A 72,089-nucleotide genomic window follows, 5' to 3' on the forward strand; every position below is an offset into this window, starting at 1 on the left:
CTTCCCAGTGGAACTGTTTCTCAATATTTCTCTACCCTCTTAACAACAAAAACCAGTTAAGCAAAACCAACCAGAAATTGACCATGTCTGATACAAAATGCAATCTTTCACTAGGAGGAAGCAAGTATGTCTCATTATCCTTTCTCAGGGACCAAAAGAGTCATTGCACTTCATGTAGTTTTAGTTTTCATTATGGTGATCATTTTGTATATTGTTTGGTTCTGCTTACTTCATTCCATGAGTTCACACAAATTTTTCTATGATTTTCTGAATTCCCATATTTGTCATTTCTTATGGCAATTAGTTATTCTCTTATATTAATATACCACACTTCTATTCTCCACCAGTGAGCAGCAATTTTATTACTACAAAAAAGTTCGGCTATGATATTTTGATATGTAGATGACCCTCCCCACTTTTCTCTCTCTTTTGTTGCTGTTCAGTTGTGTCTGACTCTTCATGACCCTATTTGGGGTTTTCCTGGCAAAGGTCCTGGGGTGGTTTGCCATTTCCTTCTCCAGCTCATTTTATAGATGAGGCAGAGTTAAGTGACGTGCCCAGGGTGAGGCCAGATTTGAACTCAGGAAGAGGAGTCTTTCTTACTCTAGGCCCAACACTCTATCCACTGTGCCACCTAGCTGGCCCTCAATATCTTTTAGATCCTTCTAATTGGTAAGAATTCACCAAATCTGTTGTTTGTCCTTTGTTTTCAGAGAGGACCAGTGACATCATAGGTGATAACTTGACTTGCACATGAATTGAATTTAAGTGAGGCAGAGTTGCACAAAGTTTTCAGCCTCATTCTCTCTTCCTGAGTCATCAAAGTCCAGTGGGAGGCCAAAAGTCAAGGTGACTGGCAATGGCCCAGGAAGCAATAGATGACCTTTGCTTCTTCAATGCTTGAAAACGCTCTAAGTCTTTAGCTACCTTGATGGCCACTAGAACAAATTATTCTCAGCTGCCCATTTCACCAGGGAAAGTCTTCACAGGCTAGGGTTAGACATCCCCTTAACTCACCAACAGGTTTGAGGCCTGTTAGTTCTCCTCAACCTTGTTTAGCCGTCTACCTAATGGTTTTACTGGAGTGTGACTGTTATACCTGTTACAACTTCTTGGAACCACACCCCTCACCAAATCTAGCTTACCCATGACCCACCATGTCGCTCTCCAGGAATCTTCCAGGCATATTGTTGTACCTCTCTGCCCCCTTTTTGCTTTTTACCTCTATCTCTGAGACCAATAATAAAATCAATGCTATCAATACTGGTGTAGCAAGTATTCTCCCAGGGCAAGCCCTTCAACATTCTCCAAGTACTACTGAAGGGTTGTGAGATCTTTCTCTAATTCTGTTAATTTAATATTTCAGTCTTATGTGTTTTGACCATCTCACTGCCCCCCTCCTCATTGTTTAACCACCAGTGTTTAGCACCTCAGTCAAAGTTACCCAATTAATATCAATTAGCTTTTTACAAGAGATTTTTACTTTGAGGGTATAATAAGAACAGGAGAGTAGACTCAGATTTCACAAAGTTTTTAGGTAATGTTGGTTCCACCAAGTTCACCTCCAAATGTGGCATTGAATTTGAATGAACCTTTATGTCGGCTGCAATATGTCTGGGTTCTGAAAGTAGCTCTTAGCTCCCTGGAAGACCTCAAATGTGAGGTGGTTGCAAAACAGCATTTACTCAACTCCCAGACCTTCTAGTAACTTGTTCTCCCAACCTTTTGAAACTCACAAGGCTGTGGTATCCAATCTCCTTTGCTTAAAATGGAAGAACAAACAATGAGGCAAATAACTGAAGAGCATGTTCATGGGCCACTTGTGAGCCTTGGTTGGGGAGGACCCTGGGCTTCTGTATTGTCTCTCACCAGAAAGCCACCAGACTGGAAGAACTCAAACCAATAGAAAGGATGTGGTCGACCAGCACCTTTTGAACACACCCCCAGTTCTGACTGCAAAGCATTAAGGAGGCTTTTATTCACCACAATGTTAGCAGACCCAGTTATAGAATGTCTGTCTACACATGCTACAAAGTCCATGTGGAAATTGTATCAACCAAGCAATTTGCACATGCTTGTGAGGACTGGGGTCACTGGCCAGTCTCTCATTAGACTAGAAAGAACTGTCTGTCAGTATCCCTATGGTTTGACTCACCATCCCTGTAATACCTCTTTGATCTCCACTTGACAGCAGGGGTTGTCTTACATTTTGTATTCATATCCCAAGTGCTTAACTCAGTGCTTGACTCGTAGTAAGCATTTAATAAATTTTTTTATTTATTCATTCTTTTTTTGTTTGTTTTTTGTTTTAGTGAGGCAATTGGGGTTAAGTGACTTGCCCCAGGGGTCACATAGCTAGTAAGTGTAAAGGTCTGAGGCCGGATTTGAACTCAGGTACTCCTGAATCCAGGAGGCCAGTGCTTTATCCACTGCGCCACCTAGCTGCCCCCTATTCATTTCATTTTTAGGATCAATGTTTAGTAATGTGATCATTGGGTCAAAGAATATGAACAATTTAGTCCCTTTTCTCACACAGTTCTTCCAGAATGGTTGGACAAATTCACAGCCCCCAAAATAGTATATCAGTGAAGTCTCCCTCTCTTTAAACCTTGTATGAAAATTGGTTTCAAGAATGAATACACTTGGGGGGGGAGCTAGGTGGCTCAGTAGATAATGCACTGACCCTGTTCAAATCCAGCCTCAGACACTTGACACTTACTAGCTGTGTGACCCTGGGCAAGTCACTTAACCCTCTTTGCCCCGCCAAAAAAACAAAAACAAAAACATCATCAACAAAAAGAATGAATACACTTGGAAAGAATCAACTCGTATAGCATGCTGATTGTTGTGATATTTGCTGCCTGGGCCCATTTCCCCATATCACTAATTATCATATAATATAGAGTGGAGGTAATTGTCCAGATAACCAGGTCAGATAATTCTATTTCCCTTTTCCACCCCCCTCCCCAACATGTTACAATGGAAATAACACTGGACTTGGGGTTAAAAGACCTGGGTAAGAATCCTGGCTCTACCATTTATTAGCTATGAGAAGTTGAGCAACTCGCTTAACCTTTTTGAACATATTTCTTTTTTCCCCAATTTAATTGATTTTATTTGGAACACAAGATATAAAATAAGTATTTCCATAACATAACAAAATAGAGAAATTTTGAAAAATTGAGCATGGTTCTTAATCTGTAAAATAAATTGAACATTTATCAAAAATGTGGATCATATCTTCCCTTTCATGCAACACAGGGGAAAGAATACTAGATTTATATACTGAGAATTTAGGTTCTAATCCCAGCTCTGTTGCTTACTATCTGGGTGACCTTGGACAAGTCACTTCCTCTCTCTAGGCTTCAGTTTCTCCATATGTAAAAGTGAAAAAAGATCGGTCTAGATAAGAGCCCAAATGCAGACCTGAACTAGATTAAAATGTAATTGGGAAATATTTAACAAAATAAAGAAAAATACAATAAACATAGATAAGAGCACATTTTAAAGCAGTCAGTATGTAGTCAGGGATCCTTATTTAGGGATTAGTGGTCCCCATTTCTATTTGGAACTAGTCTAGATGACCTCTACCATCTCTCACACCTTGAAATCTACAATATTGGGATCATAGATTCCCTTTTATCTCAGACTTTTTTTTTCCAGCATCAAAGAAGATAGTTAATGTATAGAAAAGTACTTTAGGGGCAGCTAGGTACTGAATTGAATAAAGCACCTGCCCTGGATTCAGGAGTTCCTGAGTTCAAATCTGGCCTCAGACACTTTACACTTACTAGCTGTGTGACCTTGGGCAAATCACTTAACCCTCGTTGCCCCACCCCACCCCACCCCCCCCCAAAAAAAAGAAAAGTACTTTGTAAATTTTAAAGGGCTCTATAAATTCTTTCTACAGTTATGATGTCATCAGTGTAGGGACCTCCTGGGATAAAGGAGGTCCCTCCACCATTGCAAATAGACAGCTTGCCTGTAATTTATAATTAAAGATCTGACTAGGAAGTGAAGTAATTGGCCCATGGTCATATAGTTAGTATAGGGCAAAGGGAGGGATTTCTTGTCTCCAATACACTATGTCATATTTCCTCTCAGTTATTATTACTATTATTAATGTAAAGAATATTTGGCTTAATCATCTTGATTGCTGACTTTGTTTCAACACTCCAAGTCACTTGACTCTTTAGACACAGATTTTTAATGTTTGATTTTAATGTTAGAATTATAGAGGTAGAAAGAACTTGAGTCAACTCCCTTCCCTCAATTTTTTTTTTGGGGGGGGCAATGAGGGTTAAGTGACTTGCCCAGGGTCACACAGCTAGTAAGTGTCAAGTGTCTGAGGCCAGATTTGAACTCAGGTACTCCTGACTCCCAGGTCAGTGCTTTATCCACTTCGCCACCTAGTTGTGCCCCCCCCCATTTTTACAGATGAGGAAACCAATGCCCAAGGAAGTTAAGTGATCTGTCCAAGGTCACAGAGTTTAAAAAGCACTAAACCTGGAGTCAGGAAGACCTGAGTTCAAATGTTGCCTCAGACACAAGCTGTGTGACTTTTGGGTAAGTCACGTAACCTCTGTTTGTCTCAGTTTTCTCATCTGTAAAATGAGGTAATAATAGCACCAATCTCCCAGGGTTGTGGGGGGGATCAAATGAGATAATATTTGCAGTGTTTTGCAAACTTTTAAGCATCATATAAATGCTACATATTATAATAATACTTATTAAAATGATTAATGAATGGCCAAGATGGAAGTAGGTTTTCTTGGCTCCACCTAGTACTTTTTTTTTCTACACCAGCTATATTTAATTCCTGAAAAAGTTTAACTTCTGCTTTGTACCTTACATGACTTATTTTTACATTTTAAATGAAAAAATTCTCCACTAATGACATCCTCCGATTCCTTATTATGGTGTGGGAAGTAATACTAGAGATTCTAAAGACCTTGCCACCAGTCTGCAAGTTCAGGAAACACCCTCAGGTTTATAGGTAAAACTGAAAAGTGAAGCTAAAAGAGACCTTAGAAGTTGTCTAGTCTCATTTCCTCATTTTGCCAAGGTCCAAAGTGACTTGCCCCAGACACACATAATAAATAGTAGAATTGGGATACAAAGCTGGGACCTTGGACTCTATTTGTAGTCCCCATCAATACCACCCTTCCAATAAGAGTTGGAGTCAAGATTTGGAAATTCCAATTAAAGTCTTCAGATTACAACACCAGTGCTTGCACATGTTCTCTCTCTCTCTCTCTCCCTCCTTCCTTCCCTCCCTTACTTCTTTCTCCTCCTCCTCTTCCTCTTCACTCTCTCTCTCTTCCCCCTCTTTCCTTCTCTCTCTCTCTCCCTCCCACCTCCACTGGAGCACATCACACTAACCAACACAACTCTGACACATGTATACAATACAATATTTAAGGGTTTATCTACACGATACCAAACATTAAAATTATAGTTTTTTTTTAAAAATCAGGGCTTTTTCACAATAAAATATTTCATTATTGGATAAATTAATAAAGTATTTGGTTCAATTGTGTTGAGCATTTATGTGCAGAAGTAATTTTCTCTTTGAAGTAAATTAACTAGATTGTTGACATGCCTTAGTTATTTTTTTAATATCAAAGCTGGAGGGCAGCTAGGTGACACAGTGGACAAAGCACTGGCCCTGAATTTAGGAGGACCTGAGTTCAAATTTAGACTCAGACACTTGACACTAGCTGTGTGACCCTGGGCAAGTCACTTAACCCTCATTGCCCTGCAAAAAAAAAAGACAATTTTTTTTTAAATTAAAAAAAAATTTCAAAGCTGACAAATTTTACTAGTCAACTCCATAAATATTAGGAGCTAATTTTAGGAATTGATTGTGGGATAGGGTTGTATTAGATGACCCGACTTCTCTTCTAACTAAGCATACATTTAGGCAGCTAAAGTGGTACAGTGGTAGACCAGCCAAGCCTTGTCGGTTTAGCTGTATGACCTTGGTTGGTTTTTTTTTGTGAGGCAATGGGGGTTAAGTGACTTTCCCAGGGTCACACAGCTAGTAAGTGTCAAGTATCTGAGGTCGGATTTGAACTCAGGTACTCCTGAATCCAGGGCCAGTGCTTTATCCACTAAGCCACCTAGCCGCCCCAGCTGTATGACCTTGGACACATTAATTAACTTCTGTCTGCCTTGGTGTCCTCATTGGTAAACTGAGGACAAAAATAGCTCCTAATTCCTAGGGTTTTTGTGAGCATCAAATGAAATCATATTTGTAAAGTGCTTCTAAACTGTAAAGTTATATAAATGCTTATCATTGTTATATCAGATCTAAAGTCTGGAATATTTGCTGTCTGAAGAATAATCCTCCAAAATGAATTGTCCTGCAAATTTACTTTAAGTGGTGGGGAAAAAATGTTTGTTTTTTCCCCCTCTATTCCTCCAAATTCCATGCAACAAATGTCTGATTTTTAAGGTTTAGGGTCTGAGTTAAAGGAAAATGTGAAGAAAGGGAGGCTTGGAATAGGGCTAATTTAGATAAATTTGTGAGCCTGGTGAAGCCTGTCTTAACTCCGGCAGCCACTTCTTTCTATCCCTCTTACAATAATAGCTAACCTTTATAAAGAGAGCACTTTAAAGATTTGTAAAGCACCTTGTATAAACTACTTCACCCACTCGCCCTAACCCACCCCCGACCCCCAACCCAAACTCCTGCATTAGGTGCCATCATTATACTCATTTTATAGATGAGGAAAGTAAGGTTAAGTTATTTGTCAGGGATCACATGGCTAGTGTATGAGGCAGAATTCAAATTTATGTCTTTTTTATTCCAGATCCAGTGCTGGTTGCCTCTAGTTATTCTTTTCCACCACCACAACGAGAGGGGAAACTTGTGTAAGCTAGTACAGAAATAGAAATTATGTGTTAACAGACGTTTAATTTTTTTAAATCAATATTTTACATTTAGAGAGTAGGTATCTTTTTGGAGCTCAGCTAAACTGTGACTTTTTGTTTTACTGTCTTGACTGATCAAATCTGTCAAAACGACTAGATTGGTTTGTAAATGTGGAAAGCTTGTTTTATCCTGCAGAGAATTTGGATTGTGCTCATAGAAACTGCTGATAGAATTTAGAAGATGAAGAGAGAGTGGACTCACCTTCCTATTTGCAAATGACATCCCAGGTCACTCACAAGCTGCTTCCAAGTAGTAAATATTTAAACATGTCCACAAATCAGTGTGTAATGTGATCAGCATTTCTTGACTTTATGTACGTTGCATTATTATAACTATGATAAATGCATTTATCCAAGTCTTCAAGTGTTAACAAGATGTGGACTGGAATACAATGTGGCTCTGTTGTGTTTTCCTCAGTTATTGGATTAAACCCAGTTGCAGGCCACAAATAAGAATTCCATTTTCAGAAGAAAAACAATTTAATGTAAAATTTAAGCCAACACAACCCTAGGAGACAAAACAATACCTCAAAACATACCTTGAATACAGAGAGGATCTGTGATTTTATCAGCATGGACAGTCCTCTGTATGGGAACACCAACTTTCATGTAGATTGCAATCTGTGTATTACTTAATAGATAGTTGCTGGGGAAAAAAAATTGATAGGTGCTGGATGTACATAGAGATTAGGTGACTTGCCCTGGGTCACATGGCTAGTATGTATCAGAGGAGGGATTTGAATCTAAGTCTTCCTTTTTTTTTTTTAAAGTGAGGCAATTGGGGTTAAGTGACTTGCCCAGGGTCACACAGCTAGTAAGTGTTAACTGTCTGAGGCCAGATTTGAACTCAGGTCCTCCTGACTCTAGGGCCAGTGCTCTATCCACTGCACCACCTAGCTGCCCCAAATCTAAGTCTTCCTAATGCCAAGTCCTGAGCTCCACACATGATGCCTCAATCAATATTCAATTCCCGAACCATTCAAAGAGACCTTTTTAATAGGTCCCCACCCCTCAACCAGCTGTATTCACCATGCTGATTTAAAGTTGTACACAGCAGACAGTTCAAGATGAGTGCAATATTCAAACTTAATCGATAACTTATGCTAAATATTTTTTAAATGGCAAAGAATAGAAAAGCAAAATAATGCTACTAAAACTACTATAAGTAATAAATATTTACTTAGTATAAAATGCCATTACAAATCGAGTTTATTAGACAGGTACAAAATGTACATAATAAGAAATGATGATTTATGATACAATGAAGACTTTAGAGAAGGCATGCTTTTTAAAAAGTTGATTGTTCTAGTGTATAAAAATACTAATACTTGTTGGGCAGACTGCCTTACATAACCAAAGAGAAATGTTTAAAAACGATCAGAAATTTTTGAAGGAAGTACATAGCACAGCACATTATTACATTAGAAAAAAGTATACAAATTAAATTTCTACAGCATCGAGTTACACTGATGTAGAAACCCAGTCTTCCAAAAATGGCAGATGGATCCATTCTAAATGGGTTCAGAACTAAAATGTTTTTCTAACAATTGGTTTTGTGCACAGTAGGTGATTTGTCGCCATTTTGTAAGTTTTATTTTTAAATATGTGATATTTAAATCTTCTCCCCTCTCTCCTTCTCCTAAATGGAAGACTTTAGAACATTAGGCTGGTTTGAAGAAAGGCCCCACAGTGGAAGCCTCTGACTTTAAAAAACTAAATATAATTGTCACCAAAAGCTAAGCTTTTCCATTATCAGACTCTACTCTTCCCACCGCCACCCCCCATCCTAGGTTCTCTCTTCTAATAATAAGCTCCCTGAAAAGTAGGAACAAAATCCTGCTGGAGGAATAATTGACCCCCCAGGGAACAGAGGAGGTAGAGTCAATAACTAAGATCAGTCTTCAGTTTTCTATTGACATGACTGACCTGTAGTATGGACATTACTCAATACCCTCATTAAAGTATCTGAATATGTAGCATATACAGTCTCTGGAGGAGAAAATGAGTAACATTTTGGGTCATTTTTTTAAAAAACCCACCATTTTGAAAATGTTTAAATTCATTGTAATTATTAGCTCACCCCCTCTATTATCCAATTTTGTAAATCTGTTTCCTGTTTTTCCTCCTAGGGGAGCTCTCATCAATGAAATCACAGGTCCAGTCTTTTCCCCTATTGTTCCATGTTATGCCAGCTTAGTCACTGCCTGTCATCATGGGAGTTCCTTCATCCAACAGAACTGTCTTATCCAAGGTTTTGTATGTGGCAGGCACTTAAAATGTTATTTGACTGCCTGACTTAGTGCCTAGAAGAGATAGACTTTGGTCCACTCATCCAGCAGGATCTAAATAATACCACTTAACTCAGCCAAACATCATGGAAATTTTTTTATCCAAAGAAATGACAAACATCCCTCAGAAAATGAATCAACTGTACATGCCATATGTATACTATTTCTACACATACACATTAGCACACATTTCTGAATTGTTTCATATTCAATTAATGACTTGGTACAATAGATGAGTTCACATTCAATGAAGATGCAAAAACAGTCATGGAAGTGACTTCTCATCCAAGAAATGAAGGCCCCGTGTCAAAAACGCAAGAATGAGCTGGAATGTTTTGGGGAACAATTCAAGGAGTTACTCATCTTTTTAGTTCTGCTGGTGTGCCACGGAGAACCATAAACAATTCACTTTCTATTCACATGAAAAACATACACACATAATTTATTGGAGGGGGATACATTGTTGTGAATTTCAAAGACTAGACAGGCTGAAAGAACCCCAGGTAAGGGGTTAAACCTCTCCCCTACCTCCCGCAGGTTCCTCTACCCTCCCCTAGCCCAGTCCCCAAATACAATGGTAGGTTAGACCACAATAACAAATAAAGATACAACAGCTATTTATTTAAACTTTTCTAAATAAGCTTGAGTTTCTTATATTCTCTATTAGAAATTTACAGATATCTTGAAAGAGCCAATATACCACACACAGACTTCTTTTTTTTTTTTTAAAAGAGGTTTTCTTTCTGAAAGTGAATCACTTATCTCCTGGACTTGGTTGGCCAGGTAGAGTCATCTCACTGAAGCCATCTCCCTGCTATGATTTATCAGCCTCTTTCAAATTAGACTGAAGTAAAGCCTTCGTTCCGTTCAACCTCTAATTTAAAATGAAAACAAAACCAAAAACTCCCAACCCTACTCTAATTATTTGTGAAATCTTCTGCTCAGTGGAGCTCTAGGAGATGGCATTTTGAAATAATGGAGATACTCATAGCTAATATTAACCAACAACAAAAACAAAAACAAAAACCAGGAATAAAAATAAGTAATAGGGTACCATTTAAAAATTATAATAAGTTACTATTGAAATGTTGTATTTAATATAGTCATTTGTCAATTAGAGTATTCCCTCTTCTCATGAACTGCAGAGGTACTCTACAAACACCATGGATTTCACAGTTCCTCTGAAGATGAATCAGAGATTCATTTATTTCATATCAAAGTTTTATGGCAAGTGATAAGTGCCAACTGTACACAGCAGGGAGGGAGTTGGACATTCTGAAGCTAATTTGGACGTACAGCTTGTGTGTCAGTGGCCAGGACTCACAAAAACATTTCAAAGAAAAACTGTCATTTAGGGGAAAGACACCATTTTTGAGGGGGTGTTTTTTGCTTTGGGGGGGGGGCAATGAGAGTTGAGTGACTTGCCCAGGGTCACACAGCTAGTAAGCGTCAAGTGTCTGAGGTCAAATTTGAACTCAGGTCCTCCTGAATTCAAGGGCTGGTGCTTTATCCACTGTGCCACCTAGCCACCCCCCTGGGAAGGCACCTTTTAATCACCATTTTCAAATAGGGACAAATTTTCACTAACATACAATTAGGTAATTGGTCTTGTTAGCAAGGTGGGAGCTTGGAAAAAAGCATCCGTTTCAGTCCTGCCACAAATTTTCTGGGAGATTTTGGTCTCCCTGCGGTACATCTGTTATCTTAGCTTATCCATTGTCCAAGGCAGAAAACAGAGGTTGTGGAAGAGAAGTAAGTTTTACAAAAAGTCTTTATACTAATGCAAGAAAAAATGTTATGTAAAATGAGTAGTATTTAAGGTAGTAATTTACAGTATTTTTGGTAGATAGTAATGTGTAGTTTTCCCAAAATTAAACATGAAGTTCCTGGTTCTGCCACGTATGAGCTGGGTGATATTAGGCCAGTGCCTTCCTCTCTGTACGAGGAAGATGTAAGATGTCTGCCTCTGACATTCTGTGAGTTTGTAACTAAGTTACTGACAAGCGGGCCATACAATGGAAGGGCCCAGTGTACAAAGCTTTGTGAAGTTTAGAACGTCAAAGATCTTGTTTTTGACTATGTTGAATAAGATCCTATTATCCAAGAATACAAAACCCTTCAACTTATGTATGATTCATATTGTCTAAACCACCAGTACCACTTTGGTTTAGCATGCACCATCAAATTGACATGGACTGTGGCCTCCCCCCCCCATTAAAAAACAAGCAAAACTGTAAATTATCATATAAAACAAAAAAAATAAGATAATAACTGACAAATATTTAAGGAATAGAATCTTCTATTTCCCATCTCAGGAATATGCTATTGTTTGATCTCACCCCACAGGGGGAAAATATATACATCTATACATCTATATATAGAGAGTTCAAGTTCTGTTAAGTCTAAAGAAAGAATGACAATGGAAGAGAGGATTTTAGGAAATGTGGGTTGAATGATCGTTTTAAGTGTGCCTTAATGCCTGAGAAAACATACCACAGAGGTGCAAAGGGTCACTGGTAACAAAATTGTACACATCTTTAACAAGAACGTAGATTAATGAGAGGGTAAATAAATTATCCCTTCTGGATGAAACTATTAATTATGAGTTAGAATAAAACTCTGAACCTGAGTAATCTCATAGGAACCAAACATAGTCATGTAGACAGAATCCATCTATTTCCTCATGGGACAAGCAGATTCATAGAGAATCTAGAGACTCCTGGTCACTGAGCCTTTTTTTGGTGGTAGGAAAGAATGGGAACTATAGTAGCTAGCTAACAGATCTGCAACCTTGTGTTACTGTACCTCCACTCTTCAAATCTGAAAACAGCAGCAGTCATTTGAACAGAAGAAAAATGAAGATGGTTTTTTTCCCTTCTCCCCACTACTGTATAGCTAATATAATCTCAAAGTACAAATATCTGGAAGGAACATTGTGTGCTACTTCATATAGAATAACCATCAGATTCTTTTTATGTTTTAATGGCCAGTGATTCATCATGGGATTTTAAAACTTTCTACAAGATCTCCTTTGCTGAAGAGTTAAAATAAACTGGAGACAAAATATTTAGTATCTTGACTCGAGATGACCCGGAGCAAAAGAACTTCTTGTGTTAATGTTAGTTCAGTTCTCCACACAGCCAGTTTAGAACCCTTTCTGTGGTGGTGGGTATGTTCCTCTTCCTTCAGAACATTATAATTAGTGATCTTTTGCCTAATCTAGTTGGGCTGATGATCTGGAGACTCCTAAATTTAAATCAGTGCTTGCCTCATAACTGCCCCCAAAAAACAAAGCCAATTCACTCATTCTGATGTCAGAGATAAAAGTCCATATAGCTGGAGCAAATGAACAGTCATCGTGAAAGTCATGTGTTCTTAATAACCTTTACAGAAGTGAAATGGCCAGCCCTTTAAACCATTGGAGAACTGAGTCATGGCACCTTCTAGGAGTAAACATCCATCATCCGCATTGATATTGGATTTAGTGAGAAGGTAGCGACATAGACTTTTTAAACACCTTAAACCCTCTTGCTGGCCCAGGATATGGAGGAGGGGGAACATCATATTTTCCAGTCAATGCCACAGCTTGTTCATAAGAAGGCAGTCCTGAGTCCTCCATGGGAAGAGATGATGGTGGGGTTAAGGCAGATTCCTCTTGTCTTCTAAATATAATAGCTGGATGATGTCGACCCGTTCTTATATAGACAGCTGAGGAACTAAACAGAGACACATCAATAGCACCAGTTTCATTTTCATGCTAGTAACAGACATTGTCAGCCAAAGAGTATGTGGTTTTTTGGTTTGTTTTTATTGATGTCTTCAGTTTTTTAAATCATAGCTATGCCCTGTATCCTTCTCCTTTTCAGAGAACCATTTTGGATAACAAATAGTATTTTTTTTTTTTTTGCAGGCAACGGGGGTAAAGTGACTTGCCCAGGGTCACACAGCTAGTAAGTGTCAAGTGTCTGAGGCCGGATTTGAACTCAGGTACTCCTGAATCCAGGGCCGGTGCTTAACCACTGTGCCATCTAGCTGCCCCCACAAATAGTATTTTTTAAAGAGGAAAAAAATCAGTACAACCTATTGATACATTGAAAAAGTCTGAAAACATGTACACTGTGTAACAGCTGGGGACTGCCTACTTCCATGAAGTCATGGATTGCGGCTATCCTCTAATATCAATTTGTTTGTTTAGTTTTTCAATCAAGTTCAACTTTTCATGACCCCATTTGGGGTTTTCTTGGCAAAAATATTGGAGTGATTTGCCCTTTCCTTTTCCAGCTCATTTTACAGATGAAGAAACCAAGGCAAACAGGTTGAGGTGATTTGCCCAAGGTCACACAACTGGTAAGTGTCTGAGACTAGACTTGGATGCAGGTCTTCCCGGCTCCAAATACAGTGCTCTATACACTGCACTACCTAGCTACCTCCCATATCAAAGAGTGTGTTTTTTTTTTTTCGTAAGGCAATTGGGGTTAAGTGACTTGCCCAGGGTCACACAGCTAGTAAGTGTTAAGTGTCTGAGGCCGGATTTGAACTCAGGTACTCCTGAATCCAGGGCCGGTGCTTTATCCACTGCGCCACCTAGCTGCCCCAGAGTGTGTTTTTTAATAGTAAAAGATGGAGACAGCTAGGAGGTGCAATGGATAAAGCACTGGATTTGGAGATAGGAATGCCCTGAATTCTAATCTTGCCCCAGACGTTTATTAGCACAAACCTGAGCAAATCCCTGAGCCTCTGTCTGCTTCAATTTCCTCATCTGTAAATAGAATAATACATCTACCTTCCAGGATGTTGTGAGAATAAAATGAGAAAATATTTGTTAAATGCTTTGCAAACCTTATAACTCTATATAAATGCTAGCTATTATTTTGTCATTATTATAATTAGAATATTCATGATGAATTATAATTACTCATAATGAGTTATAATATAATTAGTTGTAATATCAACAATATAATTATTTGTGATAATTAGTTATAATAATATAGAATAATTAGTTAATTTCTCTGGGCTACAGTTGTCTGTACAGATGAGTCTTCCTGATGCTCTATCTACTGCACCACCTAGCTGCCCAGTATAAAGTACACCCAGTGCAAAACCATCCTTCGCAAATGGAGGTTAATGATTTGCCCACTGCCACATAAACAGAGTGGAGATTTAATTTAAAAAAAGAAAAGAGAGGGGGCAGCTAGGTGGCACAGTGGATAAAAGCACCGGCCCTGGATTCAGGAGGACCTGAGTTCAAATGTGACCTCAGACACTTGACACTTACTAGCTGTGTGACCCTGGGCAAGTCACTTAACCCTCATTGCCCGGCCCCCTCCCCCCCCCCCCAAAAAAAAAGAAAGAAAAGAGAGAGAAAAATGAGAAGGTTGGATTTCAGCTGCAAATGCTGCTAGGGTGAGAAGATCTCTAAGGTCTCTTTCAGCTCAAGCTATAATGTTCATAATTTGATTGTGTCCACTGGCCTTTCCTTTTATTCAGTCCTACAACCACTGTCATCCTTCAGTGACTCCCAATCCTGACTTGATGAAAGGTGTTATAACTAAGATCCCTGGAGCAGCCACTGTGCCTCTGGCTTCTTTCAGCTTTTATTCAATCCGTAATTTGCTCCTGGACTAATCTCTTACGTGTCTTTGTAGTATGTCATTCTCTTATTCAAAGCCTTTTTTCCCAGCTCTATTGTCTGGCCTTCAAGGCCTTCCATCATCTAGCATCAGTCATCCTGCCCAGTTATTTCCCTCTCTTCCCTAAGATGGAAGGACTTTCCAATCCAGGTCAGTCCTTTCACTGTTAGTCAAGATCCCTTCCTTGATTTGACATGGGTTGCAGACTCTTCCTCCACTTAAACCAAATCCTGCCCATTCAAGCCTGGCTCAAGTCTCTCCTTCCTAAAGTCTTCCTTGATTATTTCAGTCCTTATTTCTCTTCCTTCTTTTCTTCTTTAAATTAAATTTTATTTTTTTCAATAAAAAATCTATTTTTTCTCCTTACTCTTTTCTTCTTTTCTACTCCTAGAAAACTTATCATTTCTATCATACTATTTTTGGCCCAGAATTATGATTTCATTAGCACAGGGCACTTGGTTGTTGTCTGACTCTTTGTGACTGCATTTAGGGTTTTCTTGGCAAACATACTAGAGTGGTTTGCCATTTTCTTCCCCAGCTCATTTTATAGATGAGAAAACTGAGGTAAACAGGGTTAAGCAACTTGCCCACAGTAATACAGCCAGTAAATGTCCGAGGCTGGATTTGAACTCATGAAGGTGAGTCTTCCTGATGCTCTATCCACTGCACCACGTAGCTGCCCAGTATAAGGTACACCCAATGAAAAACCATCCTTTGCAAATGGAGGTTAATGATTTGCCCACTGCCACATAAACAGAGTGGAGATTTAATTTTAAAAAAGAAAAGAGAAGGGGCAGCTAGGTGACACAGTGAATAAAAGCACTGGCCCTGGATTCAGGAGGACCTGAGTTCAAATTTGACCTCAGACACTTGATATTTACTAGCTGTGTGACTCTGGGCAAGTCACTTAACCCTCATTGCCCTGCCCCCCCCCCAAAAAAAAAAAAGAAAAGAAAAGAAAAAAGAAAGAAAAGAGAGAGAAAAATAAGGTCTGAAGTACTCAGGGATGACTTTACTACCATACAGTTTTATATTTAACTTTGTATTGTTTCATGTGTTAGCTTTGTCTAAACTGTGAGATCTTTACAACTACTTATAAATTCCACTTAATGATTAGATGGCAAGCTCCTTGAGGGTGGTGACTATCTTTAGCCTCTTTTTGTATCCCCAGGGCTTAGCTCGGTGCCTAACACATAGTAGGTGCTTAATAAATGAGCGTTGACTGACTGATATATGTTTGTGGACTAATTAATGACATAACTATGGTTGCTTGAAACCGGATGCTGAAAATTCAGATAATCTCGAATCCTCACATTAGCTGATGGGTACGAGTTTTTCCTGATCAGATCTAATAAGGAAGAAATTCACTGACTTGTGTTTCTTTTCTCTTGCCTTGGAAGGTTAAGAGGCAGGGGGACATTGTGGAAGGAAATAACACTGGACACAGAGGAAAAAGACTGAGGTCCCAAGCCCTGTTTGACCACTTCCTGGGTAAGTTCTTGACTTCAGTGGGCCTCATTTTGTCCACCTGTAAGTAAAACTGGGATACTACAACTTGTATCAGACCTACCACTCGGAAACTGTGAAGAAAGCACTTTGAAAACCGTAAACCATTATCTGATGTTGATTATTCTTCTTTGGGAGAAATTGTTAAATATTGTTGTTAAAGGAGGAAGGCAGAGAGGGGGTGGGGGAGGAAAAAAGGGAGGGAGAGAAGGACAGGAAGAAGGAAAAAGAGAAGGAGAAGGAGAGGGAAAGAGGGGAAGGGAGAGGAGAGAGGAAGAGGCAAACAGGGAGACTGAGACAGAGAGAGACAGACAGAAAGAGAAGAGAGGCAAAGGCTTGGCTAATTCATAAACTAGCTAATCCTCTCTGGAATAACTGATAATGGACTGCTGGTGAGGCTAGCTCAAGTGTGTTTACAAGGCTTAGCACACACTTCCTCTTCTGCCAGAAATCTGAACTGTCTTTATGATAAATGCTCATCCCCTGCTCAAGCCAGACAAACTGCCCTCTAACTGTCCATAAGGCTCAGTCAGGTACGTCAGATAAGGCAAACAAATTGAACATCTTTGCCCTAAGCTGCTGGTTCCAGCAAGTGACAGGTCCTTATCATAAACACATTCCAGGTTGTGTTTTAATTACAAGTCATCTTAAAGCAATCTGCCTGTTCACTGTGAGAACAAGGGAGCAATTATATCAAAAAGTCAGTGAATGGCTCCAGTGTTCTGTACGACATCACAAATCCATTGTGAGTCAAAGAAAAAAAACCATTCTAAATATTATTTTCTAGAAACACTATGATGGCCTCATTTAAATGAATTCACTTATCTCCAAATGAGGAACATCACATCACATTAGGCACTTCGCCCCCAACACAAGTGAGAATGAAATGATCTTATATCATCCATTTATCTGGTGTGTGTTTACTGCCAACATGATGTAATCATGCTCTGATTTCAGCTTTCCAAAAAAAAAAAAAAAAGCATTGAATACCATAGTTTTCACCAAACTTTTCTGCCAAGTCTCCTCTCTGGGTTGGTTTGTTTGTGTGTGTTTTTTTAATCCTTAAACTTTGCCTATATTTAGGTTTCAAAGTCAGGGTATATTTTATCCTCTGCCTTTAGTCTTTCCCCCAGAACCTCACAAACAGGATCATAATGAAAGGAGGAAGAATGATTTAACTAGGGACCCAGGAAGGAGTTAGGACTCAAAATTTATATTGGCTGTTACCCATTCACAACAAACCACCGAGAGACAGCTGGGGAGCCTCAGCCTGTAGCCTCGAGCTGTAGCCTCAGCCCTGGGAAACCCCACAAAACCCCAGATCGTGTTGGGAGCCTGCCTCCCCAGCCAGAGTGACAGGAGCCAATAGGACACTAGAGCACACCGATAGAGCTAGGCAGGACCTGTCTCCCCAGATATCTCGTCACACCTCCAGGATGGCAGGGCTGTCCCTTGCCAGGCTTCAGTGAAACAAGAAGGACAAATTCAGGTTCAATTTGAGGAATGGAACAGCACAGCCCCTGGGTCCTCATATTGCTTCCCAAAGACCTGGCGTAGGGCCGGCCCCCTCCTCCTTGGGTCAAAAGTTCTGCCAGGCGAGTTGCTCCTTTGAGTTAGATAACACAAAGTGGGGCATTGTTTCCTGAAGGCCATACAAGTGTTACCAAGAAGGAGGGAAGGCTGCCTCTCCTTCCTCTGGCTCTCTCCCATTAGCACACACAGACATTTTAATGTTACAAAGGGGCTATGGTTTCATCAGTGTGGCTTCATCCAGATTGGGGGGCAGGGGACGGCTTTAACCCGAGGTCCACAGATGAGATGAACACCTTGAGGTTTGGAAAGACTTAGGGACCTGCCTACGGACACAAGACTGGTGCAGAGCTGGTAAGAGTCCCATGGAATGTCAAGTCCAAGCTCGGCTCTCTTTCCACCACACCTTACTACACTTCCTCCCCCAATAATGAAATATCTACTTACTTTTTTTGTGTGTGAGGCAATTGGGGTTAAGTGACTTGCCCAGAGTCACACAGCTAGTAAGTAAGTGTTAAGTGTCTGAGGCCAAATTTGAACTCAGGTCCTCCTGACTCCAGGGCTGGTGCTCTATCCACTGCACCACCTAGCTGCCCCCTTCTATTTACTTTAACACTGCAGAAGCTCAAAGGAGATAATTTTAAAAATAGGTGAGACATGTAACTAGATGCATCCTATAATCTAGACAGAATAAAAGATAGTCATGTACCACATTTCCTCTCTTGGTTTATACAGAGGGCAAGAGGAAAGGAGTACCTTAGGGGGAAAAAAAAGAGAAAAAAGGAGGAGGGAAAAGGGAAAGATAAAAAGGGAAGAAAGGTGTAAAATAAAGAAAAAAATAACAGGCATGACTTTGAGTGGTAGCAAATTAACCCAAAGCTAAACCATCTGATTCAAATCATTGTAAATGCTGGAAACAGAGCCTTTGAAAAGTGATACAAAAACCTTCCCTTATAAAAGCAAGGAGGGAAGAAAAGAGGGAGGGACATATTTCAAATTCCTCTTGCTAGATAGGAAACTATGAGGTCAGGCGTCATTTCCCCCCAGCATCTAGCATAAAACATGATAGGTACTCTGACGAATAAAGATAGAAGCATATGGTAAAATGGAAAGGTTGGATTAAAGAGGTTCTCTTTTTTTGTTGTTCAAGAAAACTTGATTAAAAGGAAAAAAAATGAAAGTGGAAAATGGCATGCTGCAGTCTGTGTTCAATCAATATCAGTTCTTTCTTGGTGGTGGATAGCATGCTTTATAATTAGTCCTTTGGGATTGTCTTGGATCATTGTATTGCTGAGAATAGTTGTCATTCACAGTTCTTCACCAAATAATATTGCTGTCACTGTGCACAACATTCTCCTGGTTCTGCTCACTTCACTATACATCAGTTCATACATGCCTTTCCAGGCCTTTCTGAAATAATCCTGCTTGTCATTTCTTAGAGCCCCAGTAATATTCCATCACCATCATATACCACAGCTTTTTTAGCCCTTCCCCAATGGATGGGCATTCCTTTGATTTCCATTTCTTAGCCACCACAAAAAGAGCTGCTATAAATATTTTTGTACAAATAGGTCTAATAAAGAGGTTCTTAAAAGATGAACTCTTTCTATTTTCCCATTATGTCTCCCATATCTCATTATTATTTCTGGTATATCCATACTATTAAATTCAATTCAACATTTATCAGGCTCTGCTCCTAGCAAAGCTGGGGGCAGGGGTTCAAGGGATAAAAATGCCCCCAAATGAAAGACCCCTGCCCTAAAGAAGCATATATTCTACTATTCCTAGGATGCCTCCAGTTGGTGATGAGGCCGTTATCTGGCAGGATGGACAATATATAGCAGCAGAAACAATGGCAGTTCAGTCACATTAGGAGCTGAACATGGATAACTATCAAATGGGGGCTAATGGAAATTTCACAGACAGAAAAAAAAAAACAACTGTTGAATGTCTGTAGATCTGAAGCCATGGGTGGGTGGGAAAGAAAATTATTTGCTGGATAGATCCTTCTCATTTTTACTCTACATGAACCCCCTTCCATTATTCTGGCACAGCATGACCCAGCCATGAATATAGAATATTCCTCTAGTCATTTATATTCTCTTTCTTTAAGGAGTACTTTGTTTTTGTTTTGTTTTCTTTCAAATAGTTTATTTTTTTCTAATTTTTTTAAACATCTGTGTTTTTTGTTTGTTTTTTGGTGAGGCAATTGGGGTTGTGACTTGCCCAAGGTCACACAGTTAGTAAATATCAAGTGTCTGAGGTCAAATTTGAACTCAGGTCCTCCTGAATCCAGGGCTGGTGCTTTATCCACTACGCCACCTAGCTGCCCCTTGACCTCTGTTTTAAAAAAAAATTTGTGTTCCAAATTCTCTACCTTCCTCTCCTCCCCCCTCAATGAGAAGGCAAGCAATTTGATATAGGTTATACATGTGCAGTCATGCAAAACATATTTCCATATTAGTCATGTTGTGAAAGAAAACAGACCACAGGAAAAAAACCCCAAGAAAAATAGTGTTTTTTTAAAGTATGCTTCGATCTGTATTCAGACTTAAGAGGTGCTTTGTAATTACATCTCTACAAATATTTTGAACCTTTGCTAGAGTATCCCCAGATACTCTATGGATTTTGTAATTATTTGGAATGGGAGCTGTGTGAAGTCTATCCCATATATTCCTGCTCCTTGACCTAAAATTTAATGGACACAATGGATTACAACACTATCAAGGCAGAGAGCGAAAGCTCAAGAAGGGAAATTGTTTACTTTTTTTCTGCTTCATTTTTCTATGTTGGTGAAATAGGAATAACTTGAGTCCTTTGCCCAATAATTGAGGTTCTTTACCTGGGGTCCAAGAACTTATTAGGCCATTTTGAAAAGACATCTCTTACAGCAATATTGGGTGAAGATCAACTGTGATAGACTTAGCTCTTCACAGCAATACAATCCAATACAATCCAAGACAATTCCAAAAGACTCATGATGGAAAATGCTCTCCAAATCCAGAAAAAGAAGAATGAAGTCTGGATGAAGATCAAAGCATACTATTTTCACTTTTTAAAAATTTTTGTGGCTTTTCCCTTTTGGTCTGTTTCTTCTTTCACAACATGATTAATGTGGAAATTCGTTTACATGATTGCGCACATATAACCTGTATCAGATTGCTTGCTGTCTTGGGGAAGGGGAATGGAAAAGAGGGAGAAAAAATTTGAAACTCAAAATCTTATAAAAAATAAATGTTGAGAGGGCAGCTAGGTGGTGCAGTGGATAAAGCACAAGTCCTCGATTCAGGAGGACCTGAGTTCAAATCTAGCCTCCTCAGACACTTGACGCTTACTGTGTAACCCTGGGGAAGCCACTTAACCCTCATTGCCCCACAAAAAAATAAATGAATGAATGAATGAATAAATGCTGAAGACTATTTTTACATGTAGTTAGAATAAATAAAATACTATTTATAAAAAAAAAACAAAAAAAGACATTTTTCTACACTGATTATTCATTTTTCTTTTGGTGGGGCAATGAGGGTTAAGTGACTTGCCCAAAGTCACACAGCTAGTAAATGTCAAGTGTCTGAGGCCGGATTTGAACTCAGGTCTTCCTGAATCCAGGGCTGGTGTTTTATCCACTGTGCCACCTAGCTGCCCCGATTATTAATTTTTTTAAAAGAAGTTTTAATGGGTCAACTGGAATAGGAAAGTTACTTAGGCTATTCACAGCAGATGAAATTAATTTTATTTTTTAAAAATTCATGCTTTTTAGAAAGAGGATGTCCTTAGCAATCTGTTCTATGACATAAGAAGGATATTAATCTCTAAAGTGGTAAAAGAAAGAAAAATTCCAAACATCTCCTTTTTTTTTTTTTTTTTTTTTGGTGAGGCAATTGGGGTTAAGTGACTTCCCCAGGGTCACACAGCCAGTAAGTGTTAAGTGTCTGAGGTCACATTTGAACTCAGGTCCTCCTGACTCCAGGGCCGGTGCTCTATCCACTGTGCCATCTAGTTGCCCCTCAAACATCTCCTAAAGGGAAAAATGCTTTTCCTGATAGATAGGAAAAGATAACTTTAGTTACTTTGGAATATTATTATTATTATTATCACACTTTAGGACAAAAGTTGGCCTTCTTTTATTTACCAAGTTCACATAAGTTGACTTAATTCAACAAACATATATTAAACATTTACTTTGTGTGATGTGCTAAGTATATAGTCCCTCTGCCCTCACATTCTCTACTAACTCAACATTGCCAGGCAAGTAGCCTTTGGCTGATGCTTCCTCTATGGAGACAGGGATTGGATTTGTGAAGTCACTGGCATTAGGTGCTCACATGAAGAGAACTCCCTTTATCATTGCAGGCACACACTGAGGGGTTATGTGATGTGCCCAGGGTAACAAGGCCAGTATTTGAGAGAGGTGGAACCCTGGTATTCTTGACTTCAAGACCAGCTCTCTATCCACTTCATCGTGCTGCTTACCTGATACACGCAATTAAAACAAAGCAAAAAACCAACAAAAATCTTGGAACTCTTTCCTATCTGAGAAACCATCAGTGAAAGTTGTTAAGTAGAAGATGGTGGAGGAGAGGCTGTGACTCCCACAAGCTCCAGAAAGTTGTAAAGTATGGGCATGGGAGTAATGAAAAGAATCTAACTTGGATTAGAGTCCTGACTCTCACACCTTCAGAGTGGGTGATAACACTGGGTAGACAAGTCACTTATGTCCATTTCACACATGAGAATACTGAGGCCCAAGGGAATTAACAGCTGCACTACCAATATCACAAGGCTTTTATGAGGAGAGTGGGTCATAACCCTTAAAGCATCATACAAACCATTTTTATAGGAGAAAAAAAGGGTCATACTACAAGGAATATTAGGGGTCATCTAGTCCAACCCATTCATTTTATGGATGAGGAAGCTGAAGTGTAGAGAGGTAAATTGACTAACATCAAATTGCCCAGTTATCAAAAGTCAACATGGCAGCATGGCAGCTACAACCCATTCTCCTAACTTTCTAGTCCAGTGCTTTTTCCATTACATCCTATTCTCTCATACTTCTGAAATATAGTAAGAAGGGATCTCAGAATCTAATAGTCCAACCTGCTCTTTTTCCAGTAAGGAAATGGATTAGGGAGATGTTAGGTGATTTGTCCAAGGTCACAAAGACAAGCAAATGTCAGGCAGGGCTGGGGTTGGAACCTAGTTTCTCTAACTTTACCCAGTGACATGAAATGCCAAGCTCTCCTCTTTTGGTGTCTTCCTTTTCCATGCCCCAATTCATTCAGCAACTTGTTTTATAGATATCTGTGTATTTGTACTCTCCTTCTCACCGCTTCAAATCCAGACAATTTAGAGGTGCCCCACTCTCACCAGCATAGTAGGTGCCACATAAATGTTTATTGCACTAAACTGAAAGCAAAATGCATTAAGATTAAATGACTCGGGGCGGCTAGGTGGCGCAGTGGATTAAGCACCGGCCCTGGATTCAGGAAGACCTGAATTCAAATCCAGCCTCAGACACTTGACACTTACTAGCTGTGTGACCCTGGGCAAGTCAGTTAACCCCCATTGCCCCGCAAAAAAAAAAAAAAAAAAAAGATTAAATGACTCCTCCATATCCTAAGAAGTGGGCCTGGCTGGTCATCTCTGTTAGCCAACTAACAGCAGTTTGGAGATGCAAGCAGGGGTTGATAAACAAGAATTTCCCATAGTGCATTTAGTTCATGCTGCCTTTCGACTATGGTTAGATATCTCCTTATTCACTGTCATTCCATGCACCTATAATGATGAGGATGAAAATGAACACATTTGTTATCACAAGAGTATGCCACCTGAGAGACTATTATGGTAGAGTAATTATTGCCTTCAGGAATCTCTGGTGGGCATTAATCGCTGGATTTCTATTGTTCTTTTGGAGTGCCATTTAATTTTGTGAAGCACTGTGACTTTGAAGATAGCTATAAATACTCTATGCTAAATGCTATGTCACTTTGTCAAAGAGTAATTGTTTTATGTTTTTTACTAGAACTATGATTTTATCAGTGTAGGGGGAAGTTCTCAGAGACGGACTCTTTCTACCAACATAGATCAAGTCCCTTTCTCAGTAACTTACAGTCTGAGAGTGTCGTCTGGTGCAATGAGAAATTAAATGATTTGCTCAGGGCCGAACAGGCAGAATGTAGCTTTGGAGGAATTTGAACCCAGATCTTTTCAACTCTTTGAGCAGCTCTCAGTCCACTCCACCAGTGTTGTCAAACTCAAACAGAAATGAGGGCCGCTAACCTCTATAAGAATCCTAGCAGACCACATATCGACTTAATTTTAAAATGTGATGTAATCTACATTTTAATGTATATTTATTTAAAAAAATATTTCCCAGTGACATTTAATTCTGGTTCTGGGTCCATAATCAGGAGGCTGCATGTTTGATACTTTTGCATTACCCCACGTCCCTACACCATACGCTAAATATAATATAATAAAAAGTCACTTTCATGTACAACAAATATGATTTCTAGCTTCATTGGTTCCTTATCATTTCTAGTATAAAACACAAACTTCTCAGCCTGACATTTAAAGCCTTCCCTAACCTAGAGTCCCATATAACTTTCCATTAGATTATAAATTCCTTGAGGACAGGGAGCATCTTTTCCCAATTTTTGTATCCCCAGCACTCAGCACAGTGATCGGCACATAGTAGGTACTTAATAAATATTGATAGACTAACTTTCCTGATTAATTTTTTTGGGGGGGGGGGTGAGGCAATTGGGGTTAAGTGACTTGCCCAGGGTCACACAGCTAGTAAGTGTTAAGTGTCTGAGGCCGGATTTGAACTCAGGTACTCCTGACTCCAGGGCTGGTGCTCTATCCACTGTGCCACCTAGCCGCCCCGATTAATTTCATTTTATTCTCTCTCACAAACTCTATGTTCCAGCAAACTACCCTACTCATTTATTCCCTGGCCTTGAACTTCTAACTTTCATCTCTAAGCCTTTGCAAAGGCTGACCCCCACATGCCTAGAATGTAGGCTTCTACCAGTTGCAGACGACCATGGATCAGTGCCTTGAAGAGCCACAGGCCACAGTGTGGCTGTGCAGTCGGATACGGGAGCCCCAGCTCCTGCTGCAACGAGGATATTGGAAAACTGCACTCTCTGTAGCCCGTCGGTTCCAGTGTCTCATTCGTTTTACTTCCTCCAGAGCTCGGAGGCCCATCTCAGCTGCACCGTAAGCTGCTCCTGAGTACTGAACTCCATCAGGCCCAGTCCTTGGCCATCTCCTCCCAGCTGCCGGTGTCTATTCCCAGAGCCTTCAAGTCTCGCTTGCATACATCTCTGTAGCGAAGCTGGGGGCATCCAGTGGGTCTTTGTCCTGAGGCTAACTCGCCTCTGTCTCCTAAAAACAGCCCTAACTACCTTCAAGGCTCTACTCCCTGCACCCAAAACCTCCCTTGGTCCCCTTAGCTGATAGTTAATTGAACTCTTTCTACTGGAATTTTCTTGTATTTACTTATCTGTGTATTACTACTACTGTTACTGTTGCTCTTACTACTACTGCTACTACTACTTCTTCCTCTCTGAAAATTCAAGCTTTCTGAGGGCAGGGCCTGTTCCTTTTTTATCTTTGTGCCTCTGTTGCAGTGGTACATAAAAGGCACTAAATAAAATGAAATGTACTGTATACAAAATAACAGCAATATTATAAGATGATCTGCTGGGAATGACGGTTATTTTCAGCAATGTAATGATCTAAGACAACTCTGAAGGTCTTATGAAAAATGTAATCTATCTACAGAGAGAACTGATGGTGTCTGAATACAGATTGAAGCATAATTTTTTTGTTAGTTCCATTATCTGAAGTTTTGTTTTTGTCTGTTTTCTTTTACAACCTGGTTAATGTGGAAATGTTTTGCATGACTGCTCATGTATGGCTTATATTGAATTGCTTAAATTCTTGGGGGGGAAGAAGAGAATTTGGAACACAAAGTTTTAAAAATTGATGTAAAAATTTGTAATTTACATGTGATTTGGGAAAAATAAAATTCTAAACTAAATGGGAAAAAAATAAAATAAAATGAATGTCTGGTGAGTTAATTTGGATGAGAGCAGGTCTGGATTAGCTATTAATGAATCACAAAGCATCATTTCTCTGTAAGCTCCTTGGAGGCAAGAACTGGGTAGTTTTTCATTTTTGTATTTATTCCTATTGCCTAGAATCATGCCATGTGTATAGCCTCTACTTAATAAAAAAAGATATTCATTTGAGTTTATAGGGACTTGAGCCGTCTAGTCCAATCAATACCTGAAAAGGAATCTCCACTATAATATATGACAAGTGTCTGTCCTATCACTGTTGAAAAGCCTCCAATGAAAGGGAACTCACTACTTCCCAAGGCATCCCATTCCATTTTTGGACAATTGGGACATTCCCCTTGAACCTGAACCTTGCCTCTTTGCATCTTCCATTCATTGCTGCTGGTTCTGCCCCCTGAGACCAAGTAGGACAAATCTGTAGGGCACTAGGTGGCACAATGGATAGAATGTTGGATTTAAAGTCAGGTGTTCGAATCCTGCTTCAGGTGATTATTACTTGTCCCTGTGAAAGTCACTCATCTATAAAATGGGAATGATAATAGCACCTACCTTCCAGGATCACATGAGATAACATAAGCAGAGTGCCTTGTAATCAGAGAAAGGAAGCCATTTGCTCCATATCACATTAACAGCAGATCTAGATCTATCTTATTATCCAAGTTACTTTACCAGATGTTCATTTTTTTACATGCTATGTGCCTTAAAACACTATATAAACGCTTGCTGTTGTTATTATGAATTCCTCTTCCACATGCAAACTGTAAAGAGTGATATAAATGTCGGGGATTATTATTGTTGTTATTGTATTCTGCTGGTCTCGTATTGTTGTTATTGGGATCTGCTGGTCTCATGCCCTGAGCCTATGGAGAATTAAAGTGGCCTACAGCTAACAATACACATGGTGTCATATTCTATTGAGGACGAGCTCTCAGTTATACATACCATGGCTGTCTTCTTCTTGTGCATTTGGTGATGCAGAGATAGTAACCAAGTAATCCAGTGATAACCAGGAACACTCCAGCTGCAATTAATCCAGTCAGAAGTCCCATAACATCGATCTTCTCTCTCTCACCGTCTTAAAGGAAATTATTCAATTACCACTTATCAATATCCCTATAGCAACTGCAGAGCACATCTATGATCCTGAATTTCTCCTGAATCTAAGCACAGGCCTACACACTGTAGATCATTTCAGCACTAAACACAGTGCCTTGCATGTAGCAGTTTATAAAAATATTCTCATTTGATCTTCAAAACAACCATGTAAATTAGGTTCTACTATTAATCCCCATTTTTGCAGATGAAAAAACTGATACAAAGAGGGGAAATGACTTCCTCAGGGTCACATCTGAGGTCAGATTTGAACTCAGGCCTTTCTGAAGATAAGCAGCTAAGTGGTGTAGTGGATGGAGTGCTGGAACTGGAGTCAGGAAGACCCAAGTTGAAATTCTGCCTCAGACACTTACTAGCTGTGTGACCCTGGGCAAATTGATTAACATCTACTGCCTCAATTTCCTCATCTGTAAAAATAAGGAGAATACTACCCACCTCCCAGGGTTGTTGTGGTTGTTCAGTCATTGCCAACGCTTCACGATCCCATTTTGGGGTTTTCTTGGCAAAGATAAAGCCATTTCCTTCTCTGGCTCATTTTACAGCTGAAGAAACTGAGGCAAACAGGGTTAAGTGACTTCCCCTGGAGCTAGTAACTGTCTGACGCTAAATTTGAACTCATGTCGTTATGAGGCTCAAATAGAATAATATTTGTAAATTGCTTTGAAACCTTAAAGTGCTATGTAAATGCTATTGCTATTGTTATTATTATTAAAAATCTGTTGAGATTTCTTTTTGTCTTGGGGAATTGGGGGGGGGAAGGCAGGGAAGGCGAAAAATTTGGAACTCAAAATTTTAAAAAACAAATGTTGAAAACTATCTTCATATGTAATTGCAAAAAAATTAAAATACTATTAAAATTGGAAAAACAATCTGTTGAAGGCAAATCTATTTGCTCTGGTTACTAGCATAATACTTAAAATTATTGACAAGTGGCATCTCTAGAGCTCCAGCTTTATCATTCATACATCCTTTGTGAATTTGGTTTTGCTTTTTTGGTCTTGGATTTCATTGATATAGGAGCTGTTTCATTGGTGAGGAAACATTCTATTCCCATGCAGATTGGTAACCATTCTGCAACTTGCATATGACCCAATAGCATGTGACCCAAAGAGGAAGAAAATCATAGAAACAACACCTCCCCTGCTCGGTTTCATTTGGTAGCAAGGACTTGGGGAAATGTGACCATCCCCTCCAGGTGGGGCCACTGTAACAGAGACCACATGGTGTCTGGGGCCCTACCTAGGGGGATTGAAAGAAAAACCCGGCAGAAACAACAGCTGAAGATAATCAGCCAAGATAAGAAAGAGGATCACCCTCCCTGAAAGTGCTTAACTCAGCCTAACAACCTGACTTTATCCAGCTTGCTAACATGCAGCAGTTAAAAAAAAAATTAAAATATTTAGCCACTTGCCTCTGGCAGAGAGTACTCAACTTGTGCTAATACAAGTCTAGACTTTGCCTATTTCCCCTCTGTAGTCTTCAAGAGTCACTTGGAAACATGGTGCCAACTGGAAGGACGTCTAGTATCTCCTTCCCCTAGTCTCTCACCAAATTCTCAATACCTAGGTATCGGAGCTTTCCCTCCATTTGTCTCGGCTATCTGGGTACATAATTGGGAAGTCTATTATGGACTAAAAAAGCTGAGGAACAAGCAGAATTAACGTATGGATTATTAACTACAAAGCTGAAGTTTATTACAAGAAGGACAAGGAGTGAAACAAATGCTACTTGATTAGTTCTTGACTCACCTGATCTTTTGCTTGGTCCTCGAACTGAATAATCCTGCCAAAACGCCATCTGTTAGAGGAGGTCACAGTTTAGTGAGGGAGGTATCTGCTCATGATTTTATCTGGGGCTGCCCCGTACTCTAACCCAGGGCCTCTTAAACTTTCCACGGGCAACACCCAAGAAATTTTTACCTGACCCCAGGTATATAGGTATATAAAATAGGTATACAAATCAAACATTTACTGCCAAGATTTTTGTGACCCTCCCCCCACACTCAGTTATGTGACCCCACATGGGGTTGCAACCCACAGTTTAAGAAGCTTTATTCTAACTGACCCTGGAGTAAGATATGGTATAAACTAAGGACTATTAGCCCCAGAGTACATGCCACAAGGGCTACTCTTTGGCCCTGTTTAGCCAGGAAGGTGACCGACTGCCAGGCAGGAGCTGCCCCAATTGTCCTCTGCTGCTCAGCTCTCATTCACTCCTGACTTCAAGTTCAAGAGTGTATTTCAGGCATGGGGGAGACCCTGGGCAAAGATATGGAAATGGATGATGGGGCAGTATGAGAGAAGTGAAGTCATGTACATTGAGGTTGGGACCAAGTTAAAATGCTTTAAAAGCTAAAGAGAACTTTATAATTGATTCTAAAGGGAATAAAGAACCAAAGGAATTTACTGGGTCAGAGAGTGAGTTTTTTTTTTTGGGGGGGGGGACTTTTTTAATGGCTTTTAGAAGGATGTTTAGGTGTAGAGAGAGACTTGAAGTAAGTATCTAGTGATTGGAGTAGAAGTTATGTGCTGGAAGGGGTGGAATGACTCAAAAAAGGATAGCCTGGGCTAGTTTGCTCTAGGAAGGTTTGCAATTGGACAGAAGTCAGCAGGACTTCAGGGTCAATCAAGAAAGGTATATCTTAAAAGGCATTCCTCCTGGGCAAGTAGTCACTTGACCCCAATTGCTTCACTTAAAAAAAAAAAAAGGCATTCCTCAGGTCACCCTTATTTGGAAGAAAGGACTAGCAATATTTAGAGAGCCTCCTAACTGATCCATGAGAAAAACAGAACCCACAAGGCAAAATTATTAAAGGAAATGAGATTGATCTACAAAACAGAAGGTTGTGGGTAAAAATCACTTGTGAGATATGGGACCTGTTATTACAGGGAGACCCCTTCATTGGCTGTTTATTTCCAGACAGGATAAAGGTTGGATTTAAGGGAAAAGTTTTATAATGGAGAATTAAATGGTGATGTAGGTACTAAAAGGCATAATGGAATGTCCACTAACTCATAGGAAATCTTTAAAACTAGTATCACAAGTAAGATACATGGCTAAAGTAGAGATGTGCCTCAGTCACGGGACTAGGGGAAGGGAACAAGCATTCATATAGTACCTACTAGGAGCTAAGCAAATATTTGATGTTTATAATAACCTTGGAAGGTAGGGCCTATTATTATCCCCACTTTACAGTTGAAGAAACCGAGGCAGACAGAAGTTAAGTGACTTGCCTAACATCACATAGCTAGTAAGTGTCTGAGCCCAGATTGGAACTCAGGTCTCCCTGACTCCAGGCCCAGTGCTCTATCTGCTTTCACACCTAAGTACTTCAACTAGACCAAGTTATCTCCTGAGATCTTTTTTCAACTTTCTATTCCATAATTGTCCTTAAATAAAAGAAATATTAAACCCACCTAAACAGAATAAGTCAATACTTTGGTAATTAGAACAGACCCAGTACCAAAAAATATTAGGTGAGATAGAAATACATCAAGCTGATGGTTAAAAAACATTTTAAGACATGATAAGAATGTATATAATTTCCAAAGGAAAGAGGCTTTCCTATTGAATAACCACTTAATGCTTCCAACCAGTTCGTGAAACATCTACATTACCGTTTTGTCTTCGTCCCCAAAGATCTCTCTAGCTTCTTCATAGTTGCACAGTTCCTCATTACACTCTCTTTCTAGATCTCCAGGAGTGAAGAGTTCCAAGTCGAATCTATTGTGGAGGAGACGTCTATGAATGAAGACGCTGGCTTCTTCTTTTGATGTAAAGACTAATGAAGCAATAAAAAATGAGGACCATTTACATCAACAATAGAACCCCCCCCACTCTATCATTTTTACAAACAAGAGCAATAACAATAAAAATAATAAGATAAATATAAGATAATAAAAATATAAAAAATAAAAACAGTAACAGTTTTATAAAGTGTTACAATTATTATTACCTCCATTTTACAGATAGGGAAGCTAAAGTTCAGAGCAGTTCAGTGACTTACTGGCCCATGGTCACAGAGTTAGCATAGCCTTTGTTTCACAGTGGAGAAAACATTTCTGTTGTGGCTAAATGATATCTAACTTCTGACAAAAGGGAATTGAGGAGTAAAAATATTTTCTGCCAAAAAAAACCCCAACCAAATAATTTGAAGGACATTCAGTGTATCTGAAGGAAGGTTGGATACAGGAAGTTGTTCAGTATATAATGGTCCTTCCCCTTCCCCCAACCCAAATACACACAAACTTTGCTAGCTGGGGTGTGCTGGGGCCAGCTCATACCAATGAAAGCCTATTGTTGAATTTTCGTTATGAACTTTATACCTCAGAAATCAGAAAATGCTATAAATCAAGACTTGATCTATTTTTAAAAATTGTCTACTTAAGAAAGAGATGGAGTAAACATTAATAATGCAGATAAGCTTAAAAGTATGTTACCCAGGTTTTTCTTTTCTTTTTTGGAGAGCCAGTTGGTAAACATCTACCTACACAACCCTGGCCATTGTTATAACACAGGAAGCTGTTTTAAAGACGTTATTCTTTGTTTTTAGATGCTTATTTAATTAAACAAACCTGGGGGGGGGCAGGGTCTGATGTCCCCATGTAAGGCTTTTCCTTGCTATTTTCTTGACTGAGAACTAAATTAGATAGTGGCATAATAAAAGATAATTAAAATGAGAGTCAGGAGATCTGGGATCTGCCACCAGTCATCTATGTCATCTTGGGAAACTCACAATCTGCATGGATCTCAGTTTCCCCATCTGTAAGTAGGAGAGGGAATTCAAAACTTCAATAATTATGACCGGAAATTCCAATCCCTCCCTGCACCTAAAAAGGGATGATGTTTCCAAAGGTTTGGGTTTTTTTGATCAATTTCTCCATGAATCTTCATTATAATGGTGATTGACAAACAAAATGATAGGGCTAGTAATAGTCAATGCTTCCTCAAACTAGGAAGCAGAATGGTATAGTGGATAGAGGGCTAGGCTATGAGCTGAGAAGACCTGTATTCAAATTCTGCCTCTAATACAGTTTCCCAAAAATTTTAATGAAGCCTTAAGTTTTTTTTGTTTTTGTTTTTTGCTGCAGGGCAATAGGGATTAAGCGACTTGCCCAAGGTCACATAGCTAGTAAGTGTCAAGTGTCTGAGGCCAGACTTGAACTCAGGTCCTCCTGAATCCAGGGTCAGTGCTTTATCCACTGCACCACCTAGCTGCCCTAACCTTAAGTTTTAATAGTTTAAACTGTACTTAATAGCTTTGTAGCCCTGTAACCTCTATGAGTTTGATGTAACTCCCTAGGATTAATCTACTATAATTTCCACAGCAGAGATCCTTCCCCCATTCCTTAAAACTACCCAATGAGGTAGGGTAAACATTTTTACTGATGAGGAAACTGAGGCATAGAGTAGTTTAGTGACTTGATCAGGGGCAAAGAGCTAGTAACGAATAATAGTACTAGAACTTAGTTCTCTTAAGACCCAATAATTTTTCTTTTCTTTTAAGATTTTTATTGATATTTTTTTGTTTTCACATAACCTTTATCTCTGAATATAATCCCTCACTACCCAGGAAACTATCCAAGAACAAAATTAAAAGAACAAAAAATAACAAGCAAAAAAGCCTGTTCCAACAACACTAACCAACATATCAACTGTGTGATAAGTGATACACCCAAGTCCTCTGTCTCTGCAAAGAAGGGAGTGAGATGTGTTTTCTCATCTCTTCTCAGGTTGCAGGCTTAGACCAGAGTCCTCTGCATTACACCAACCAACCTCTCATATATGTATATAGATTTTTACAGACACATTGGCTCATGTACAAAACAAGGCTGTATTAATACTTAATAGTGTGAGGACCCAGTTTTGTCAGTGCACGTACTCCCCCTGCTGGCGCCCATCGCAACATCTCTTTCCCCTAAGGAAATGGCTTTTCTGAGCTGCAGCCAATATTCTATGCAGGAACCTCTTCAAACTTACTGGGGAGGCTGATGGAGAGGATGACAGACATACAATGCATCACATTGGGTCCCATATGGCAGAGAATAACAGCTGTTATTTTTTATTTTTTCCTAAACAAAAATGTAGTGAGTGAAAGGAAGACAAGAGTATTTCGACTTGGAATCTGGTTACTGACTTCTGTTCATGGGTCTAATATTGACTTGCAGTGTGACCTTGGGCCACCCATCCTCATACCTGAGTGTAATATGAGAATAACACCTGTCAGTGAGCTGAGGTGTTGGTTATATGAATTAAACAACACTTCCCAAGTGCTCTGAATCTCTTGGAAAGTCATTTTACATACTGTGTACATCCTTCTATGTAGGATTGTTCGATGAAACGATGATAGATCAGTTGGGAGCGACTGTTCCCAACTCCATACTGAAAGGGGGAATGGGTGTGGCAAAATGTCATATATTACCTCCCATTCCTGATGTGATCTCAAGACCTAGTGAAGAAGGGACCTTAAGAATTATCTAGAGGGCAGCTAGGTGGCACAGTGGATAAAGCACTGGCCCTGGATTCAGGAGGACCTGAGTTCAAATCCGGCCTCAGACACTTAACATTTACTAGCTGTGTGACCCTGGGCAAGTCACTTAACCCTCATTGCCCCACCCCACCCCCTCAAAAAAATGATCTAGTCTAATGATTCTCAAATTTTTTGGTCTTAGGATGTCTTTACCACTCTTAAAAATTATTGATTACCCTGCCACCCCCAAGTTTTTCTGGATGTGGATAATATCTATTAATATTACTATATTAGGAACAAAAACATCTTAGTACCATTATGAAGAGTTTTGACCTTGTGGATTCCCTAAAAAAGCTTCAGGGAAGCCCCCAGGGATTCCCAGACCACACTTTGGGAACCATCGATTTAGTCTAAGCTTTTGATTTTACAGATCCTGGGTTCATTCTTTGCTGTTATTATTATTAATATTATTATTATTGCTGTTATTATTAAAGGATAAAATGGGGGGGGGATTTCTGGGTCCTGGCTTCCTTACTGGCCTCCTCTTAGTACACAGGTCTCTGAACTTAAAAAGAAAAAAACCTTTTTGGATAATTGTATTTCAATATAAGTAGTTTTTTTTTTTTTTTGGAACTGCAAGGATTTTATGCATTTAAAAACAAAATCCTGAGAAGGGCCCAATAGGCTATATTTGGATTTGGAGGGCCTGGATTCAAATCTTGGGCCACTAATTCACCATCGCTAACTCAGTCTGATCTTTAACATGTCTGTTCTTCTCTGGGCCTCAGTTTCTTCATCTGTGAGATTAGACTCAATGACCTCAAAGGTCCCTTCCATCTCTAAATTAGGACATCGACAGGAGCCAAATTTTTACTGTGGTCTTCTTGTTTTCCTTTTCTTTTTCTTTCTTTCTTTCTTTCTTTCTTTTCAGGGCAATGAGGGTTAAGTGACTTGCCCAGGGTCACACAGCTAGTAAGTATCAAGTGTCTGAGGCCAGATTTGAATTCAGGTCCTCCTGAATCCAGGGCCAGGGCTTTATCCACTGCACCACCTAGCTGCCCAAGGTCTTCTTTTTCACACAATATCCATCTCCCATGCCCACACCTTTGACCTGCTGTTCCCCTATACCTATAATGCATTCCTTCCTCATCTTAGCTTCTTGGAATTCCTGGCTTCCTCAATTTGAGAATCACCTTCTGTAGAAAACTTTTCATGAATCCCCCAGATGCTAAAGCTTTGACCACTTATCTGCCGGAGCATATACTTCGATATGTGCCCGCCATCTTCCCTGTTGGAATGGACGCTCCCAGAGGTTGTGCCTAGCACAATGACTGACATATAGTGGGCTCCTTTTTGATTGATCTTCTGACAATCTAATCCTGACTCTAACATCTCTACTCACAGTCTAGAAAAAACCAGTAAATCCAAGGTCACAGCTTAGTCTCCCCATTTTAGGAGGATTTGGAGATTAGGAGAGGGGGGTTCGGCCTCCTTGCCAAGTTATGGATAGGTTTAAAGCACCAAACAATCCTTGTGAGACACCCCCAGCTCCTACTCCCTTTTAGTCCAAGGAACCAAGTGGGATCTTGGTTCTTGAGGCTGCCCCATCACGCTCCTAGTCTTTAGCCCGGCATCAGGAAGAAATGGGTTCAAATTCTACCTTTGATGGAGTCACTTAACCTTTCAGAACCTCAGTGTCCCAATTTGCCTCACAGGGAGGACGATATCTACAACACACGTCTCACAGGGCAATTTGTGACATTCTGATGAGATAATGGAAATAAAGTATTTTTAGATTTTAGAGGGATATATAAATGTCAATTATTTGGGGGTAGCGAGGTGGCACAGTGGATAAGGCACCAGCCTTAGATTCTGGGGGACCTGAGTTCAAACCCAGCCTCAGACACTTACTAGCTGTGTGACCTTGGGCAAGTCAATTAACCCCCGTTGCCCAGCAAAAAAAAAAAATGTCAATTATTATTATTTCTTTTATCCTTCTTGGAGGGGTCTCTAAAGGAATGCAGTCATTTTTGGTCTAAACCTCTGATTGAAACAGAGCTAATTTGAAAGCAACCTCCCTGACCAACTCAACTAGTAATGACTCTACCTTCTCCTAGGGCATTTTTTTTTTTTTTTACCTTTCTGTCCTAGAGGTAGCTAGGTGGCACAGTGGTTAGTAGGGCTGGAGTCAGGAAGATCTGAGTTCAAATCCAGTCTCAGATACTTACTAGCTGTGTGACCTTAGATAAGTCACAATTTCTGTTCACCTCATTTTCCTCAAATGTAAAACGGGAATAATAGTACCTGCCTCACAGGGTTTTTGTTACATGTAAAGTTCTATATAACTATTATTGTCTGATTGTGTCCAACTCTTTGTGACCCTGTGGACCATACTGTCCATGGGATTTTCTAGGAAGATACTGGAGTGGTTTGCCATTTTCTTCTCCAGTGGATTAAGGCAAATAGAGGGTAAAGACTTGCTTAGGGTCACATAGCTAGTGGGTGTCTGAGGCAAATTTGAACTCAGGTCCTCCTGATTCTAGGTCCAGCACTCTATCCACTGGCCACCTAGCTGCCTCATTTAACTATTAGTTATTGTTAATAGCATGGCCCTAGCATCAGACTTTTGATCCCCCAACCAGAATCTCCTCCCTATTCAGTTTACATCTATACTACTGTAGACTATTACATAGTCAGCTTTGTCCCCAAGTCCTGCACTTCAAATGCATAATTTGGGACCTTCTATTCCTTTCATTTCTTGTCTTTTCTTTTCTTTTTTTTTTTTTTTTTGGCCAGGCAATGAGGGTTAAGTGACTTGCCCAGGGTCACACAGCTAGTCAGTGTCAAGTGTCTGAGGCCGGATTTGAACTCAGGTCCTCCTGAATCCAGGGCCAGTGCTTTATCCTCTGTGCCACCTAGCTGCCCCCCCCATTCCTTTTTTTCATGTCTGCCCTTCCCTTCTAACAAACTCCATCCAATTCTTCCCAGTACCCCGCATGGAGTAGGTGCTTCATAATTGCTTGCAGACTGATCGACTGATGAACAATTCCACTCCCCAGGATAGTATCACCTTTCTTCCCCACCCCCCTGCCCAACTGAGGCTTTCCTTTCCTAGGTCATATTTCCCTTTAGGATGTTTCCATTCAAGGGTTCACATCACACCTCCAGGGATCCCTCCTTTGGTATGGGGAGCCGGGGGATGTGAGGAGCTCAGCCTTAAATTCATAATGAGAAGGCGTTTTACTACACTGGCTGTAGGTGGGGTTGTTGGACTATATGCATAGGCAGCTGCCTGTACGCTATGATCTGTATCAATGCCAGGAAAGCTTCCCACTCTGATACCTGAAATGATGTTCCTATGAGATAAGGCATCTTCCCCAGTTAAAATGGACACGGCCCCGGAAAGGCCAATGTATCAAACCACTCTTTGAAGGAGCCATAACTCCATCGGGTGGGACCCAGAAGGGCCCATAGAAGCCATCTACTCCAATGTCACTTTACCAGGGAGGAAATGAAAGTCCCAGTGGCTTGCCCCAGGTCACCTAGCCAGTGTCAGAGGAAGGAGATGAGCAAAGGTTCTTTCACTTTATTGTCAGTGCTCTTTCCAATGTCCCAAGATGTCTCCAGCTCCTTCTTCTCTGTAGACAGATCATGTGTTGCTGTAGCCAAAAGAATTCATTGAGGGGTATTGAGCCTCTCAGAATTTAGCTGGGCTGGGTCCCAAAGGAAAGACAGAATGGCACCTCCATGCCTCCTCTTGACCAACTTGGGCAGGGGGCTCTCCTGCAGCTTATGTCCCCTGGCAGACAGAACCTTATCACTCATTAAAAAGTTAGTGTGGGGCAGCTAGGTGGCACAGTGGATAGAGCACCGGCCTGGAGTCAGGAGGACCTGAGTTCAAATCCAGCCTCAGACATTTGACACTTACTAGCTGTGTGACCCTAGGCAAGTCACTTAACCCCAATTGCCTCACCAAAAAAAAAAGTTAGTGTGGATTCATTCAATGGACCCCTTCCAACAGATGGCTAGCTAGTTTAAATAGGTTGATGGGGGAAAGAAGGAAGAGATAGGTCCAGAACCTAGGCACTACCCAGAGAAGACAGGACGAGGTGGGAGACTGCAAAGCACCAGACAAACTTTACCTACTTCTCAATTTTGCCTAGGGTCAAAAGTGGTTCCAGGCGACCATCACGGGTATAAGTATCAAATGCTCCTAGTGACCTGGAATTTATGTCAGACTTTTGAATTCTCTATCTCTTAACCTAGCTTTCTTCTTCATTCTCCACCTTTATCAGAGTAACCATATCATTTTAAACCTGCAAGGATGTCTAGGAGATCTTGCCTAATGTGTGAATCTTAGAGAGGAGGAAGCAGAGGGCTAGAATGGTGAGGTGATAAATGCCCAAGGTGACATACCTAAATTGTAGTCATTTATATTGGAAGCCTCTATGAAATGAGGGGTTTGGGCTAACTGGTCTCCCTGCTTCCAGTTCCTGAACTATGATCCCCAAATTCCCTTCAGGGCAGAAACTTTGCTTTCCTTAGTATCTTCCTTAACCTCTACACCGAGTATCAGTAGGCACTTAATATATATTTGCTGATTCATTAAAACAAGGTCCTGACATGAACCCAGCTTTCCTCATTTTCCATGCAACAGTTTGCAATTCTTCTCAACAAGAACCATTGGTTATACCTCCTAACTGAGCATTTTCACTGACAACTGTGCCTTGTGCCTAGAATGCACTCCTCCTTCACCCTCAGTAAGAAGCCTTTCCTCAACGCCCCCCCCATTTATACTGTACACAAGCTATTTGTATGTTGTGTCCCCGAAACACACTGGGAGCTCCCCGAGTCTTTTGCCTTTCTTTGTATCCCCATTGCTTGGCACAGTGCTTAATAAATATTTGACCGGCTTCTTATCATGATTACAGTATAGAGCAGACTTGAAGAAGCACCAGGAGCCCGTCTGCAAAGAGTTGGGGAGATTTTGTATTCAATTAATCACAGATGCTCACTGGTATTTAAATGTACATTTATCATATTAGATCTATGTGGAGAAGCTCTTTGATTTGAATTAAAACAAAACCAAACTGGACTACACTAGTGGATACAGTATTGGGCTTGGAGTCAGGAAGATCTGAGCTCCAATCCTGCCTCAGGCACTTACTAGCTGTGTGACCCTGGGCAAGTCACTTAATCTCTCTCTTGGCCTCAGTTTCCTTACCTGTAAAATGGAGATATTTCAAAGTGCTTCGCAAAGTATAGAAATTATTATATTTATACATATATTATTATTATTAAATGAGTTCGAAGTGCTCCTATTCATTGATTATTCCCCCAAACATGGTGTTTTAGTTCAAACAATCAGATTTTTCACTTTTGACTCAGAAAAACACAATATAAGATGTGGCTCTAATTTCAGTACTGATTTTCTTCTAAATGTAAGAGGTCGATTACCGTCTTTTCCTGCATGCATAGACTCTTGGGGACTTCTCGCGCAAGGAGGAAACGCAAAAGTAATACCGGGCAGAATGCTGAGCAGAACCAAAAGTTTAAACATAGTCTGGCATCTGTGGAATAAAAGATGTCCACTTACAACAGCTTTTGTCTCCAGCCTCCAACCTCCAACCAGCACCCACCGCAGCAGCGCAGCCTCAGACCAGGTTTCGGGCTGTTCCGGCTGCTCCGCATACCCCGGCACAATCGCAGAGGAGGCTCTCTCCGGGCAACCGGCTCCCCACCATTCGCCCACCTTCCCCCCAGGGCATTCTCACTAGACGCCAGTCCCTCTACACCCATCACAAAACATCCAGTCACTTCCTGGGAAGCCCGAGGCGGCCCCCACCTCCCAAGGAGTGGCTGGGATCCGAAGGGCCCCGGAGCGCGCCCCTCCCGGCCAAGGCAGGCTCCCCCCGCCGCCCCGCTCTACGGAAGAGACCGGCCCGCCTCCCCCGGAGGCAAGCGGGAAACAACAAGCAGTTAGGGCCCGTGTCTCGGCCCCCAGCCCCACCTCCAGCGCTCGCCTCCCGGCCGCAAGGTGCAGAGATCGCTTCCCCTTTCCCTACAAAGTCACTTCCTAGTTAATCTAACGTGCGCCCCCGGCCCAGGTGACCGAGGATCCACTTCAATACCCCAGCCGCTTCCCCCACCCCAGGATTTAAGGAGGCTTCGATTCCAAACTTGGGGCCCCACCCCAACCCCTCCCACCGCCCGTTTCCGAGGCTCTCTTTCCAGACCCCAGACAGCCCGGGTACCCACCGTCGGGGTTACTACAGCTCAAGTTCCACAACTCATCCCCGCCCCCAACCCCGCCTCCGCCCCCCACTCCGCGTCGCCATTCTCCGGGTAAAGAAGGTTCCGATACCGAATTCCAGTCCCAAGTCCCTCCACCACCCACCCCCGATTTCTCCCCATCACCTGGGTTACTGAGGCTCTATTTACACCCCCACAACTCCCCACTGCTCCCACCCCCATCTTCGGGATTACCAAGACTCCTGTTCAGACCCCCTTCCAGGCCCGCCTGATCCCCAGGATTTATGGACACCCCCAGTTCCAAAACTCAAACCTCCCTCCCGGCCTCTCCCCGCACCCCCCCCCCACCCCCGCAGGTCTCCGGGGTTACCGAGACTCGCCTTCCAAACTCCAGGCCTCCTTCCCCGCCCGCTCTCGATCCCTATAGTACCTGGAGCCGCTGGCACATGCTCCGGAGCAGCTGTCCGGTTTCTGCCGGGCCCGGAGCGGATCCCGGGCTTCGCCGCCGACGCCCCCCACTTCTCCTCCTCTCAAAATCAGTCTGGCCCGCGGGGGCTGGGAGCCTGCGCTCGGGATCCTGGGGTCCTTTCGCGCTCCCCGGCGAAAGCTGCTGCCGCGGCTGCTGCTCCCGGACTGGACGGGACAGGCGCCCTGGCTACGGAGCGCGCGCGGCGGGCTCACTGCGGGCTCACTGCGGGCTCACTGCGGGCTCCCTCCGGCTGGGCGGGCTGGCGGGCGGGCTCCCGGGCGCTTCCTGGAGCGGGCGGAGTCCGGGGCGACTGGGGAGAGTCCCGGGCTGTTCAGTCTCAGCAGGTGGCCCAGCGCCCTCTCGTGTCCCCGCCTCCCGCAGCCCCTGTGGCTGTAGGCCGAGTCGACAGGTGAGGAGGATCCGATCCCCGACTTATCAGCCTGCTGAGAAACTGGAGCGCCATCGAGGCCCGCCCCACACAAGGAGCCGAGCTGGACCAACTCCAAGTCCGGCCCTCCTAGCTCCCGCGCGGTGAGCCAGAGGGCCACACCTGGGGAGGTCTGAGCTCCCGGGAGAGTCTTTGCGTGCCGGTCGCAGGGGACCAGGAAGGGAAGCTGTCACTTTAGGCCATGCATCCTATCTTAGCCTTGTGGACAGAGTCCTGGATCTGGAGTCTGTGGACAACCATTCTTAACCCTGTGGCCCTTTTGCTGCTTTAACTTGTCCTTGGACAAGTGCTTGCCAAATTTCTGGTCAATCAATCGAGTATTTATTAAGCGCCCGCTAGAGCATCAACCTTGGATACAGGAGGACCTGAGTTCAAATCCGGCCTCAGACCCTTGACACTTACTAGCTGTGTGACCTTGGGCAAGTCACTTAACCCCAATTGCCTCACCAAAAAAACCAACCAAACAAACAAAAAACTTGTACTAAGACAAAAATTTTCTCTCCTCTCCTCCTCCCCCCAAAGTAGTTTGGGAGTTGGTGCACTAGCAGTTGTGGGAATCAGAAAAGGCTTCATGCAGAAAATGATGCCTGAATTGCATTTTCAAGATACTCTTTGAAGAGGAAGTAAGGAGACATTTTCCCGGACATATGGGGGAGGCTAGTGCAAAGGCACTGAGATAAGAGGTCTGGGAGGAGAGGAACAGAGAGAGAACATTGGCTGATCTCAGAGAGAGGGAGTAATATCCAACGAGGGTAGAAAGATAGGATGGGGCCAGGTTGTAAAGGGTTTTAAGACTGAATACAAGGGGGGCGGCTAGGTGGCGCAGTGGATAAAGCACAGGCCCTGGATTCAGGAGTTCCTGAGTTCAAATCCGGCCTCAGACACTTGACACTTACTAGCTGTGTGACCCTGGGCAAGTCACTTAAGCCCATTGCCCCATAAAAATAAATAAATAAAAGACTGAATAGAAGAGCTTATATTCTATTCTAAAGGTAATAATAATAATTATAGCACTTACTATGTGCCCTTTACAATTACTACTTCATTTGATCCTCACAATAATCCTGGAAGGTAGATGCTATTATTATCCCCATTTTACAGATGAGGAAACTAAGGCAGACAGGGATTAAGTGACATGCACAAGGTTAGAAAGCTAGTGAGTGTCTAGGGTTGGATTTGAACTCAGGTATTCTTAACTCCAGGTCTAGCACTCTATCCACTGAGCCACATGGAGTCTATTGAGTAAGGGGGTGCAAGGGGGGGAGTGTATGATCACATCTGCATTTAAGGGAAATAATTTTGGCAATATTATGTAGGATGGAGTAGAGTGGAGGGAGACTTGAGACAGGGAGACCAGTCAGCAGGCTGTTGAAATAAATTAGGTGACAGGTGATGAGGGCCTGAACTAAGTACCTGTGTGAATGGAAAGAAGGGATTGGATGGGAGAGACGTGAAGGTAGAAAAAGCAGGACATGACAACTAAATGGATACGTGGGATGAGGGGGAAATGAAAATTCCAGGGTAACACCAATATTTTTTTTTGTTTTTTGTTTTTGAGAGGCAATGGGGGGTTAAGTGATTTGCCCAGGGTCACACAACTAGTAAGTGTCAAGTGTCTGAGGCCAGCTTTGAACGCAGGTCCTCCTGAATCCTGGGCCGGTGCTTTATCCACTGCACCACCTAGCTGCCTGGAAACACCAACATTATGAACTTAAGACGCTGGAAGGATAATAGTGTCTTTGATGGAAATAGGGAGATTTGGAAGAGAAGGTAGTTTGGGGGAAAGATAATGAGTTCAGTTTTAGACATATTGAATTTAAGGTTCTAGTTCAAAATGTCCAATAGGCAAATGGTGGTATGAGGTTGAAGCTCAGAGGAGAGACTGATATATAGATCTCAGTGGCATCTGCAGAGAGATGATGGCTAAACCTATGGGTGCTGATGTGGTTAGTGAGAGCTATACTTTCAGGGAGAAGAGAAGAGCTAAATAGATATAGAAAGATTTAGATCTAGATAGATCTAGATGTGTCTGTATATATATATATATAGAGAGAGAGAGAGACAGAGACAGAGACAGAGACAGAGACAGAGACAGAAATCTATACATACACACACACACACACACACACACACACACACACACACACACACATATATATCTCAGAGAAGAGAAGGGATAGATGATAGATCTAGATCTATCAATCTCTTCTCTTCATCTCTCGATCTAGGTATATCTAGATAGATAGATCTAGGTGTAGATCTATCTATCTAGATCTACCTAGATCTACCTAGATCTATCTATCTATCTATCTATCTATCTATCTATCTATCTATCTATCTATCTATCTATCTGTCTGTCTGTCTATCTGTCTATCTGTCTTTCTATCTATCTGTCCATCCCTTCTCTTCTCCCTGACATATATATGTATGTATGTGCATGTATGTATTTATGTAGATATAGATATAGATATATTTCTCTATTTATAGAAATAATTTCTGTGACAGACTTCTCTTGATTTTTTGTTTGTTTGTTTTATTGAGGGGCAAAGAGGGTTAAGTGACTTGCCCAGGGTCACACAGCTAGTAAGTGTCAAGTGTCTGAGGCCAGATTTGAACACAGGTCCTCCTGAATCCATGAGTCAGTGCTTTATCCACCGTACCACTTAGCTGCCCCCTATATCTATCTATCTATCTATCTATACACATACATATCTCAGGGAGAAGAGAAAGGATCCCAGAACAGAAACTTAAGGAACACCCTCACTTAGCGGACAAGGAAAGTGTCAGGGCTGAAGGATGTGGATGATGAACCAACAAAGGAGACTGAGAAGGAGCAGTCAGACAGTTTGGAGACAAACCAGGAGAAAGTAGTGTCCCATAAAAGCCTGGAAAGAATATCTAGGAGGAGAGGCAGCTAGGTGGCACAGTGCCCTGGATTCAGGAGGACCTGAGTTCAAATCCAGCCTCAGACACTTGACACTTACTAGCTGTGTGACCCTGGGCAGGTCACTTAACCCTTATTGCCCTGCCAAAAAAAAAAAAAAAGAATATCTAGGAGGAGAAGGCTGTCAAGAGTAGCAAAGGCAGCAGATTGGTTGAGAAGAATTAGAGGTGAGAAAAGGTCATCATATTTGGAGAGAACAGTTTTACTTGAGTGACAAAGTCAGAAGGCAGATTGCAAAGGGTTGAGAGTGAGTGAGAGGAAGAAGAGAGGAGAGGAAATGGAGGCAGTGAGTATAGAAAAAAAAATTAAGGATTTTAGCTGAGAAAAGGAGAGATATAGGACAATAGCTTGAGGAAATGGTAGGGTTTACTAGCTAAGTGGCCCATTAGTGCTGGAGTCAGGAAGACCCGAGTTCAAATTTGGCCTCAGATACTTGCAAGCTATGTGATCCTGGGCAAGTCCCTTAACCCTGTTTGCCTTCGTTTCCTTATCTGTAAAATGAACCAGAGAAGGAAATGGCAAACCACTCTGCTATCCTTGCCAAGAAAACTCCAAATGGGGTCATGAAGAGTCAGACATGACTGAACAACAAATGAAGGGTTAAGTAAAGGTTTTCTTTGTTTTTTTGTTTTTAAAGGGTGGGAACATTTGGTCTTGTTTGAAGGCAGCAGGGAAGGAATTTTGATAGGGAGCTGTTGACAATTTGAGGGGGAGGAGAATGATTGAGGAGAAGATAGGAAGAGATAAGATCTAATGGGAAAGTAGATCTAGTGTAAAAATGTTGGCCTTGATAAGAAGAAGAGCCACTTGTCTGTCAGACCCTAAGGGTAAGGAGGAAAAAGAGAGAGTCAAAGGATTTTTTTGTTGTTGAAGAGTATGAGAGAAGAGGAAATTCAAGTCAATTTTACTGACATTTAAAAAAAAAAGGTAAGGAGGCAAAGACCTCAGCTGAGAAGCAGAAAGGCAGAAGGTGTGTGTTGGGGGGGGGGGTGCAGGGGGAGGAGGAGATAGGTTTAGAAGGAAGGGAAAGTTTAAATAGCTTCTATGGGTTAGAATTTCTCAAGTTCTTGGAGAATAAGTAATCAATTGGAAAGAAATAAAAGGACTGCTTTTCTTCGAGAAGTGCCCAGTTATGGCTGAATTTGTAATGTACCCAGTTGGCACAGTTCTGAGACTTCCTCCAACTTTGTTCTTCTGTTCATCAGTAGGAACTGAGAGGATGTAGAGTAATCCAGGTCTGAGGTTCAGCAGGAGACAAGCAGCCATGGAGCAAGGGGCAAGCAATCCAAGCAGGAGAAAGTGTGGGATTGAAATGCCTAACCTCCCATGGAAAGATAAGAAAATGAAGTTAGAGCCTGTGGTACTAAGGGATGGAGGGAAAGGAGATCTTTGGTGAAGAGTCAGTTTAGAATAGGTTTATTGCGTCCTTATGAGGCATAGAGAGAGGTGGAATGATAGGAAATTTTGGTCAGATAGAGGGAGGTCAGAACTTTTAAGGAGATGGACCACTGGTATGGAATGGCAAGATCCAGTGGGTAGCCATCTGTAAAGACCCTTCCAAATTCTGTATTTTTATTATTTTGCTACTACCCTGCTCCCCAACTACCTTACATTTAACATGCTTGAATTTATTGTATGTATTTTAATATGCATATGTTGCCTCCCTATAGAATATAAATTCTTCAAGAGTAGAGACTGTTTCTTCTTTTTTTTTATCTTTGTCTCCCTACCACCTAACAGTGCCCGTGGAAGAGTAGATGATTAATAAATGATTGTTGGTTGATTAGTTTCCAAGGGGAGACTATCCTGGGTCAATCAACAGATATTTGTGGGACACTGGGATGTCCTATAAATATCTTAAACTCAACCTGTCCAAAATCCAACTCATCATCTTTTCCCCCAAAACCCCTGCTTTCTCTTGACTTCCTTATTTCTGTCAATGACACTACTATCCTTCTGGACAACCAAATTCACCACCTCCAGGTCATCTCTTCAGCTCTCTCATCCCACCCCCTCACTCCCATATCTAATCAGATGCAGGTCTTATTGATTTTACCTCCACTCATATCTTTTACTTTTTTTTTTTTTTGGTGAGGCAATTGGGGTTAAGTGACTTGCCCAGAGTCACACAGCTAGTAAGTGTCAAGTGTCTGAGGCTGGATTTGAACTCAGGTCCTCCTGACTCTAGGGCCAGTGTTCTATCCACTGTGCCACCTAGCTGCCCCCATATCTTTTACTTTTACTCTCTACTCACACATCTATCATCTTAATTCAGACCCTTATCCTACCTCTCATGGACAGCTGGAACAGCCTATTCATTGGTCTCCTTATTTTTAATCTCTCCCCTTTCCCACATATCCTCCATGGACACTGCTACAAAACTGATATCCCTAAAACACATGTCTGATTTTCTTGATCAAGGTTTTTTATGTTGTTGCCATGATTGAGTCATGTCCTACTCCCTGTGATCCCATTTGGAATTTTCTTGGCAAGGATACTGGAGTGGTTTGCCATTTCCTTCTCCAGCTCATTTTATAGATAAGGAAACTGAGGCAAATGGGGTTATGTTTGCCTCAGGTCACGCAGATAGTAAGTATCTGAAGCCAGCTATAAACTCAGGAAGGTGAGTCTTCCTGATTCTTAGCCCAGAGCTCTATCCATTGCTACACCTAGCTGTCCCCTAAGAAGCTTTAGAAAAGTACGTCTTAACCTGGGTCCATGGATAGATTTCAGGGAGTCTATGAATTTGGATGGGAGAAAGTGACATCTTTATTTCAATATTTTTGGTTTCCTTTGTGGTCCTCTTTGTCTTATGAATTTAAAAACACAATTCTGAGAAGAGGTCTATAGATTTTACCTGAATGCCCCATAAAATACATTAAGACCTGTGTTAACAACTTCCTATTGCTTTTGTCATTTAAAGCCTTTCACCATCTGTCTCCAGCCCCATCTTTCTAGACAGTTCACAAGGTTCCCTTCCTATAATCTATGTTCCAATGAAATTGATTTACTTATCCCCACCTGCCTGCATAACATTAAATTTCCCATCTACACATTTTTTGCAAAGATTATTCTTCATTCCTGGAATAGTTGCTCTTTTCAACCCTGTCTTTTTATCCTCCTAGAAGACTGAGCTCAGGTGCCTTCTCTTATCTGTGGGATCTCCCAGTCTTCTATCCCTACACCAAATTACTTTGTATTTGCTATGTATATTTTTCCATTTCCTGATCTGTGTTCCATAAAGGCAGTTATTGTTTTGTTTTTTTCTTTGCTTTCCAGTCTCTTAACAATATGGTTTACATGATAATGATAATAAATAATAAAAACCTTAATAATAAGAATAAAAAATTTCTTGTATTGAATTGATTTACAATGAAGATGCAAACCTTCCCATGAAAAGTAACACAAAGGAAAAGAAATACTTTAGATCAAGGGAACCATTTTCAAATGTTGGTCAGGGCTCAGAAATGCCTCAGTCAGATTCTAGTCTTAGAATCATAAACTTAGAGAGCTGAAAGGAACTTTGGGGGTCATCTACTCCAACTCCCTCATTTTGCAGATAAGAAAACTAAGACCCAGAGAGGTGAAGATACTCTTCCAAGGTCACACAGCTAGTAACTGTTAACCCTGGATTTCATCTCATGCTCTTTCCACACCACATTGCCAGTAATAGTGTAGTGTTTTTTTTTGTTAATTTTTAGTGAGGCAATTGGGGTTAAGTGACTTGCTCAGGGTCACACAGCTAGTAAGTGTTAAGTGTCTGAGGCTGGATTTGAACTCAGGTACTCCTGAATCCAGGGCCGGTGCTCTATCCACTGCGCCACCTAGCTGCCCCTAATAGTGTAGTTTTAACTTCATTTTGTATGCCTGACTCTCTCAAGGTGTTAGCAAATTTAGGCAAAATTCTCATACAGTGGTAGTATTTTCTGTGCACAAGATAAAATTGTGGATTTCCAAACAACAATGGAGAATAAGGGCAGCTCCTTTCCTTCACTAATAGGGAGCCAAAATGATGCTGGGGGGCAGCTGGGTACTAGACTCTAGAGTATCAAGTTTGGAGAGGACTGAGAACACATGAATATATGGAAACAGTGGAGTTTAGCATTTGGGTAGCAAGACTAACTAGAAAAAATAGCAAAGATGAGGTGAGATAGGAAGGTACCAGATTGAGATTAGATGGAAAATGAGGGGGCCCCAGAGTTGAACAGGAAGAAGAAAATTGCAAGGCTCCCAGGCTTCTCAGCAAAGTAAAAGCCCATCTTTGTAATATTGACCTTCTACCACTGTTGCAATATAGCTGCAAGATATGGGATACAACAAAGATTAAACATGACTGCCACACAGAGGGCAATGGAGAGCAGTAGTGGCAAGTTACCAAGGAGAAAGCCTAGAGGAGAGCAGGGATCAAAGATGTTATCAAGGAATCGTGTGATAGGAAAAGAGTTTGTTACATGACAAGAGTGCCGATGATAAGTGGATAGTCAGATGCTCCACTGGCCCTGCTGAGATATCCGGAGGAATTGAGGAATACCAGTGGTAAGAGGGTATGTGATGTAGTAGAGAGGGTACTAGACTAGGAGTCAGGAAGACCTGGGTTTGAATCCCATCACAAAAACTTACTAGCTATGTTCTTTTGAGCAAGTCACTTAATTTTTCTCTGCCTTATTAGTTTCTCCATCCCAAAGTGATGGGATTGGGGGCAGCTAGATGGTGCAGTGGATAAAGCACAAGCCCTGCATTCAGGAGGACCTGAGTTCAAATCCAGCATCAGACACTTGACACTTACTAGCTGTTCGATCCTGGGCAAGTCACTTAACCTTCATTGTCCTGCAAAAAACCCCAATAAAACAAAAGTGATGGGATTGGATCTAATGAGCTCTAAGATCCCTTCCACCTCTAAAATCTATGATTTTTATGAATTTTTGGAAGGATATGTTCAAAAGTCAGGATGGATAAGAATTGGGCAGGCCTGGATGTATTACAATCTGCAACATTGGAAGGAGCATCCAAAACTATGAGATCAAAGATCTATTTTTGGGTATGCTGTTTCCCTCTGGATCTTCTCTGCTTTCTGAAGAAGAGACTGTTTTCATTGTATTTATAGTATCTGGCACACAGTAGACACTTAATAAATTCTTGTTGATTGATTGATGAGCAACTAGTATGAGACAATGGTCTCCCCAAAGCTTCCTCTCCATCCTTCTCTCCAAATAGGCAAGCTTCATGCTTCTTACCCTAGGCACAGGATGTGTTTCTTATCCTGGGTGTAAAAGTTTCTGCTGTTACCATCAATTTTTTTTTTTTTTTTTGCAGGGCAGTGAGGGTTAAGTGACTTGCCCAGAGTCACACAGCTAGTAAGTGTCAAGTGTCTGAGGCCGGATTTGAACTCAGGTCCTCCTGAGTCCAGGGCCGGTGCTTTATCCACTGCACCACCTAGCTGCCCCCTGTTACCACCAATTATAAATAAATATTACTACACAAGTCACATCTAATATTTTGTGCAAATGATGTAATTGGTAGGATTAGAAAAACATAGATCCTGGACATTGTCTAAGGTTCTGTGTCTTGACCAGGATGAATTAAACTCTGCAAGAAAATGTTCAAAGCCTCAGTTTAGAGGAAATAGGTTTATTCCATCAAAGGTAGATATTGGGCAGCTAGGTGGTACAGTGGATAAAGCACTGGCCCTGGATTCAGGAGGACCTGAGTTCAAATCTGGCCTCACACACTTGACACTAGCTGTGTGACCCTGGGCAAGTCACTTAATCCTCATTGCCCTGCAAAAAGCAAACAAAAAACCCAAACCAAACAAAAAAAAGGTAGATGTTGATGAAATAAAACTTGAAAGAAGAAAATTTTAAGAGACTTAGGGACAAAGAGAAATGCATAATTCTATAAAGATAAGGATGGGGGAGAAGATGGGAAAAAGAAGGAGAAGGAGAATGTTGTGAACTCTGATTTCAACAAATATGAACTTTATGATGAAATTCCTACATAGCAGGGGTGTCTGCCCACACATCCACAAACTGCAGACGAAAATAAATAGAACTTTGTACTCAAATCAAATAGCTCAAACTATTGACTAAGAGGAGGAAGATAGGCACAGAAATAGAACTGCCAGGGTTTGGAATAAGGGTTTCTACATGTTTTCATTACAATATGGAATCCTAAAGAATCCTAAAGCACTTGAGATGCTTTATACATTAGCCAAAGACCTTATGCTATGGGCTAGCCACCTTGCCAGGTAATGAGGACACAAAGACAAATGAAATAGTCTCTGCCCTGAAAGGAGTTCATATTCAAATAGGGGAAAACAACCATACCCCTCCAAATATATGCAAAAATGTAAGTAAGTAAATGCAAGGAAGGTACTAGTGCTGGGGAAGGTGGAATTCTCAGGAAAGGCCTCATGTAAGAAATGATACCCGAGGTATGCTTTGAAGGAGGGTGGGAATTCTAATACGGAGAAGTCAGAATATGGTATATTTCAAATAGAAAGGACAGCCTGTGCAAAGGCATGGGGATGGGAGATGGAATGTTGTATGTGAAGGACATCAAATCCTTCAGTTTGTCTGAATCATAGACTGCAATCCCATTTTTAAAAAATAGACAAGGGGCAGCTAGGTGGCACAGTGGATAGAGCACCGGCCCTGGAGTCAGGAGTACCTGAGTTCAAATCTGGCCTCAGACACTTAACACTTACTAGCTGTGTGACCCTGGGCAAGTCACTTAACCCCAATTGCCTCACTAAAAAAAAAAGACAAAAATAATTAGGTGATAGTTATTAGGTGATATTAGGTGATAAGTTGATAGTTAGGTGATTAGTTAAAGTGATTAGGTGATAGTTAAAGTGTCTTCCAACACAATCCTGTGATCCTATGAATCCTTTCTGGTTTATAGAAAGTTAGCAGAAGACAAATAATTGGAAGGATATTCATTGTTCATGGCTGGGCTGAGCCAATATAATACAAATGACTAGACCTTGAGTTCTTGGTCAGACCTGGTTCGGCTTGCTCTGATAGTTCAGGCTCCTTATTGAAGTGGAATAGATACTTGTAGAGCTTCTAACTAACATTTAACAAGAGAAATTTACTTAACAGTAGTAAGGGAAGCACAGTAAGCAATAGAATGATTGATTCATTTGGCTGAGCTTCTTTGCCTCTGCATTTGTCGTGGTGATACACCTGTATCAAGCCTGAGGATCCCCTTACTTCTCATGTACTGACTTTTGTATTTAGATAACCAGTGCCCTCCATCTACCATTGGGGTCTTTATCTCCAGAACCAATTAATTAAGTTTTGAGGATAGTTTCATTACTTTTGTTTGTTTGTTTTTTGGTGAGGCAATTGGGATTAAGTAACTTGCCCAGAGTCACACAGCTAGTAAATATCAAGTGTCTGAGTCTGGATTTGAACTCAGGTTCTCTTGACTCCAGGGCTGATACTCTATCCACTGTGCCACCCAGCTGCCCCCGTTTCATGATGTTTTAAGGAGAAACTAGCCATGACTGAATGAGGTAGATGCTGCTCCTATGGCACTGACTTAATTTGCAAACTTAGTGTAACTTCATCCACTACAGCCACATTGGGGTTAGATATTAAATACCAAAACAAAGAAAAGAAAAAAAGTCTCACATCTTCAAGGAGGATGTAAGCTCTTTGAGGGCAGTACAATTGTCTCATTTTTGTCTTAGGATGCTCTCCTAGCACAGCGCTTTGTACATAGTCGGGGTTTAATCCATGCTTGTTGACTTGGACAACGTCCAAGGGTCCTGATCCCCATTTTTTTTTGAGGGTCCAAGCAGTTTTATTTCTCATCATTCTGTGATGGCAGTGTACAAAAACGCCAGTGGAGCAAGGAAATAAAAGCCTATGGTCCGGGAACATCATTTGTCTGACAGTATTTTACACGCCCTTCTCCATGATAGCTTCTAGGTAACTGTTCTCTTCTAAGGAGCCACAGGAGGGTGCCTCCCGCCTCCCTACTGACACTTGACAAAGCCTTTCAGATCTTCCAGAAAGTTGATGTATTCCTGGTGTTCTAAGGCTGTGCTGAGCTCGATCAGTTCATCTGCAAAAGTATTGTCCACTCCGCAGTCAGCCAGGAAGTCCATCAAGTGGTCATACAGGGCCCAGTGCAGGGAATCCGTGTTAAGTGTGTAGTTGGTATCCTTCCAGTCGGACTCGCTGGCAGGCTGAAAGCTCACTTCACGGATGGAGAAAATGTCACTCTTCCTCTTCTTCTTCCTGTCCAACCTCATTCTCTGGATAGTGGCAGTCCAAAACAAGGGCCTTCTTGGTATCCTTCACAACCTCCACGACAAAGTTCGGAGTTGACGTAAGTTCAGGCTCTTGCTCCTCTTGGGCCTTCTGTCCCTCTGGTAACTCATCATCAAATGTTGGTGGGATACTGTTGTTAATATTGAATGTGACTGTGATCCTCTCGCCAGCTAATCTCTGGACCAACTTGGCTTCTGTTCCTTGCACACCCAGTTCCCAATCCCCAGACATCTTGGGGAGGGATTGGTGTTTCTGGATTTTCCTCTCCTCTTTAATTTCATCTGTCAGGAATTCGGCAAAAGCCTTGTCCCCCTCGGTGTGGAGTGCCCCGCACGTGCACGAACACAGGCCAGGCGCGCTCCGGGGCGGCTGCAGGAGGCGGGGGCGCGCGGGCCCCGGGCGGCCGGCGACTCCTCCTCCCAGGAAGCTTCCGAAGGCGCGGGTGGCAGCCGCCACGGCGGGGCGCAGGGTCGGGAGGGCGGCGGGGCGCAGGGCCCGGGCCACAGGGCGCAGCAGCAGGGGCAATAGCAGCGGGGCCATGACCGAGACACGCGGAGTGGGGAGAGAGGGACAACAGACGATCCCCATTTCTATTAACCTTCTGGGACCAATTTCTTGCCTTGTAGCTATTTTAATTAAATAAGTGGAGGGAGCAACAGTATAGTGGAAAGAATGAATTTAGAGTCAGAAGATCTGGGTTTGTATCCTGGCTACTATTTACTACTTGTTTAGTCTTGGGCAAATCAACTTGTTGCTTTGGACATCCACATATATAGTGCCTACTAGGTGCCAGGTGTTTTATAAATATTATCTCACATGATCCTCACAATAACCTTGGGAGGTAGGTGATATTATTTCAATTTTTTTTTTTTTAGTGAGGCAATTGGGGTTAAGTGACTTGCCCAGGGTCACACAGCTAGCAAGTGTTAAGTGTTTGAGGCCGGATTTGAACTCAGGTACTCCTGACTCCAGGGCTGGTGCTTTATCCACTGCACCACCTAGCCGCCCCTATTATTTCAATTTTACAGCTGAGGAAACTGAGGTTAAGTGACTTGTTCAAGGTCATAGTACGTATCTGAGACTGGATTTGAACTCAGGCCTTCCTAACCCTAGACCTAATGCTCTGTATTTTGTCCCTATATTTATACCTATATTTAGCAAAGGGATGGACTAGATCAGTAGTGTAAAACAGAAGAAGAAATAGGGAGACATACATAAGAGTTCCTGAGGGCCCTATATTGATTTAGAAAACCACATATTAACATTATGTTCAGATAAGTAGGTGGTACAGTGTTTAGAGAGCAGGGCCTAGATTTAGGAAGACCTGAGCTCAAGTCTGACCTTGGACACCTACTAGCTGTGTGACCCTGGGCAAGTCACTTAACCCCATCTGCCTCAGTTTCTCATCGGTAAAATGAGCTGGAGAAGGAAATGGCCAACTACTATAGTATCTCTGCCAAGAAAACCCCCAATTGGGTTGTGAAGAGGTAGGTCATAATTGAAATGACTTGAACAACAACAATAACATTATGTGTGTTCTATTGCACATTTGATATATTTTGTTAAATAATTAAATTTAAGTATATACATATTTATATATTATACATTTTGTTAAATAATTAAATCTAAGTATATACGTATTTATATATTTTGTTAAATAATTTCCCAATTACATTTTTTCCCAATTGCATTTTAATCTGGTTCTGCCTTACCTGGGAGTGTTGCTGCCTCATTGTTGTCCACCCTGTTTGACATGTGTGGACTCAGAACATCTCAAAGTTCCCTTTTTTTTTTTCTCCAAAGGTCCCTTTTTTACTCTAAACCAGATGCTCCTATGAAAAATTATACCTCACTTCAGAAAAGTTCAAAGGGCTCCCAAATATGTTATCCCTTTGATTATTACAACATAACTGCAAATGACCCTCATTTAACAGAAAGGGAAACTTGAGACAAAGACAAGTTAAGGGACTTGCCTACAGGCATTTAGCAATTACACAAGGAGGGCTGAGCCAATTCCCTGATGCTGGGTCCATGCCAAGCCCTGGCTGGTGCTGGTTTAGGTCTCTTGGAGCTATCCTGAAACAAAATGTCTTCAGTTGAATCAACACTGGATTTAGAATCAGAAGATATTTCCACCCCACTATTTACTAACTATGTGACCTTGGACAGACCCATAATTTCCCTGGGCTTCAGTTTCTCCATCGTAAAATGAGAGGTTTGGGTTGAATGACCCTGGTGGTCCCTGCCAGTTCCAAATCACCAATCCTTTGAAAGAATATAGGAGGAAGGACTGAGAATCAGAAGTTTCTGGGACTCTTGGACTAGGTGATCTTTAGGGTCCCTCTGTGATCACAAGAACTGTTTTAAGGGAAATCACAGGTAAATTGAAAATCGAAGCCAGCGCAGATGCCTAAGGCATTTGCAACTTCCACACCCTGATTGCTTGTGTCCATATCTGGAACTGGAGCTGCAACTTTGGGGCACCTGACGTGACTTCTAGCCTTGACATTTTAGCTTCCCTTATTTTGTGTCTGCAACTTGCCCCACAACATCAGATTGAGGGAAAATGAAAAGCTTCCACCAGAGCAGGCTGCTTGTGTAACAGTCTGGAATGTTCAGGGGAACCTAAAAGGTAAATAAATAGGTTAAAGGGTCTTTAAGTTCCTCTTTGAACAAGGTAGTTATTTTTCCTTCACCTTAGGGGCAGAACCCTGAACTTAAAAAAAAAAAAAGCTGCATTGATGCTTTTTCTTCCTTTTAAAACCAGTCATTTCCTGATATTCAACACCACAAGCTTCTATTCCCCTATTGAACCTTCCCTTATCACAAAGGAAAACAGTTAAACTAAACCAGGTAACATTACAACATATGCAACATTCTGTATTCCCCACTTCTCCAAGGAGAAGGCAGAACAAAAGATGATCTGATCTTTTGCACTGTAATAGTCTCACCGTCTTTTAAAAAAGAAGGCTTCAATGTAAGTTAAGATTCCCTTGCTTAGGGGGAGTCTTATAAATATCCACATGTATATGAATAATGATAATTAGATTAAATAATGGTCCTATCTTTTTAATATTCAATAAACATTTTAAATGCCAATTGATTATGTGCAAAGCCCAGAGTTCGAAGTTACTAGAGATACACAGTTTAGATAAGATAAAGTCCCTGCCCTCATGGAGTTTACAATCTACTAGTTGCCTAAAATAGTTGTTCAGTCATTTTTCAGTCCTTTCTGACTCTTCATGACCCCACTTGGGATTTTCTTGGCAAAGATACTGGAGTGTTTTGCCATTTCTTTCTCCAATTCATTTTACAGATGAAGAAACTGAGGCAAACAGGGTTAAGTGACTTGCCCAGGGTCACACCACTAGTGTCAAGAGGTCAGATTTGAATTCAGGAATATGATTTCCCTGACTCCAAGCCAGGCACTCTGGGGTCACACCTGGCTGCCCCACCTATCTCACAGAGTTCTAGAAATATTTGTTGGTCAGGTAATTGGATTAATCAGTGTTGATCCAAGTGATTTTGGAAGCACCGTTCTCTTCAATCATTCATACCATAAGCAGTTGGCATTCAGAGTTTTTTGTGGTTACTTAGCTGCCTCGAAGTACTTAGTAGCAGACGGTTAATAAATGCTTGTTGAATGAATGAATTTCTCTCTTGTCTTAGACATCTTTATATAGTTGTTTTTTACATAGATGAGTTGACTTTCTCTTTGGAGGCTTTCTCTGTAGAGAGTTTTCCAAATTTCCCGGAATATAGATATTTGTAGGTAACTAGAGGCAACTAGGTGATGCAGTGGATAAAGTGCTGGGTCTGAAGTCAGGAAGACTTTAATTTAAATTGGAATGTATGGGTCCCTTACAGCTCTACGTCTATGAGCTATGCAAGCTATAAAGGATCACCGTTTCTTTGATTTCAAGGTACCATTGAATTGCTCAGCCATCCCTGCCCTTGACTCATTATTGATGACAAAAGCGTGAGTACCAGTTTAAAAGTTTCTTAACAGGGTGGTTCAAAAATTCTTCCCATAAACCCACTCCTTCTTGAAAATGAGGTGCTGTGTTGCCTTAGTTACCCTCCTCCCTAGCCTTCTAGCTTAATTACTTCCCTTAACAAAGCATCTACTCCAGACCTGCCTAAGAACTGACAGGGTCACAGAGTAAATATGTTCTGAGGGCCAGGGAAGAAACAAAGTCTTTTATTGTTTACAGATGGAAACTAGCCTGGGGATTTCTCAAAGATCAGGTTATAGTTAGGTGAAAACAAACCTTACATTTAGTACAGAAAGGGGCATCTGGTCCGATCCTTTCATTTTATTGATGAGGAAATAGAAGGCTAGGTGGGAAAGCTAGAATTTGAACCCACAACCTCTGACTCCTGAGTTCTTTTTTCCACAGCACCATGATGCTCCCAATAGCCAGGGCTTGCGTGAGATTGGGCTGTGTTGCTATATTTGCCATGATGTGTGTATAGTCAGTACTCCAAACTTTGGAATTATAGTTATACCTTCCACATTGTAGGGGTTAGGGGTGCTGTTACTCTCCCTCCCCCTGCAAATCCCTATACAATTTTTGGCCCTCTCTTCATACCAGAGAAGAAATGTGAATTTCTTTTTCTTTCCTGGGGTGTTTACAGTCCCTTATTGTAAAATTTGGGTTATATAATACTACACATATATTTTATCCCTTCCTGAGTTTCTAAACTTCTGTGTTATCTGCTGACCTTTGTGTGTTATCTGCAGTTTTCCCCAATAAAATTCCCTTTCTCCCCCCAAATTCCCATTTGATTTCTTTTTTCTCTTTTTTGGTGAGGCAATGAGGGTTAAGTGACTTGCCCAGGGTCACACAGCTAGTAAGTGTCAAGTGTCTGAGGCTGGATTTGAACTCAGGTCCTCCCGAATCTAGGGCTGGTGCTTTATCCACTGCACAACCTAGCTGCGCCGCCCCCCCCCCCCGTTTAATTTTTTTTTTTAAAGAGTGGCTTTTTAAAAAAATCCTTTTTTTTTTTTTTTTTTTTAGTGAGGCAATTGGGGTTAAGTGACTTGCCCAGGGTCACACAGCTAGTAAGTGTTAAGTGTCTGAGGCCAGATTTGAACTCAGGTACTCCTGACTCCAGGGCTGATGCTCTATCCACTGCGCCACCTAGCTGCCCCCCCCCATTTAATTTAATAAGTTGACCCATAATGTATTGAAACTAAGATGTGGAAAATCTTGATGTGGAAGGGATAATTATATTTAAGAGGGAAAATTCACAGCCTCAGCTTGTTCACTGTGACCATTTTTTTCCCTTCTGATGCTCATTCAGTACCATTAAGAATACACAACCTCGGGGCAGCTAGGTGGCACAGTGGATAGAGCACCAACCCTGGAGTCAGGAGTACCTGAGTTCAAATCTGGCCTCAGACACTTAACACTTACTAGCTGTGTGACCCTAGGCAAGTCACTTAACCCCAATTGCCTCACTAAAAAAAAGAAAAGAAAAAAAAAAAAAGAATACACAACCTTTTCAGGAGAGAGTGGGATTTTCTATGAGCATGGAGACATCATTGAGTGCCAGTGGGGTCCCAATGGAGATTGGAGAGTTCTCTTGGTTTCTCTGTAGTATTGTGTGTAGCCTGCGACACAAGCCTAGTGCTACAGCACTTACACCGGGTCTTAGATTCTTACTCTTGGAATCCATTAGCAGGTCTTGAGCCCAGTTGCTGTTCCTACACTTGTTCACAGCTCCAGCTGTCTCCTCTATCCCTAACCTTCCTCTCCCCACTCACTGATTTCTTCTGAAATCAATGTGACTCTCCCACAGTGACCTTTTTTTTGGGGGGGGGGAGGGTGTTTATGGGGCAATGAGAGTCAAGTGACTTGCCCAGGGTCACAGAGTCAGTGTCAAGTGTCTGAGGCCGAATTTGAACTCAGGTCCTCCTGAATCCAGGGCTGGTGCTTAATCCACTTCACCACCTAGTGCCTTCACAGTGATCTTTAGACCCTGGACATTAGTATGTGACCAAACACACCAGCCAGTGATCATCGCACTCATATTTGAAAAGAGGCTGTGTTACTAGAAGCTTGATGACCGCATTTAACTCGATGAAGACTTTTAAATAACCTTGCTATGAGATCTCTAAGGCAGCTGGGTGCTGCAGTGGATAGGGCTCCAGGCCTACAGTCGGGAAGATCTGAGTTCAAATCTAGCCTTAGATGCTTAAGTGTGTGACCCTGGGTATGCCACTTAACCTCTGTTTGCCTCAGTTTTCTCAAGTGTAAAATGGAGATATTAATAGCACCTGCCTCTGAGGGTTGTTGTGTAAGGATCAAATGAGAATAAAGTGCTTGGCACATAGCTGTTTGTCCTTCTTTCTCTAAGAGGGCCATGACATGGGGGAGATGATGTCGTGACTTGCAGTGAATTGGATTGAAGCGAGGCAGGCAGAGCTGTGCAGACTTACCAGTCTCATTCTCTCCTCCAGAGCCATCTGGGTCCATTGGCAAGACAGATCAGGATGCCTCTTAGCACACAGTAAATGCTATATAAGTGGTAGCTCTATTGTCATTACTTCATGGCACATCTTTTGTGAAGAGGAAGTGATCTTTGACACAAATACTACAAAGACTTACAGTCTCACCTTTCCTTCCAGGGTCTCTCATTTGGGCAAGGGTCACTTTCTTCCTATGGCTGTGTTTAGGTATTTGGGGAGGGGTCCCCAAAAGCTTAGGTCTAGACTTGGCTGTATGCAGAGAAGTTTCTGAGAGAAGATTAAAACAAAGATAAAGAAAATTTTACCAACCTCCCCTTCCAACTTCCTTATAAAAGATAGGGCTGTGAGATATGTTAGGGAGTCAAGATCTAGAAAACTTTTGAGTCAATGAATGATGGGCCAATTTGAATTGTGGGGATCCCTTTCATAAAGCCTCTACCGACTCTCAAATTCGATGATTCTGCAAATAAGGCAAAATTGGTTCAGGATAAACGTAAAATTTTATACTTGAGGGGCAGCTAGGTGGCACAGTGGATAAAGCACCGGCCCTGGATTCAGGAGGACATGAGTTCAAATGTGACTCCAGGCACTTACCAGCTGTGTGACCCTGAGGAAGTCACTTAACCCCATTGCCTCCCCCCAGGCCACCCCAAAAAGGATCTGTGTGGGTCCAAATGAGTCATCAGGGTGATGTGACCTCCTGATAGGCTAATGCTATTTTAGGTTGTATTTAAAAAGTCATGGTATTCAGGACAGGGCAGCTGTGGTAGCTAGGTGGTAAAGTGAATAATAGGGTGCTGGTCTCAGAGTCAAGAAGAACAGTTTATTTATTTTTCGTGGGTCAATGAGGGTTAAGTGACTTGCCCAGGGTCACACAGCTAGTAAGTGTCAAGTGTCTGAGGCCAGATTTGAACTCAGGTGCTCCTGAATCCAGGGCCGGTGCTTTATCCCTGTGCCACTTAGCTGCACCAAGAAAAACAGTTTAAAAACTGCCTCTGATATTTTCTCGCTATGTGACCCTGGGCAAATCACTTCTCCTTTGTTCAGACTCAGTTTCTTTATCTGTAAAATGGGGATAATAATGGCACAGGGTTGTTGTGAGGATCAAATGAGATAATATCTCAAAAATTCTGCAGACTTTAACTCTCTATGTAAAATGCTAGCTCTCGTTAACAAGGTAGTCTCGGGGCAGCTAGGTGGCACAGTGGATAAAGCACTGGCCCTGGATTCAGGAGTACCTGAGTTCTAATCCGGCCTCGGACACTTGACACTTACTAGCTGTGTGACCCTGGGCAAGTCACTTAACCCCCATTGTCCCTCCAAAAAACAAAAAAAACAACAAACAACAAGGTAGTCTCCACTACTCTCTGCTATGGTCATCTGGATTAGTCTGCTTAATTTGGGGAACTACATTTTTGTTGTTTAGTCATGTCCGACTCTTCATGAACCTGTGGACACCAATCCTGTTCGTGGACTTTTCTTGGCCAAGAATTGGTTTGCCATTTCCTTCGCCAGCAGATTAAGCCATGAAGCTAGTGTCTAAGTCCTGATTTGAACTCACGTCTATCCCAACTCCAGGCACAGTGCCCTACCCAGTGAGCCAGCTAGCTGCCTCTAGTAGATTTTAGGCAGTCTCAAAATGTCCAGCTGAAACATGTCTTGAAAAGAGTTATCAGGAGAGTGAAAGCAAGAAAGGACACATTTCTACAAAGATCAGTAGAAAGAAGTAGGGATATTTAGCCTCAAGCAGAGAAGACTTGGAAAGAATCCTATAGCTACATTTGAATGGTTGTCATGTGGAATGGGGATTAGATTCAACTTTGTTCCCACCCAGGAGGGCAGAACTAGGAGGTGTTAGTGGAAATTGCAGAGAGGTAAATTTCAACTTGATGTTAAGGGAAAAAAAAACCCCAAACCCAACACATAACCTTCCTAATAACTGGAACCGGCCAAAAGTGGACTGGAGGGGCAGCTAGGTGGTGCAGTGGATAGAGCACCGGCCATGGAGTCAGGAGGACCTGAGTTCAAATCCGGCCTCACACACTTAACACTTACTAGCTGTGTGACCCTGGGCAAGTCACTTAACCCCAATTGCCTCGCCAAAAAAAAAAGTGGACTGGACCACTGCATAGGGTTGGCAAGTTCTCCCTCATTGAAGGCTTTTAGTCAGTGGTTGGGGATACTTTGGAGAGAGTTGTTGGTCAGGTTCAGGTTGGACCTGGTGGCCCACATCATCTCTTCAAGCTTTTAGATTCTGTAGTGCTTGTGGATCATTAAAAATTCACCAGGCAGAGATGGTAAGGAAAAAAGAATCTGAGGTTTCTGGGTGAAAGGTCAACAATAATTCCAGAGGCTGTTGTAAAGGGTAGTAAGACTGGAATCTTTTTGACAGAATAATCCTGGCATCCTTACAATGCTCATCAGTAACTGAATCATTGTGGTTGAGTTGCACCTGTGACGGAGACTTATGTCACCCATTATCACAGAACTCTTGCTCCTTGTTCTGTTTAACAGAACACAACTCTCTTTATAACCATAACTAATTCTCATATTCATCTCTCTAGTTTCGTTATCTTAATAGAGACTCCCCTTTCACAATCTTACTGTTTGCAATTACGTTCCATGGTGGTTGTGGGGTTTTTTGTCCCCAGCCTCTTACTAATCCCAAATTTATTTATTACTTGTGTTAATGTTGGATCTCTCCTATAGACTGTAAGTTCCTTGAGGGTAGGGGTTTATTTCAGGGTTTTTCTCTTCCTTCCTTCCTTCCTTCCTTCCTTCCTTCCTTCCTTCCTTCCTTCCTTCCTTCCTTCCTTCCTTCCTTCCTTCCTTCCTTCCTTCCTTCCTTCCTTCCTTCTCTCTCTCTCTCTCTGTCTCTGACTTTCCTCTCTGTGTCTCTCCCTCTCTCTCTCTCTTTCTCTTTCTCTGTCTCTGTGTCTCTCTCTCCTCTCTCTCTCCCTCCCTCCCCCCCCCCCCCAGTAGCTGACTCAGTACCTGGAACATAATAGATTTTTTTTTTTTTTAGTGAGGCAATTGGGGTTAAGTGACTTGCCTAGGGTCACACAGCTAGTAAGTGTTAAGTGTCTGAGGCCAGATTTGAACTCAGGTCCTCCTGACTCCAGGGCCAGTGCTCTATCCACTGTGCCATCTAGCTGCCCCACATAATAGATATTTAACTAATGTTGAACTGAATCAAATTATTTTCTAAATGTAGGTTAAAGGAGAGATGACATTGTTATTGTTGTTCGGCTGTTTTTGACTTTTCGTGAATCCATTTGGGGTTTCCTTGGCAAAAATATTGAAATGGTTCACCCTTTCCTTCTCTAGCTCATTTGACGCATGAGGAAACCAAGGCAAACAGGGATAAGTGACTTGCTCAGGGTCACACAGCTAGGAAATATCTGAGGGTGGATTTGAATATGAGTCTTCCTGACTCCAGACCCAGATCTCCATCCATCACACCGCCTAGCTGCCTTAGAGATCATATAGCAAGTTTGCTGAAAAGTATGTCTCAACCTAGAAGTTGCCATTAGAAGGGAACCTAATATCCTGGAAGGAGCACTGTGTATCATGGGTCAGGAGATCTAGGTTTAGGTTTTACCACTCACTATTATGGATCAGCTTCTTTGGATTTTAATTAGCTCTTCTGTTGATGAGGGTTTTTTTTTGTTGTTGTTTGTTTTTTTGGTGAGGCAATTGGGGTTAAGTGACTTGCCCAGGGTCACACAGCTAGTAAGTATCAAATGTCTGAGGCCGGATTTGAACTCAGGTCCTCCTGACTCCAGGGCCGGTGCTCTATCCACTGCGCCACCTAGCTGCCTATGAGGGGGTTGTAATAGATGATATCTAAGATCTCTTCCACTTCTAAAATTCTTTTATTCTAAAATTCTATAATTTTATTTATTCTATAATTTCATTCTAAAATTCTATAATTTCTCTGCCCAAAGTTTGAAAAATAGTGCATGAAAATCATTCTGCATTTCCGAACTTGGCATACAGCTGAGCTGCAGGAAAACTAACTCATCACTTCTGCATCATTGACAGAGACAGACTAGGTTTCTATTTCCATTAGTGGCTAAAGAGCTAACATTAACCACAAGTTAATGAATCATCATTCTGTTTGAACTTGTATTGTTATGTATGGTTATTTAAATAATTTCCTCCACTCCCAAACTCACAGTATAAAGAAAGGAAAGGGAAGTGTTGTCTGACTTTTGAATACAAGGAGGGTAATCAAAGTTTCATTAACTTATAAACACTAATGACTTTTATTTTTTCTTAATTTTGATTGATATATTTTGTTTTTACATCACCTTCATTTCAGAATACATCTCTCATCCCACACCTAATGAGCCATCCTTTATAACAAACTTTTTTTAAAGGGTAAGAAGCAGTTCAGTAAAAATAATCAACACATCAACCTAACTAGGGAGACTTAATCTGGTTTGCTAAATATTTTGATTAGGGCATTTAATTACAAATAGTTTCCCTCATAAATTTTTGTATTTTGTTTTACACATTAAAAAACAGTATTCTGAGGAGTCCCAAGGCTTCACCAGACTGTCAGAAAGGCCCATGATATAAGAAAGGTTAAAGACTCTGACTTAGTCTGACAATATATGCAGGGTTTCACACCCATTGTCTCTCACTTCTGTAAAGGTGTGTGTGTATGTGTGAGAAAGAGAGAGAGACAGACAGACAGACAGAGGTAGAAAGAGAGGACAGAAAGGAGAGTGGAGAGACAGGGGAGAGACTAAGAGGGAGACAGAGAGACAGAGACAGAGAGAAATGCATTTTCTCATCTCCTCTTAGGGCTTTTTATAATTGCACCCCATTCATCTTCTTTTTTTGTATTTCCATTTGACTTAATGAATTTGAGTGCAACATAATAACTTAATGAGTTTAAGTGCTAGTTTAAAACAAATAGCATTCGAAGTATAATTAGGACTCTAATGATTTTGTACATTGTTATTCTCTCATATGGAAATTAATTGGAATAAAAACTTTTGGGTTTTTTCATGACTAAGTTTGAACTCTCTGCTATGACAATTATATTAAATAAATATATAAATCATAGAAACACAGAAATCACATCTATTCTAGTATTTCCTAGGTGGAAGAATTAAATCATTAAATTTTGTGTCTCTATTTTCCTTTGATCACTGGGATCACATCATTTATTTGTGTGTGTGTGTGTGTGTGTGTGTGTGTGTGTGTGTGAGTGAGGCAATTGGGGTTAAGTGACTTGCCCAGGGTCACACAGCTAGTACATGTCAAGTGTCAAGTGTCTGAGGTCAAATTTGAACTCAGGTCCTCCTGAATCCAGAGTCGGTGCTCTATCCACTGTGCCACCTAGCTGCCCGGAGACCTATAATCTTTGAGGAAACACAAAGGTACCTCTAAATGATGTGATCCCAGGGGGCAGCTAGGTGAGGCAGTGGATAGAGCACCAGCCCTGGATTCAGGAGGACCTGAGTTCAAAGCCAGCCTCAGACATTTAACAACTACTAGCTGTGTGACCCTAGGCAAGTCACTTAACCCCAATTGCCTCACAAAAAAAAAAAAAAAAGATTATAGGTCTCAAGTAGTAAGGGACCTTAGAGGCTAATTGGTCCAGCTCCCTCATTTTACAGATAAGGAAACTGAGGTCCAGCCAGGTTAAGTAACTTGTCCAATTTCACAGAAATAGAAAGTATAATAGGTGAGATTTCTCTCTCTTTTTTTTTTTTTGGTGGGTAATGGTGATAATATGTTTTTTTGTTTGTTTGTTTTTGGTGAGGCCATTGGGGTTAAGTGACTTGCCCAGGGTCACACAGCTAGTAAATATCAAGCATCTGAGGCCGGATTTGAACTCAGGTACTCCTGAATCCAGAGCCGGTGCTCTATTCACTACACCATCTAGCTGCCTCCCCATAGGTGAGATTTGAACCTCTGTCCTCTAACCAGGGCCAGTGATCCTTCTAGTGTACCATGTCCTCCTCATCTCCAGGTGTATGCTTTATTGCCTTCCAGCCTGACCTGCTTCCTTTCTGAATGTATATCTGTGATTGAATTTATGCATCTTTCCCATGTTCTTTCTATCAACTGGCTCTTTCCCTTTTTCCTCTGCCTCAGAATGTGGGCCTATAAATTCCGGTAGAATCCTGTGCTTTGGAACCCTCCTGGCTTCCCCTCCCCTCAGAGGAAAGAGATCTTTTTATTCTCAATAGTGATTTGCCTAGCCCTCTCCATCACCCCTGTATCTACCCTCTACTCCTTTAGATATTTGGGGACTTTTTCTCTCTCCTCCCCCTTCTGCAGTTATAGACAGGATCATAGATCTGGAACCAGGAGAGACCTCAGAGGCCGCTAAGCCTTACCCGCTCATTTTACAGGTGAGGAAACTGAGGCTAGGACAGGTTAGGTGACTTGACTAAAGTTTCACAAGTCAAATGTTAGACCTGCCTTATATTAAATCGTGAGCAACTTGAGAACAGGATCCGTACAGTATTTATCTTTGTAGTCCAATCACCTAGAGGCAAGGCCAACATGTAATAATAATTCACACACATACATACACATTTTCAATAATTCAATTCAATAAACATTTATTAAGTGCCTACTATATACCAGGCACTGTGCTAAGTGCTAGGGATACAAAAAGAAGTAAAAGAGAGTGTCTGCCCTCAAGAAACTTACAATCTAATGGGGGAGGGGCAGCTAGGTGGCACAATAGATACAGCACTGGCCCTGGATTCAGGAGGACCTGAGTTCAAATCTGGCCTCAGACACTTGACACTTACTAGCTATGTGACCCTGGGCAAGTCACTTAACCCTCATTGCCCTGCCGCAATTGCAAATTGCTGTAATGTCTGTCCTAGGAGAAGACAGACAGATTGTCATATCTACTTCCAAATTCTAGTAGTTGTGAAATGTTGTTTGGGTTGAAGTATATGAAGAAAAGCCTCCAGCCTCATACAGATATGGAGTAGAAGAGGAGTATTTTTAATTGAAAAATAAATATAATTTAAAAACCTATATGGCCTCATCTATTACTATATCTCTGTGGTAACATTTTCCTTTGTCACTTTTTCCTTCTTCTTCTTTTTTTTTTTTTTTAGTGCGGCAATTGGGGTTAAGTGACTTGCCCAGGGTCACACAGCTAGTAAGTATCAAGTGTCTGAGGCCGGATTTGAACTCAGGTCCTCCTGACTCCAGGGCCGGTGCTCTATCCACTGCGCCACCTAGCTGCCCCTATTTTTTCCTTCTTAATAGTATTTTTTCCCCAATTACACGCAAAAGATAGTTTTCAACATTCATTTTTATAAGATTTTGAGTTCTAATTTCTCTCTCTCTCTCTTTCTCTCTCTCTCTCTCACTTCCCCAAGACAGCAAACAATCTGATGTAGATAATATATGTACAATCATGTTAAACATATTTCCACATTAGTCATATTGTGAAAGAAGAATCTGAACAAAAGACAAAAATCACAAGAAAGAAGAAACAAACAAAAAAACCAACAAAAAAGTGAAAATAGTATGCTTTGACCAGCATTCAGATCCCACAGTTCTTTTTTTTCTGGATGTGGAGAGCATTTTCCATCATGAGTCTTTTGGAATCATCTTGGATCATTGTCTTGCTGAGAAGAGCTAAGTCTATCACAGCTGATCATCATACAATGTTGCTGTTACTGTGTATAATGGTTCTGCTGACTTCACTTAGCATCAGTTCACATAAGTCTTTCCAGGTTTCTCTGAAATCTTCCTGCTCATCATTTCTTATAGCACAATAGTCTTCCATTATATTCCTATACCACAACTTGTTCACTCATTACCCAATTGATGGGCACCCCCTCAATTTCCAATTCTTTGCCACAAAAAAGGGCTGTTACAAATATTTTTGTACATGTGGTTCCTTTCCCCTTTTTTATGATCTCTTTGGGATACAGAACTAGTAGTGGTATTGCTGGGCCATAGTTTTATAGCCCTTTGGGCATAGTTCCAAATTGTGGAGAGGAGTATTTTAATATACAAATAAAAATTTAGTGTTATGAAAATGGTTTTGACCTTGAAGACACTTTGAAAGGATCTTAGGCATCCCTAGCTGTCTACAGACCATACTTTGAGGACTGATATTTAATTGTTCAGGACCCCCGAAACCCCCTCCCCATTCCTAATAGGCTGTTGGACCTATGAGGTCACATACTTTGAATTATCTAAAACTTTTGTTTCTTTTTTAGGCTATTGCACTGACTTTGGAGTCAGGGGACCTAGGTTCAGAACTCTACTCTGTCATTTACTCCCTGTGTGACCTTAGGTAAATGATTCAGATATTATAGGATCAGTTCCCTTATCCGTAAAATGAAGGTGTTAGACTAGATGAATTCCAAAGTCTCTTCTAAATTTGTGGTCCTATGAAATATGTTCTTCATGGGCCTATTGGGTAATCCAGTCTGTTCTGCTGACACGACTCATATAATGCCTTTAGTCCAAGGCACTTAGTGTACCTTAAATGCTAACTCATTAATCTTCCTTAATCCTGACAATTAAAAAAAAAAAAAAACCACGAAAAAAACGTTTTTCATTTACTGCCTGGACCAACAGGTGCAGAGTTATAGAGGGACCTGTTCAAGGTGATACAATGAGTCAGGGGTAGCCTTAAAACGAGGGTTTCTGGTTTCTGACCTGTGCGTTTTCTACTTTCAGATCCTGCCTTTTGAGTGATGGTTAATCACCCAGTAATGTCATTTAGGATTCACTCCCTGTGACTCATGAAGTGTTTCTTTTGCTTTTAGTCATGGTTTAAGATGCTAGATTCAATATTGCATATGGTTAAGCTATGATCAATCTCTCATGCAATGCAGATTTCACTCCAGACAAATCCTGTTCTAATTTTGTTTTACTGAATGTTGTTTGAAATAAAAGATCAGTAGGCTGGAGATCAGAGTAGTTGAGTCCTAATTTTGACCCTGCGATTATCTCTTAGTTCAATAGATTATATTTTTGAAAAGTTTTTTTTTTGTTCTTTATCATAGGGACATTTCCTGACATCCTCTCTGCCAATGGAATTCTCCATTTGAGAAAAAAACCCATTTTGATCAGCACATTGTGTAATTTAAGATTCTAAATGTGGATTCTAATGTGTTCCCCCAGTTTGGGGGAAACTGACTAAAAATCACTGATAAAACGAGTTTAGGTTTTTAAGGGTTTATTGGAAAATAGAAAGAAAAAGATTGAGAACAGAATTCTAACAGCCTGGCATTCCTATCTTTCCTCAAATCTCCTGTGAAGTCCTCTGCCGCCACCACCATCAAGTCCGGAAGCCAAAAAAAAAGGCCAGCGCTTTCCTCCTTCCTGTCTCCTCCCAGACCATAGGAGGCTCCTCCAGTTGATTGGCTGGTAGACTTGATAGACAGCACCCATGAGCAAACGTCATTTCCTGACGCCAAGGAAAAGCCACAATGCCTCTGAGGCATTTTCCTCATGGTGGAGCTCTCCACAGCAAGTCTCCAGTAGGTGGCGTCATTCCAATCATTACAACATAGAATATGAAACATTCTGTATTCACAGTCTTTCATTTCTCCATGGAGAGGAGAAAAGTAGGTTACATCATCCATCCTCCAGAAGCAAGTCCCCTGAACAACCCTGCCATCAACTAAAAGGACCAGATTTTAATCCTTGAATGACTAAACTGCATCAATTGATTTGGAATTTAAAAATACTTAGAAGGGGGCAGCTAGGTGGCGCAGTGGATAAAGCACAGGCCCTGGATTCAGGAGTACCTGAGTTCAAATCCAGCCTCAGACACTTGACACTTACTAGCTGTGTGACCCTGGGCAAGTCACTTAACCCCCATTGCCCCGCAAAACAAAACAAAACAAAAAAAGAAGAAAGGAAAGAAACAATCATTTGCTAAATTTTTACCATGTGCTAGGAACTATACAAAGTACTTCACAAATATTTACTTATCTGATGCCTTAACAACTCTGGAAGATGTAGGCGCTATTTAAAAAAACAATAACATTTAGCTGATAATAATAAACAACACTAGAGAATAATTGAATAATTAAACAATTAATAAGAAAAATAATAAACAATTTACTATTTCAAAATATTCTATTTTTCCAATTACATGTAAGAACAAGTTTTAACATTCGTTTAAAAATTTTTTGAATTCCAAATTCTCTCATTTCTTCTCCTTCTCCCTCCTTGCGAAGGCAAGCAATTTGATATAGGTTATACATGTGCAGTCAAGCAAAACATATTTCCATATTAATCATGTTGTAAAAGAAAACAGAAACCAAAACAAAGCCCCATGAAAAATAGAGAAAGTAAGAAACTATGCTTTGATCTGCACTTAAACTCCATCAATTCTTTCTCTGGAGGTGGATAGAATTTTTCATCATGAGACCTTTGAAACTATCTTAGATCATTGCATTGCTGAGAATAGGTTAAAAAAATAAAAAGAAAGAAAAAACAGATAAAAGGGGCATCTAGGTGGCGCAGTGGAATTCAGGAAGACCTGAGTTCAAATCTGGCCTCAGAGACTTGATACTTACTAGCTATGTGACCCTGCGTAAGTTACTTAACCCTCATTGCCCCAAAAAAGAAAGAAAGAGAGAGAGAGAGAGAGAGAGAGAGAGAGAGAGAGAGAATAGATTCTATTATTATAGCCCATTTCACAGATGAGGAAACTAAGGCACAGAGAGGTAAGTGATTTACCTCGGGGTCATACAGCTAGTGTCTGAGAATGGATTTGAACTAAGGCTTCTTGTTTCCAACCCCAGTACTCTGCCCACTACACCACCTAGTGGAAAAGAAAAATAAAGATAGTAGGTTGAAAATTTTTATTTAGAAGTAAATAATAATATCTACTTATAATTATTTTTAGTTAAAGTACATTTGCACCAATGGGAGAAATTAAAGCAAAATTATTTTTAAAATTATATCTGTTGACACACTTGGTCCTTCTAGTGTATTGATTGAGCATTTGACTCCTCTGCTCAGTGCTTCTTATTGCCCATAGGTTAAAGTTGGCTTAGTATTTTATTCAAGGCCATCCATAGTCTTTTAAAAAAAAATTAATGATATGCACCTCTCTCTCTCTCTTTCTCCCCCCGAAGGGCAATGAAGGTTAAGTGACTTGGTCAAGATTACACAGATAGTGTCAAGTGTCTGAGGTCAGATTTGAACTCAGGGCCTCCTGAATCCAGGGCTGGTGCTTTATCCACTGAGCCACATAGCTGTCCCCTCGATCCTAACTTTCTAATTGTTCTTGGTGGTGAACTCTTCACTGTGGTCAAACTGTCTACTCAGAGATCCCTGGATGTACCCTATGGTCTTCAACCTCCGAACCTTTGTTCATGACCCCCATCCCATTTGATATTCCATTTCTCCTCTGCTTCATCTAGTCAAATCTCTATTCATATATTGTGTAATTGGGGAAAAAATAAAGATATGAGCTTTGCAAGGTCAGAGTCTATTTCTTGATTATCTCCTTCTCTCCCCACAACTTCTAGAAAGGTCCTTTGAGAAAACTTGGCATTTAATGACTGAAGTGGTTAAATTCACTTGAGTGAATGGGTGAACCAATGTGTTCTGGTTGGGCTATCTGATCATAGCCTCAGTTTGGCAAATTCCATCTGAACTGGTTTCCCTTGTCTAGAGTGCCCGATGAGAGGTTTCCTTTTCAAATGTCAGAAGAGGTTATTGCCTCATCAGTCCTCTTAGACATGACCCCTTTGTATGGCTGCCTCACAAGACTGGCTCATCATCAGTTACTTATCTTGTCATTTTATCAGATTATCTCATGCTAAGAGTTTCACTGCTCAACCTCTGAGAAGTTGCATTTTCCTCCTAGGGTTTTTTAAGGAGTCACAGGAAGTTGCATGGCTGATTAACATGTCATGAACTTGGTATCAGAGAGCACGGAGGTTTTAATTGGATCTGCTCCAACCTTGAATTTGCCAGGAGGAGTGAATGTCCTCAGTTACTCCTGAACACAAAGAACAGTTGCTTCCCATAGACAATTTAGGCAGCAAGGTGGTGAAGGATCAGGGATAAATAAACCCTGAAAATTGAAAATCTGAGTTCAAATCCTGCCTCAGACACTTCTACTTTACCCTCTCTTTGCCTCAGTTTTCCTCATCTGTGAACTGGGATAACACCTACCTCACAGGGTGGTTGTGAGAAGTGAACAAGATAACCAACAAATGAAAAGTGCTGTATAAATGCTAGTTATTATTATTTCTTCAGATTCAATTCCAGGCTAAATTTTGCTTCTTAATTTCTGAAAATCATCCCTTTTAAGATGCTCTTATTTCATATTTAGGGTTAGAACATTTGATTTATCTCATTTAATCCACCCCCAAAGTAGAGATGATTTCCCTTCATTCCCCCCTCCCTCAGGGCAGTGGGGGTTAAATGACCTGCCCAGGTCAGACAGCTAGTTAAGTGTCAAGTGTCCAAGGCTGGATTTGAACTCAGGTATTCTTGAACCTAGGGTCGGTGCTTTATCCACTGTGCCACCTAGCTGCCCTCCCTTCATTTTTTACCAATTTAAGTCTAGAATCTTAAAAGTTTCAAGGAACCCTAGGTGTCATCTGATTCAGCTTTTCATTTCACGTAGTTTAGAAATGTCCCCCATGACTTGCCTGTGATCTCATATATAGAACAAGTATGCTATCGGTTCAAATCCCAGTCCTGACATTTACTCTTATACTGGATTCGGAGTCAGAGAACCTGGTCTGGTTTAAATCCTGGCCCTACGATTCTTACTACATTTGTGATTTGGGGGAAGTTCCTCAACCTTTGTTGGATTCACTTCCCTGTTCTAAAAAGGAAGAGTTTGAACTAAATGTACTCTAAATTTCTTCTGCTTCTATATTGATGATGGATGACTAGTGGGAATATAAGAAATTGCATGTAATTGACACTAAAATAATATGAATGGGGGGCAGCTAGGTGGCGCAGTGGAGAAAGCACTGGCCCTGGATTCAGGAGGACCTGAGCTCAAATCTGACCTCAGACACTTGGCACTTACTAGCTGTGTGACCCTGGGCAAGTCACTTAGCCCTCATTGCCCCACCAAAAAAATAAAAAATAAATAATATGAATGTAATTAATAGAAAAAGGTCCCTTAAATTGAGGTTTATAAAAATTGATTGTCCTTGCTAACACAGAGATTTAAAAGAGTTAATAGATTTTTGGGGTATACTTTCTTTTTTTCTTTCTTTCTTTTTTTTTTTGCAGGGCAATGAGAGTTAAGTGACTTGCCCAGGGTCACACAGCCAGCAACTGTCAAGTGTCTGAGGCCGGATTTGAACTCAGGTCCTTCTGAATCCAGGGCCAGTGCTCTATCCACTGTGCCACCTAGCTGCCCTTTTGGGTATATTTTCAAAAAAAGGAGATAGCCTGTAGGCATTTTGTCAACCTTAGCTCCTAGTGGAACAGTCAAAGAATTTAATGCCGTAGTAGAAATACAACTATCTTTTGATTACCATGACACCCAGTGTGAGAACTGATAATATAGAGGTATACTCTTCTGATCTGTTGGCTCTCCTATACTGGTAATATTTTATTTAAGACTTGAAGGTTGTGGGGGGAGTAATGTTCTAAGGCCCTCTGAAGGTTAGGCTAGTTTTTCCTTAGAAGGTGTTGAACCTCTCCTGAACATCTAATT

General features: G+C 41.2%; 2 protein-coding genes across 2 annotated transcripts; both read right to left on the reverse strand.

The window, feature by feature from the left end:
* Positions 1-8,223: 8,223 nt before the first annotated feature.
* Positions 8,224-40,483, reverse strand: PRRG4 (proline rich and Gla domain 4). The gene is made up of 6 exons (XM_043969815.1): positions 40,245-40,483; positions 39,020-39,132; positions 30,711-30,874; positions 28,842-28,890; positions 26,923-27,055; positions 8,224-12,940 (listed from the first exon to the last, which is right to left on the reverse strand). The coding sequence occupies exons 2-6, from the start codon at positions 39,120-39,122 to the stop codon at positions 12,706-12,708; spliced, it is 684 nt and encodes a 227-aa protein (XP_043825750.1). The 5' UTR covers positions 39,123-39,132; positions 40,245-40,483; the 3' UTR covers positions 8,224-12,705.
* An 11,109-nt stretch (positions 40,484-51,592) lies between these two features.
* On the reverse strand, positions 51,593-52,519 carry LOC122731530 (complement component 1 Q subcomponent-binding protein, mitochondrial-like). Its single transcript, XM_043971696.1, is given in 2 exon segments — positions 51,593-51,903; positions 51,905-52,519. Coding segments are annotated over 2 exon segments (837 nt in total). The 5' UTR covers positions 52,495-52,519; the 3' UTR covers positions 51,593-51,656.
* Between the last annotated feature and the right edge of the window lie 19,570 nt (positions 52,520-72,089).

The sequence above is a fragment of the Dromiciops gliroides genome, chromosome 6, assembly GCF_019393635.1.
Source record: "Dromiciops gliroides isolate mDroGli1 chromosome 6, mDroGli1.pri, whole genome shotgun sequence".
Lineage (NCBI taxonomy): Eukaryota > Metazoa > Chordata > Mammalia > Microbiotheria > Microbiotheriidae > Dromiciops > Dromiciops gliroides.

Excerpts from the sequence above, each read along its gene's own strand:
- PRRG4 (XM_043969815.1), bottom strand. The coding sequence starts at position 39,122 with ATGTTTAAACTTTTGGTTCTGCTCAGCATTCTGCCCGGTATTACTTTT. Across the intron at positions 30,875-39,019 it reads TATGCATGCAGGAAAAGACG|TCTTTACATCAAAAGAAGAA; the intron begins GTAATCGACCTC and ends TTGCTTCATTAG. Across the intron at positions 27,056-28,841 it reads AGGACCAAGCAAAAGATCAG|ACGGTGAGAGAGAGAAGATC; the intron begins GTGAGTCAAGAA and ends ATTTCCTTTAAG.